The sequence below is a fragment of the Micromys minutus genome (assembly GCF_963924665.1).
Source record: "Micromys minutus genome assembly, chromosome: 10".
Lineage (NCBI taxonomy): Eukaryota > Metazoa > Chordata > Mammalia > Rodentia > Muridae > Micromys > Micromys minutus.
Genome location: NC_137979.1, coordinates 44,664,186 through 44,734,419, shown reverse-complemented (window position 1 = coordinate 44,734,419; position 70,234 = coordinate 44,664,186). Strand labels below are relative to the sequence as shown.

Below are 70,234 nucleotides of genomic sequence, written 5' to 3'. Positions count from 1 at the left end.
ACACATATACCATAGAACACACACACATATACCATAGAATACATACCCCCCACTCAATACCATAGACATGTTTTCCAAGCTTGCCCAGAAATTCCTATGCAGCCGTGACCCCGATGCCCAGCTCAGCAGACTCTTGTCTGGTTGTTAGCCACTTGTTAGCCTGGAGCTTGAGGTCAAAGATGCCCTTTGGTCACCGTGAAAGGTTCCTGAGGAACCTATGGAAACAGTTTTTTAAAATGGTACATCTTATTAAGGTCACTGTGTCATGTGACTCTCTCTCTCTCTCTCTCTCTCTCTCCTTCTCTCTCTCTCACACACACACATACACACACGCACACATGTACACATACAACACACTTTACTGCTAAAATCATTGAACAAACACTTTGGAGGTAACGATAGGAAAATCAGGAGTCTGAGGTCAACCTTGGCTACATATTGAGTTTGAGGCCAGCCTGGGCTACATAAATCCCTATCTCAATAAAAAGCATAACAACAATAACATGCTGGATGAGGCCAGAGCTGTGCTCAGCAGTTAGCTGACTTTGTTGGGACAGTGGCAAAAGCTGCTAGACAGACACACTTCCAGAAGCAGAGTCTTCACCGTTGAGCGGGCTGGTGAGCAGAACTCGGTCTTCCTGGTCGTGGGAAAGACTCAGACTGTCATGGAATAGCACTCAGGGGCTGTGCCCAGACTCCTGGCCATGAGAACACACAGCAGCAGAATCGATGTCATAGGTAAAACAGTCTGTCTTTCTCTAAGAAGCTGCTAAAATTTCAATACAGCTAGAAGGACCTGAGTTCTGACAGGGACGGCTTCCCTATAATGGATTTGTGTTTCTCGTGTGAATTCCGGGTGTTAAGAATAAAAAGAAGCCATCTTTACAACCTTGCCTTTGTGAACGTGAGCCACACCCTTTGGTGTGAGGCTTGCTGCTCTCTGACCTTTTCACTCAGGCCCTGCCCTGGCTGTGGAGAAATGGCCTCCAGTCACTGGCCCAGCAAGTGTCCTTTCCCACTCCCCTGCCAGGTTCCAGGAACAACCCCAGCGATAGACTTTTGTTGGGTTTGTAAATCTCCAGAAGCCAACCTCACCCCCTTTTAATCTACTATCCAGAGACTCGAAATAAATCTGAGTCAGTTGATACTGTCAGATTTCTGGAGGCTTCCCATCCAAACAACTTTGAAGCCTCCAGTTTTTATTCCTTTGTGGGTTTTTTTTTTTTTTACCCCCCTTTGTGAAACACAGGTTAGCAAACCAAACAAAAAGGAAAAATAAATTGAACTCCTCAGCCAAAACCACAGATACCAAATTTCAGGTTCCAAACAAACCAATTTATGAATAAACATGCTGCGATCGCCAAAGAAGAGCATGCTGGGAAAAAGCAGAGGAGGCTGTTGGATTCAGAAGGTGGGAGCTGGAGTCTCACTGATGCCCCTGAGTAGCTGTGTGTCATGAGACAAGTCACTGAACGTCTCTGGGCTTGTTTCCACCTCTATAAAATGAGATAGACTGATATAGTTAGCCCAAAGAGAGGACTTAGCAATCGCCCTCACAGATCACACAGAAATTTGGACTAAAGCAAACTTTACCATCATCTTGACAGGACTACTACATTATTTAGTAGGTTCAAGACTCTCCTGGCTCTGATCCTGAAAGTCCTGCTTCTCAGAGGCTCTTCGCCCTTCGGCACTCCCACCTCATTGGCTGAAGAGACAATGCTATCTTGAGAGCTGTAGTCAGGAGCCTATCTGGTCCACATATATCCAGACAGTGTGAGCATAGTGTGAGACAGTATACAGGACCCACTCCTACCCACTCCAGACACACTGAGTCAGACGTGCATTCGTACAGTCTTGGGGATTTGTGGGAAGCAATTCAACTTATGGGATCACAGCCTGTTAGGGAAATGTTGCTTTCCCCATTTCCCAGATAAAGAAACTGAGGCTCCAATAGAGCCTTATCTATTCCTTGTGTGTACCACAAACCAAATGACCCATACTAGTGTATGACAAACTGACTCATCCAAGGTCGCACAGCTAGTAAGACAAGACCCAAACCTAGGTCTTCGAAGTCCCCAAAATAATTGAAGATTATTCTCTGTCCCGTGGAGATCCCCAGTTACATGCACAGCCATGACTTCCAGTGGTCACTCTTGGTTCCTGAAGCTGTTTGTGCATCTTCGATTCATTTACACAACCCTACAATTATACAGATGTTCTTGACGATGTTCTCTGTCATCTCTGTCTGCTTTAACAACTGGACCACAGGAAGGAAGGACCCTGGAGGAGCAAGACATGACTGCAGCTGCTGCTGCTGACAATGATGATAACGATGACGATGATGATAACAATGATGATGATGATGGTGATGATGAAGATGATGATGCTTTAAGATTTATTTATTTTATGAGTGTTGTACCTGTGTGTCATGTATGTCTGTGTGCTGGGTACATGCCTGGTACCTGCAAAGGCCAGAAGAGCTACAGATGGTGTGAGTTGTCACACAGATGCTGGGAACAGAACCCAGGTCCTCTGCTACAGCATCCAGTGTTCTTAACCACCGAGCCATCTCTCCAGCCCACTACTCAGCTTCTGGAAGGAAGTCTTTACCTGAGCTGCTAAAACCAAAGCGGGATGCTCTGGGGGGTGGGGATATGTCTTTTTCTGATAGTCACAGGACATTTTTATCTCAGGTCCCAGAGGATAGCTAGACAATTCCTACTGTTTTCCACAAGACTAAACGTCCTGGAAATGAGGTGTCTGACTGCAGACCTGGAGTCGTGAGATGGCTCTGCGGGCATAAGGCTCCCGCCACCAAGCCTGAAGACTTGAGTGTGATTCGTGGACCGCTATGGCGGAAGGAGAACGCTGATTCTCACACAAGTAATCACACACGGGCTGCAGCAAGTGCACATACTAAACGGATAAATGTTCCTTAAAATTTATTTAAATTTCATCAGCTATTCCCAGATCCTCGGGTTTGACTCTTCACTCTCTCCTTCAGTCTGTCCTCTGCAACCACCTGGTGATTTGATGGAGTGTCCAAAATGGGTGGGAGCCGTCCTGCCTAGCTAAGCTGAGAAAAGCCGGAAAATCCTCAAAACAACAGGTTTGGTTCCTTCAATGGCCTGCTCCAATTAGACTCTATTTTATTTATTTACTTACTTATTTATCTATTTTCTTTTCTTTGTTTGTTTGGTTAGTTTTTTGAAGTGTTTCTCTGTGTAGTCTTGGCTGTTCTTGAAGTCACTCTGTAGACCAGGCTAGCCTAGAACTCAGAGATCTGCCTCCCAAGTGCTGGGAGATTAAAGGCATAGACCACCACCACCTAGTTAGATTCTATTTTTATTTTTATTTTTCTGAGGTCCTGGGGGAGAGGTCAATGCTTTGCCATCAAGCTATGTCTCCAGCCCTAGTCGCCATCTTGAATTCACTCACAGAGATAAACTGCTATCTGCCATCCCTGGCCTCCACTCCACTCTCTTAAGGAATGTCAGGAAGCACCTCCTCAAGGCCAAAGGGCTCCGCCAGGATTTGTCTCTTCCCCAGGGCTTCACAGCTGCTGACTCCTCTTTGTGTTTTGTCTCCTCTCCAAAGCCTGCAATGACTGAAAATCCCAGTTACATTCCTTTCTCCCGCCCCCAGAGCAGCCAAAATGAACAGCTCTAGGTAACAGGGAAGCCAACAGCCCTCAGCCTGAGGCATGATAGAAAGACAGAAATTATCAGGGATCTGTGTCTTAATTAGGGTCTTATTGCTGTGAGAAAACAACATGATCACGGCAAGTCTTACAAATGAAAACATTTAATCAGGGCTGGCTTACAGATTCAGAGGTTTAATTCATTATTGTCATTTGGAAGACTGTGTGCCGCCCTGGATGTAGTTTGGGCATAGGAGACCAAGCCCACCCTCACAGTGACACACTTCCTCCAACAAAGCCACACCTACTCCAACAAGGCCACACCACTCCAACAAGGCTACACCCACTCCAGCAAGGCCACACCCACTCCAAGGCCACACCCACTCCAGCAAGGCCACACCTCCTAACAGTGCCACTCTCTGAGCTGAGCATTCACACACGTGAAGCTATGGAGATCATTTCTATTCAAACCACCACATTAGGAAAAAGAAGAACACCTCACTCTGGCAGTCTGAAGCTTCTCACCAAGTGAGAAGCTAGACTCCTAGCATTTGCTGAAAAACTGACGATGAGGTTAATATTCCCTTTATATAGAGATATTTAACGTTAAAGCAGTCTGGAGTCTGAACACATATGACCTTAGGTGAGGCCTCATTGCCTGAGATTCTACAACATAAATCAATAAACTGTTAACTGGAGACTGAAGAGCCAGCTCAGTGATAGAGTGGGAATCTTCTCACTCTCCTTCCTCAGCACTGTCAGCCCTCCTCCATCAAGGGCTTCACGAACTCTTCCACAAAAGCTTAGCTTCCAAGACAGGAAGTGGATTCTACCTCAGCTTCAAGAGCACTGAGGTCCCACAGTTGGGTGACTCCATGTGGCTAGGCTCTGGCCCTCTCACCACTGAGTGACCCCATGTGGCTAGGCTCTGGCCCTCTCACCACTGACTGACCCATGTCACTAGGCTCTGGCCCTCCAGACAGAATCTTCTCTCACCATTAGGACACAGAGCTTTCAGACTGGAACCTACTGTTTTTCCAGCCTACGGAAGGGCTCTCTTCTCCAATCCCCCAACCTGTGGCTTTTCACAAGGGAGACTGCAGCCTGATGAAGGGGCTTGCCTGGGACCACAGAGCATGTGTGAAATCAGATCAGGGTGGTGGTAGAGCCAGCACTTGCCTCTAAAGCTACAGGGCCTAGTGACTCAGTATCTCCGTCTGACTTTTAGTATCAGTTTAATGGAGATGATGGGCTGCCAGCACCAGCTACACCAGGCTTCTGGGACGGGCAAACACCCCTCTGTCTGGAACCCATGCACCCCATCCAGCACCAGCTGCCATTTTTATTGGTAATAGTTTAGTACACTCATCGGTTGGTCCAGGGTAGAGAAGATTTTTCTGGTGTTGGGAGGGGTTAGCTGGCTACCTACATCTTTCAGACACTACCTGCCAACCCAGGGTGAGGAAAGACACCTCCATGACATCAGAGACAGTTCTCACTATTCTGAAAGAGGCATTTGAGCAATTACTCACCACAGGTTCTTACCTTCCTATACACATATTTAAGGCAATGACTCAGAAGGTTGAAGCCCGACGATCATGAGTTTGAGGCTAACCTGGGCTACACAGGGACAACAGTGAGCTTCTATACATGAAAAAATATCTCTGTGTCTGGAGTATATCTCCAGAGATGTCCTCTAACTCTGTTCTCCGTCACTGCTTCTCTCTCTCACTCTCCCCCTTCCCCCCTACCCCCTTCTCTCTTTGGGAGAAGGAAGAGAACAGGCTGAGTACCCAGGATGTCATGTTAGTAAACCAGATAACACTGAGTTGATTTTTCTCTTTCAGTTACATTAACCATTACAGATCCTTCTAGAGACAGGTTAGTCTGGGGTGCACCTCAGTGGCAGAAAATGTCCTAGCATTCGAGGCTCTGGGTTGTTGCCTAAGCATCAGGAAATAAACAAAACAAACATTAGCCTAACACAGTAGCTAAATGACACTTGGCTTGTGGCAGGTGCTTCACTGGATAAGGTAAATAAATGAGTGTGGGCCCAGCATCTCCTCTCCTTGTCAGAGCAGTCCCACCCCCACCACCCCCATGGATTTTATAATGAGAAGAAACAGGCTGGAAAGCCTCCAGGCTCTTTCAAGGTCAAAGAAGGAGACACAGTGGTCTCAGGTGATGCTTTCTTGCCTGAGGTGTGTTTGGGGGACTCAGGGTGAGAGAGGGCAGGGTAAGGTGTGGGGCCTGGCTACAGGCTCCTCTTCTCCTTAGGTGGAAAAATTGAATCTCAAGTTCTCAGCACCCAAATACATGGCTCACAGGCAGTGTGCGTCAGAGGAAGGGGTGCACAAAACCAAGAAAGACAGAGAGCACCGAACTGGACCAACCCCTCCCCAGACCCTCCTTTCAGTTTCTAGGGAAAATCGTCTGCTGTGAAATAAACACAGAGGAGGGGGAATGGAGGGACTTCTTGTCCTGTCCCTAAGACCAGTCACCCAAAGGCTACCATGCAGACCCTGTGAGGTCGGCCTCAAAAAAAGCAGATCTTCCAGTGCCCCCAAGATTCCTCCCTTTCCCGCTCGCCTCTGATAACTAAAGGAAGCCCTGTCCCACGGTCACGTCCATCTTTTGTCTGCATTTTGCCCAGCTGTTTGGATTTGACAAGTGGCAATTATAAGACTAGGTGAAGGTGGGTCGCACCAGTCACTTGCCTCCCACACTCTTTTCTGAGCTCATCAGTCTGGCACAGGCAGCGCCCCACTTCTGCCGTTGCCCCCTACGCTTAATCAAAGGATTCCTCTGTAGAGCTTTCTAGCTCTCAAAACACTTCCACTCATTCAAGTCGTGAAGACAGGAGAGTGGGAATGCCCCGGTGCAGCTGCTGGAAGGGTGTGGCAGCGAGGGAAGGGCGTGGCCACGAAAGGTGCAACCACCGGAAGCCTCTTCTCTGATCGGCTCCAGTTTGGCGCATGCGCGTTGCAGAATTCTGCACAAACACAATCATATTTTTCTGCTGTAGCACCTCCTCGTTGCAGTGTCTCATTGATCATCACAGGTTTCTTTGGCAGTCAGCAGGGTAGACATTGGCTTCCTGCCTTTTTTTTCCCTAATATTACTTGCAAAAGTCTGCTCTCTCCTTCTACATGTGGGCCGCCGGGATTGAACCCAAGTCTTTTTTTTTTTTTTTTAAGATTTGTTTGTTTGTTTATGTATACATAAATTCTGTTCGCATGTATGCCTGCAGGTCAGAAGAGGGCTCTCATCACAGATGGTTATGAGCCACCATGTGGTTGCTGGGATTTGAACTCAGGACCTCTGGAAGAACAGTCATTGCTCTTAACCACTGAGCCATCTCTCCAGCCTCCCACTGCACCATCTTGCTTGCCTCCATCCCTCTTTTTAAAGTCGGCAGTGGGAAGAGTCAATGGCCCTGTGTACGCTATACTATACAATTAAAAGAAGGAGAAAAGAAAGAAAGAAAACATTGCTCAGGGTTGGAGAGATGATTCAGCAGTTAACAACACTGTGTTCTTCCAGAGAGCCAGCATTCAGTTCACATAACCTGTAACTCCAGCTCCCAGGGATCTAATGCCAGATTCTGGCCTCTGTGGGTACCCACATACATGTAGTATACAGTGGGGGGGGTGCAGCACATGCTGTCGGCTCAGCACAAAGAAGGTAAAGGCAGGAGAATGAGGAGTTCAAGAACAGCCTCAGCTACATATTGAATTCACTGTGGACTACACGAGAGCCCGTGTCAAGGAAAACCACCAACAGACATCGCAGGGTGTAATGGTAGAGACCTGTAATCCGAGCGTATAGGAAGTTGAGATGGGAAAGTCTCTTTGAGTTCCAGGCCAGACTACAGCCTGAGAGTCTTTTCAAAAGTAATTTAATACAATAGGGCCAATGAAACAATCAGGGGTAAACAAACAAGTTTACTCAGGTAAACTTGCTGACCTGAGTTTGACCCCCAGGACTCACATGATAGAAGAACAGAATCCATTCTACAAGGTTGTTCTCTGACTACCACAGGTGCACCCACACACAGCCTGTGTGCATATTTACACATACACAATAAGAAAAATAAACATGATTTAGGAAAGACATTCTGTGTCTTGCCTAAGGACATCTAGCTAGCTACCCGTGAAGCTAGGACTTGAACCCTGGACCTATGCTGACTCCTGGTTCATGCGTTTACCCCTGAGATCTCATTAAGGTGGAGGTGAAAGACACAAGTGGCAAACCTTCACCCTGCTAGGTCTTGTCTCTCCAGTATCTCTGGAAGGCAGTGCATTGCTTACATACCTCCAGAAATCGGAGGCTCACTACCTTAGGAGGCAGTATCTCCCACTGTTATCCAACAGGTCATTTGATTTTTCCCCCCTCCCTCAGATGAGGAAAGTCTGTTCATCCTAATGTGTATTATTAGAAGAATATGACCTACTTGAGCAAGGTGAAGGATGAGCTGGTTCACACTGGCTTCTAGGAAGACATTCTCTGGTGGGTCTGGTAGGCTACACGGCACTTCATGGGTGGGACCCTGTACTGGCTGGTTTTGTATCAACTCGACACAAGCTGGAGTTATCACAGAGAAAGGAGCCTCAGTTGAGGAAATGCCTTCATAAGATCCAGCTTTAAGGCATTTTCTCCACTAGTGATCAAGGAGGGAGGGCCCAGCCCATTGTGGGTGGTGCCATTCCAGGGGCTGGTAGACCTGGGTTATAAGAAAGCAGGCTGAGCAAGCCAGGGGAAGCAAGCCAGTAAGCAACATCCCTCCATGGCCTCTGTGTCAGCTCCTACTTTCTGACCTGCATGAGTTTCAGTCATGACTTCCTTTGGGGATGAACAGTAATATGGAAGTATAAGCTGAATAAACCCTTTCCTTCCCAACTTGCTTCTTGGTCATGATGCTTGTGCAGGAATAGAAACCCTGACTAAGACAGACCCTAATCTACATTCATGCTACTCTCAATGTGTCATCCCAACCTGTTTAGGGAACTCTGGCTTGCTTGGTGTGGCTTTAGGGCCACAGCTGTAGCAAATGCCTGAACTCCAGTCATGGGAAGGCCTCCCACTGCTGAAAGGATAATTATCTACATGCTGAGCTGACAGGTTCCCATCTGGCAGGGGCTGAATGCTGAGTCTTTAGGAAACACACACACACCAGAAAAGGCAAATTTCTGGCCTGGCTTTGACAATCCCCTCAGCTACTTTAGAAGTGGGAAGAACCTGCTGGGGTGGAGTGGGGGAGGAGAAGCCTAGAAAGGAGGAAAATCTGGGATGCTGTGAGCTCAGTCTCTTACTGTACCACTTTCTTCCTTGCAAAATGGTCGGGCTGCCTTGCCAGCTGGGTCCTGAAAATGTGCCCAGGTCCCACAACAGCCTCTGAAGCACTGGCTGCCTGCTCATGGGAAATGTCCAGACAGAAAACAAAAGGTGTCTACTGTCGGGACCCCAAGAGAGATTTCACTTCAGCGTCTTGTGTTCCGGGCTGACCCCTCCGCCTGTGCAGCCCCCACCTCCACAATCAAGCTGTAAGCCCAAGAACAGCTCCAGCCCTCGAGTGCCAACGTGGATTCTGCCATCATCCCTCCTCTCCTTGCCCTTCTCCTCTGCATTCCCCATCAAAGACAATGAAAGGGAGCTGGCCCTGGAATTTTCTCAGGTAGTGTAGACAGCAGTCAGCAGCCTCCAGGGACCTGCTGCACCCACCGCCCATCTGGCCACCCTCGTGATCACAAGCACAGGAAGTGTTTTCCTGCACACTGGTGAAACTGACTCAGCTCCTCGTGCTTGCCAGGGGAGTGCTTTACCAGTCCTGATTTTTAATTTCTGTGATGCTCTGCATCAAACCCAGGGCCATGAGCATGAGACTAGTTTATCACGCTCCCATACCTCAGAAAGGAAATTTAAATCCAGATCTGTCCTGTTCTAAAAAAAAAAGAAAAGAAAAGAAAAGAAAAGAAAGAAAGAAAATCTGTGCTTGATAAAAGTAAAATAAAAAATTAAATTTCTAAAACATAATTTTCTAACATACACAAAGGCCCCAGAAGCTGGTGTATGAATGAAGTTACACCCATCACTAAGATAAGGCCGCCATGAACAGGGGCTGCTCTTGTCACCGCTCTATCCACCCATCCTCTGTCCTTGTTGACACACACTTTAGACATAATGTTATTTCATCTACAAATAGTTCAATGCACATCTCCAAAGGATACGGACACGCTTCAACCTCTCTGAGTTAGGATCAGACATGAAAGTTTGCCAAGAAAAAGTTCTATTGTTCTTTGAAGCAGACAAATTGCGCAATGTATGTCATCCCAGAGGGGAGTTGAGCAATCCCTTAGCCTGGTGGCATGTTAGCACAGTGTAGTGGTATGGTCAGTGTCTGCTGAATTCAGGCATGGCTGACCAGCAACCCCACACCCTGTTCACCTAGCCATGTGGAACAACCATGCTCTTCCCATTATCTCCCAAGTAGCACTGACACACCCACAGAGAAAGGCGAAGGGAAGACTTCTATCCTGCTCTTTCCATCCCAGAGGGAGTCTCTCACGCTGATAGTTGGATGCTGTCTTAGGTGTGCATGGACTAACACTGACATTGACTGAATGTGCCTACTATGTGTCAGATGCTGAGCTAGGCATTTCCATATGTTCCAAGGCACCTACTATGTGTCAGATGCTGAGCTAGGCATTTCCATATGTTCCAAGGCACCTACTGTGTGTCAGATCCTGAGCTAGGCATTTCCATACGTACCCACAACATAACATGTAGGTTTTTAAATGTTGATTCAATTTTTGTGGTTTGAGTTTCCACCTGACTAGAAATTTCATCCTACATTTGAAATGCCACAGAAGGCAATAAACCACTTTGGGGCCAAAACCCTCAATTAGTGTTAAAGAAAGCGTGGTTATGGATGTGCATGCATCTAAACCATTCTGAGAGACTCTCTCAGGTCTGGGATATGGTTCCTGCCCTGTACTGCCCCCACCTCACCACAGTAGAAAGAGTGCATCCCAAATTCAAAGCCAATAGTTATCTCCCACTTCTGTGCCTCAAGGTTTGTAGACAAGGAAGGAAGGAAGGAAGGAAGGAAGGAAGGAAGGAAGGAAGGAAGGAAGGAGGCAGGAGCAAGTAGGTCTGTCTACAAGGCTGGAGGTGACAGCTGGCTTGGCAGATGTGGAACCGCGAGTCGGGAGCCCAGAGGGATGGGCATCGGTGGTGGTGTGGAAAACAGGAACCAAGACGACAATGGACAGGGCAGCAGATGCAGTAAATATTAAATAAGATAATCGCTTTATCTCTTTATCAGCCCTGAGGTCTCACTCCTCAGGCCGGGTTTTAGTTCGGAGCCTCGAGCACCCCTGCCGCTGGGCCCAAACTGCCACCATGGCCCAACCCTGTCTGCTCTACTCCCTTCCCTGGTGGTTTTCTACCGCCTGTTCTCTGCCTATGTCCCAGGGTGTTTCTCTACCCCAAAATCCCACAAACACAACTCTACAGCCGATAGCTTTTCACGCAGGTTTATATATCCAATTCAAAATCCACAAACCCTCTACACAACAAGATTGCATCAAATAGACAAAGATACAAACTTCCCTTCTATATGAGATACTAGACCTATAAAATTCTTAATGTTCATAGCTATTTAACGCCAATCAATATCATCAGGCTCTAGCTGGTCCTTGGGAACCTCCCCTCATCCTCTGACCTCCTCAGACCTCCTCAGACCTCTCCTCTCTCCCTCGCCCCGCCCAGTCACTGGCTTTGCTTTATTCAACTAATTAAAATGGGAAGGTTCAGATGAAGTCACCTCTTGAGTATGTAACTGGCAGCCCTTCTTGGGGAAGTGGAATTAACATTAAAATACAAACAGCTTCAGGACAATCTACAGCAGAGGACACAGGATATTTCCCAGGACTCTGTGTTCACGCCACAGGCATGCGCAGATCTTGGCGCCCCACACTTTACTGCTCACCAGCTCCTGGTGAGGGCCTTTACCAAAGTGGCTTTGCTCAGGTCTATATTCTTTGACAAGCCAAGGTGGGCCAAGCTCTGGGCCATCTGTCCGTCCCATTTGGCAGGGCTCTTGTTGCTAGTGAAGAAACAGCTGGGCTGGCTACTCTGTGTGCCTCTAGCACAAGAGGCTTTGCTGGTTGTGGGTTTTGTGTTGAGAATGAAAGGGTGACGCCCTATTGGAGAGAAGAGTCACATCTGCTGGGGACAGACAGGCAATATGGCTGCTAACAAGCATCTGTGGGAGCTCTAAGAAGAGAGAGAGGTGCAGGGACAGAAACAAGATGTCTTCAGAGCTCTGGAGGTTGGGCCATGGTAGAGGAAGGGTGGGCTGTGGTGGAAGATGAAGGGAGAAATAGGTATTGGCTTTAGAGAAGCCAGCTGGGGCACTTTGTGTTGAGGACCCCACTAAGGAAGAGGACTGGCAGAATTGTCACAGACCTAAGAAATGCTTTCCTTGGACTGTAGGAAACATGGGTTGCAGTAGGAAAGTGGTGGGGGCCAAGGAGAGTTCGTATAAGGCCCTGAGTATACCCTACTATACTTACTGGCTTTTTTCTATCTCCCTTGGATGTGGACTTTGATAAAAAGCCCTTTCTTGGCTCTCAGCATCCTGGGAGTAGCCACGAAGGACAATGATTTCCCAGCACTCAGTACATATTTGTTGGTGGAGGGCTGTGGAGATGCTTTAGAGAGATAATGAAGCCCCTCTGCGGGGCAGTGGGAAGTCAAACTGGGCAGCCAAGGATGCTTTACTGAGAGCACCTACTTGGCAGGAGACTGAACGCAGCAAGAGTGTCTGATGCCAAAAGGATGGTGGGGGCGTTAACAGAAGTAATGGGAGCAGGGGCGGAAGTGGATGCGTGGGAAAAGGCAGTGAAACGGTGCTTCTAGGTTGGAGCAAAGCCACTGAAAATAGCTGCTCAGCAGCTGGACATGCAGAATGCCAGCTCCACTAACCTTGTGGCCTGGAAAGGTTCTACTTTCACTTCTGTAATTGTGATAAAAGATTCCGACAACAATCAGTTTACAAAAGAAGAGATTTATTCTACTTATAACCGCAGGTTATGTTCCATTATTTCAGGAAACTCAAGGCGGGAACTTAAAGTATCACATCCACAGTCAATGCAAAGAGAGAATAAGCTGTCTGCCATCTCTCTTCATTCTTTCTTATATGGTTCAGGACTCCCTGTGTAGAGAATGATGCCTCCCATAGTAGACAGGTCTTTCAACCTCAATTAACAATCAAGGCATCCTCCACAGACAGGCCTATATAGGCCACCCTGATCTAGATTGTAAGACCCTCAGAGAGGACCTTTTCCCCAGAGGAGACCCTCGAGCCCAAAAACCAAGCCGAGACCACTGGCTGCAATCAGCATGAGAGTTTATTTGATCAAAGTACATAGGTACCTGTGGGCACACAGTCTCTCGGAGGACTTGTGCACCCCAGGCTTGGGCACTCGCCCTCTTATAGGGTTTTAGGAAGCAGGAGCAGGCTTACAGAAGCAGATGCATGGTTACAGGGATTTAATTGGTTGATTTAAATGAGGTGGTGGGTCGAACTGGGGGCAAGGTCCTTAGCCACCTGCCCAGGACATGGTGATTAGATAATAACTGACTTGGCCCTATCTTGGGTGGGGGATTTCTGCAAGAACCCTCTACTCCCTCTTTTGGTGCCAGGTGGCTGACCACAGATAACTGCTCTGCCTTGCCTTTTACCTTGAATTCATGCTTATCTGTGCAGGCCTTGTTCCTGCAGTCAGGCTAGCTCAATGGTGGAATCTTCCAGATAACTCTCCAATAAGATCTCCACTCAGAGGTACTAGAGAGATGATTCAGTGGTTAAAAGCCTGTGTTATATGTTACTCTTGCAGAGGACCCAAGTTTTGTACCCAGCACCCCTGTCTTTAAAAAAAAAAAAAGATTTTAAAAAAAGATTTGTTCTGAGAAGAGCAAAGGTGTGTCAAGTTGATAGTAAAACCCAGAGCAGGAGCCATGTTAACAGTCGTCTCAGGAGAGGATGAGGGCACCTGGGAGGGCAGAGAACAGACAAGAGGCTTTGGGTGGAACCTTGAATCAGCACTGATGGGAAAAGAACAACTAGCTGTTGGGGAAAGAAAAGGGACTCGAGCAAGTGCAGAGTCAAAGCAGACAGGGGGGAGTGGCTTAGGCTAAATGACCCCAGGATGTCCCAGAAATCCAATGAGCAAACCTGAGCTACCAACCAGCAGCAGCAGGAGAGTTCTCAGAGGACACAGTGAGAGGGCAGGATCCAGATTGTACTGGTTAACAAAGAAGTGGATGTGAGGACTGAGGGAGCCAAGGAAAACACTCTAGGAAGGGCTCTGGCAGGGTGGGGAGAAGAAAAGAAAGTCCCACTCCAGATGAAGGTGGGGCCGAGGGGAGTCTGTGTGCAGAGCAGTAGAGACAAGAAGGGGTTTGTAAGGAGAAGAGGAGTTGGAGGCAAATGGAGTTTGATGGTCCAGAGAAGGTCCCAAGGCAAGAAAGCACACAGTCAGACTCTGGATAGCTTAGCACATGCATAGCTTGTGTCAGAACCTGGGTGTCATCCCAGAACCGCAACAATAGAGTAAAAGCATTCGGATCAAAGGAATAATTCATTTAGTGAACATAGCAAGTCCTTATATTTGACAAGTAGAGTGTAAGCTACGCAGCATTATTCTGTGTTACTTTATCTCGTTTTCATAAAGGACTTACTGTTTTTACTAAAGCGCAAGAAAGTTAAATGGGTCACCCAAGATCACATAGCTTATCAAAGCTTGGAACCAAAGAATCAATTAAGAGAGGCTCATAGGCTGAAGATGCAGTTCAGTTGGTAGGTTCTCACTGAGCCTGGGAGAAGCTCTGGGTTCGATCCTTAATACTGCATAAACTGGGCATTTTTGACTCAAGACTATGATCCCAGCACTTGAGAGACAGAGACAAGAAGACTAGAAATTCAAGGTTATCCTTTGCTACACACTAAAGAGCCCAGCCTGGGCTACATGAGACCTGTCTCAAAGAGCAACATCTTAGGTATCAAAGACCCAAAGAGAGCAGGAAGCCGGTTCTTGTTCTCACAGCCTTACAATTATAATCAGTAGATTAGGCTTCACTCTACCAACAAATATGCTCAGAGGATGTATTAATAATAAAAATGTAGCTGGGGAAAGGAAGAGATGTACCAGGCAGAGAGGAGGTGACGTTTGACCTGAAGGACCTGGAAAGACCAGAAGGAAAAAGTTGGCTAACAAGCAAATGACATTCCCAATAAATAGGACTAATACACACAAGCCTGAGCCTCTGGGACACGGGGTAGGTGTGGCTGGGTACAGGACAGCAGTGTGCCAAGATGGGGGTGGAGGAGAACGACACACTGTGCCTTGTAATGTTTTCCCTTGATCAAGCAAGGAAAAAGTATCAGATTTGCACTCTAGGGCAAGAGTGCTGGAGGTCTCCTGGGGACAGCATGGGGGATGAGTGAAGTAAGAACTATGGGAATCCAAGGAGCCAGAGGTGATACAGTGTGGGAGCCGAGGCAAGAAGGGATGGGTGGAGACACTGACATTTGTAATGCAACAGAGAATGAATATATATGTTCATATATATGGGTATATACACTGTGTGTGTGTGTGTGTGTGTCACTCACACACACACTGTCACCACATTGTGTTTGAATGAGATTCCCCCATTATTCTCAGGCATTTGAATACCTGGGTCTCAGTTGGTGGTATTATTAGGGTGTGGCCTTGCTGTAGGAAGTATATTGCTGGGGATGAACATGGAGTTTTCAAAGCCTTGTACCACTCTGCTTCCTGCTTGGGGTTCAAGATGTGAGCCCCAGCTTTTCAGATCTAGCTGCCATGCCTCCCCTCTGCCGTTGTGGACTCAGAACCATAAGCCTAAATAAACCCTTGCCTTTAAATGGTGCCTTGGCCATGGCATTTTATCATAGCACTAGAAAACTAAGACACACAGATACTCACATATGTAAACATACATACATGTGCATGTATGTACACACACATACACACACCACATACACATACCACACCCACACACACATTCACACTACACATATACACACACCAAACACACACCACACACACCACACACACACACATTACACACCACACACACACATATACACACACTATACACCACACACACACCACACACACACATATACACACACTACATACCACACACACACACTCACACATATGAAGAGAGTATTGACCAGCCTCAGAGGCAAGTGAGCTGATGTGGTAGTTCAGTCCTGCAATCTTAGCACTTGTGAACTGAAGCAAAATGATTATACAGAGCTCAAGGCCAACCCAGACCACAGAATGAGATCCTATTTCAAAACAGGCAGACAGACAGACAGACGAATAGGCAGCAGCGTGATTCCCAGGTCTGGCTTGAACAGAAACAAGATGGGGAAGTGTATATGGTGAACTGAGAAAGAATAAGTTCTGGATGCTCCAGCTGTAAACCTATGGGCAGGAGGAAGTGTTGGGGTGAGGCGGTGGATGGGACTCATGGGAGAGGCTGAGCTGCAGGAGGCGTTATCAGAAGGCAGACACTTGTGGGGTGAAGCCAGCAAAGGGCCCCCACACACTCTGAGCTGTAGTAGCATTTATAGAGAAGGTGGGAGAGAGGAGCCTGAGAAGGGTGTGAGAGGAGGAGGAGGGAGAAAGGAGAAGGAAGTCTTCGGAATACATAGAGACCTGGGATCACATGAGGAGGTGCTACTGAGAACTAGAGAGGGCTCCCACACTCCCCTGCTTCCATTAGAGAGAACAGCTTTCCTAGGAAAGAGGAGAGAGCAATGGGTTCTCTCTTCTCCCCTCTCCCCTGCCCTCCCCTGCCCTCCCCTCCCCTCCCCTGCCCTGCCCTGCCCTCTTCCCTTCCTTCACTCCTCTGCACTATTTACTTGACTCTTGCTGACATGGCCAGTACATTCACAGAAGATAAAGCACAATATTTAACTAAAGGCAGCAGTTCAGATGTTCCAAACATTTCCATTGTAAACTTCCAAACTAGGCAGGCTACACAGGAGACCATCCAGTATGATCACTCTGTCCTTAAAACACATCCCTTTGATAATAATCATTAAACTGTTCTGTTTACCAGAAGTGGCAACAAGGAAAATAAACAACAGGGCCATTTTGGAGAATTTCAAAATTAAACCATGAGAGAAAACTAGATCAAAAAAGAAAAACAAAACAAAACAAAACAAAAACCCTGCATAAACATTGCAGACCTCAGCTGCTCTTTTTTGTTTTTAATTATTTTTTTTAAGATTTATTTATTTATTATATGTAAGTACACTGTAGCTTTATTCAGACACACCGGAAGAGGGCACCAGATCTCTTTACAGATGGTTGTGCACCACCATGTGGTTGCTGGGAGTTGAACTCAGGACCTCTGGAAGAGCAGCCAGTGCTCTTAACCACTGAGCCATCTCTCCAGCTCTGTTGCTTTTGAGTATTCTTCTCTGACTAACATTACATAATTCTCCATCAGATATTAGTCTTCAATGCTGAAATTCACGGTGTGTGTCATACTTAAGGGACAGAATCCTGAAAGAGAGCAATGGAACTGGGCTATGGTGGTGTATACCTTTAATCCCAGCACTCGAGAGGCAGAGGTAGGTGGATCTCTATGAGTTCAAGGCCAGCCTGATCAAAAAATAAATAGATATACTGACAGACAGACAGATAAAACTTTAAAAATATTTATATTTATTATTTTCTTATTTATGTGGATGTGTGTGCCCGTTTACCATCTGTGTGGATATGATACCCACAGGGAGAGATGAGAACATCAGACTTCCTAGTTGAAATCCACAGAGTGGGTGCCCAGAACCAAACCCTGGTCCTCTCCTAGAGCAGTTTGTGCCCTTCGGCAGCTCCCTAGCGCTTTTCATAATCCGAAAAGAAAAAGAAAAACCTGAGGAGGAAGGGAAATGGCTAAAGTTAGAAGGTGGAGGTCAGAGGTCATCTCGCAGAGTTTCCGGGATCAAAGGCAGGTCAGATTCTACAGCAAGGGCCATCGCCTGCAGAGTCACTGTGCTGGCCCCTTATTGGTGATGTTTGTTTGTTTGGTTGGTTGGTTTTGGTTTTTCAGAGACAGAGTTTCTCTGTGTAGCCCTGGCTGTCCTGGACTCACTGTAGACCAGGGTGACCTTGAATTCACAGAGATCTGCCTGTCTCGGCCTTCTGAGTGCTGGGGTTAAAGGCGTGTACCACCACTGTCTGGCAAAAATGCCATTCTTAATAGATGACATGATTTTATACTGCAAATCTCAAAGAATCCACGGATCTATTATCCAATAAATTAACCGAGCCAACCAACATATAAATACCCAGAAAACCAGGAGCTCGGGATGTACCTTGGTGCTCAGAAACCTGAGGATGTGCACTGGGCTCCAGAAAAAAGAAAAAAAAAAGTCATGTACATTTTTATATACCGTCTGTTAACAGAAACTGCACTTTAAAAGAGGTATCTTTCTTAGACTCATTTTTTTATGTTCATGAAAGAATTACCTGGATTGTACTGCTGGAATGCTGTGTGTGTGTGTGTGTACGTGTGCATGTGAGTGTGCATATGGCCTGGCCACATAGAGAAAACCCTGTCTCAAAATAACAAAAGTATTAGAAGAGAGCTTGGGACTGGACAGAGGCTCTGTGGTTAAAAGCACAGTTTGCTCTTCCAGAGGACCTGAGTTCAATTCTCAGCAACCACATCACGCACCTTGCAACCACCTGTAACTCCAGTTCCAGGGAATCCAACAACCCTTTCTGGCTCTCGAGGACACCTACACACCTGTGGCACACGCACAGAAGCTCATACATACGCATAAAATAAAATCTTTAGAAAGCAGACAAACAGACAAAAAGACAGCTAGCAACAGTCTATAGGGTGTCCGTGCAAGTGAAGGAGGTAAGGGACGGCATTTTCAGAGCTGCCACAGGGCTGAACACAGTTAAGATGATGAGTTTTATGTTGTGTGTACTTTCCCACTACAAAAATGATTAATATGGACCCGGGTAGCCAACGGCCTGTGGAGCAACACGCCTGAGTTTTATTGTGACTACCATGATACGTATCTCATCCATGATCCACGTAGTGAGGAAGACGCACTACAGTGGTAGAACACATAAAGAGGATGTGAAAGACATTACCAGAGGTGGATTGAAGGGTCTGGTTGCGTTTCAACAGGGCACAATCCCTCCAGCTCCTTTCTCTGCTCCTCTGCCTGCAGGGGCCATGATCCCACCTCCTCCCAGTCTCCCGGGTCCTCCTCGGCCTGGCATGATGCCAGCATCCTACTTGGGAGGCCCTTCCATGATGCTAGTGATGGGCCCTCCTCCTCCTGGAATGATGCCTGTGGGACCAGCTCCTGGGATGAGACCACCCAAGGGAGGCCACATGCCCATGAGGCCCGGGCGTCCAGTGATGAGACCTCCCGCCCGTCCTATGATAATGCCCACGGCCTGGCGTGACTCAGGCAGACAGATAAGAGCAGAAGTGCTCGCTCTTAATCATCTTGTTGTTCTTGTGTTTCACTAGGAGAGCTTGGTGCTGAGCCTGAGTGTTTACTAGATGCAGGACAAGGAACTTCCCTTCCTAATAGAGAATGCTTCTGGAGAGAGAAGTGATACAAAAAAAGTGTGGCTTTCACTTATACTGTGAAATGTAAAAATAAAATTGTCAGCTCTTTTAGTTGTTTTTTTTTTTTTTAAAGGTTAATATAAAACCACAGAAAACAGTCATCTCCCGGATGGAGGTCGACAATGCAGCTGGTGACGCACATGCTTGTGATTCCCCAGATGTGCTGGCGTTAGCTCTCTGGGCTGGCCACTAACTCAGTCATGTTCGGTTTACTGCTGTTTTTAAAACTGTTCCTTCCCTCAGGCAAGGCTGTGCAGCCCAGGCTGGAACTCCTGCCCCATTTCCCCCTGGAATGCAGAGAGGACAGTCGGGTATCACACGGGCAGCCTTTGCGCACATCTTTTCATGCGCCGTTCAGTATACCTGCTGTCCTTCTGTTGCTGTGTTTGTTTCCTTTTGTGTTTCTGTTGTTGTTTTATCTGTTTGTTGTTGAGTCAGGGCTTCACTATGTAGCCTAGGCTGGCCTTGAACTCACAGAGATCCTCCTGCCTCTGCCTTCTGAGTATTGGAGTTAAAGATGTATACCACCAACCTGTTACTGCGTATTTATCCACCCATCCATTTGTCTGTCCGTCCATCTGTCTGTCCATCCATCCATCCATCCATCCACTTATCTAATGTGTGTGCCTGGTGACTTAGGAGGACATCAGATGCCCAGCACTAGAGTCACAGACTCACAAAGGTCTAAGTGAATACAACAATCTGAAAAGACATTTTCAAACCCAGGAGCCAGCAACTCTGTGCATATTAAACAAACTTCCTTACGTGCTCCCTGGCTACCAGAGAACCCGTCTTCCCCCAGCGCTCCGTGAGAACCTCTAAAACACTCCCTAGCACCTACAAACTGAGCCACTTTGTCTCTGGCAGCGCTCAGCCCGTTTGCTTTCTCTGGGTTTTTTCCAACGGTACATAAAACACAATCAGATAAAATGACCTGTCATCTGTAACAAAGAAGACATTTCTAGGCTAAAGTACCAAATATCTATGCTCTTATTTTAGAAAGTGAGTAGGGCTTGTTATCATGGGACCTCTGAGAGATGCGGGGTTGACCCACATAGTCACAAACATGGGCCTCAAATCGAGACCTTTGGGCTTTGGTAGAGCTAAGTGGTACTTTGGGTAGCCCTGGCAAGGCCTTGAGTTCTTTGCCAGCACAAACCAAGCACAAAACCCTTTAGATAACTGTCTTTGCACCCAGCAGGATTACAAGACAATACCAAAGGACCAAAACAAGCTGAAACAAAGACATTATACGGACTTAAGGACATGTGCAAATATCGGGTCCCATGCTTCCTGTTGTGTGCTATAGATTAATAGTTGACAAATTAACAAATCCCAGCACCCACACAGGGCAGCTCACAAAGTGTGTAACTACAGCCCCGGCCATTGAGAGCTGCTGTATCAAAAACAAACAGCACGATAGGGGTGCATGCCTTTAGTCCCAGCACTGGGGAGGCAGAGAGAGGCAGATTTCTGTGAGTTGAATCTAACCTGGTCTACAGAATGAGTTCCAGGAAAGCCAGGGCTACACAGGGAAACCCTGTCTCCAAAAACCAAACACATAAAAGATAGATGAGTCGCGGGCTAGCTAGGGCTTCTCAGTAAGACTTTATCTCAAAAACAGCTACAATTAAAACAAAACCAGACAATCTCTCTCCAGGGCTGTTTCCTCCGTAAATCAAGGATGCTGTGTATCTGAGTCAGCGCAGAGGTTGCCAGTTTTCTGCCCTTTGGATCACACACCCTATCAGGAGAACCTGATTCTTATACAGCTCTCTTCCGCCACCTGCTGGACAGCATGCCGCACACAGTTCTGAGCTGTTGTCACTAACCACATTCCCTGAGAGTGTGGCTTGTTTACTTAGTGGTTTCAGCCAATTAATAAGAATCGTTTTCTGGGTTTTCCATTTTACAGAGTTTCTAGTTTGGAACTTGTTTCAAATGAGTCAGGCCTGAACTTTGCCCATCTGGAAATTAATATTTTAGCAGTTTTTCCCATGCTGAGATATTTTTTTATACTTGTCTGGTGTGTCTTGCAGCAACTACCCTGCCAGATTGACTCAGGGAATATGTTTTAATCATTCACAAGAACAGAAGAAAACTGTTTAAAGTCTATATTGTTGTTCCAATATAACGTTTCATAACATAGACCAGACTGATCTTAAACTCACAGCTACCCTCTTGCCCCAATTTCTCAAGCAGTGATATTACAGGCGAGCCACACCACACCCATCTTTAAATGGTCATTAGAAGGTTTCTGGAGCTTGGCTTAGTGGTACAGCCCACTTGGGAAATGGAAGAAAGAGGATTGGGAGTGGCAGGCTAGCGTGGGCTACATTGTGAAATTCAGCCTTCGAACCAATAAGGATTTCTGAGATGCCCTTCTGCTTCCTTTTCTCCTTTTTTAAAATTTATTTTTCTGTTTCCTCAGGAAACTAGGACAAAGGAATCTGGAGTTCCAGACCAGTCTGGGCTGCATAGGAAGACTGTCTCAAATAGAGGAGGGGAGGGTAAAAGAAGGAAGAAAGGAAAGAAGAAAGAGAAAGAGAGAGGGGAGAGGGAGGGAGTGAGGGAGAGAGGGGTGGAAGGAAGACTGAGAGGAGGGAGGGAGGGAAAGTGAGAGAGAGAGAGAGAGAAAGAGAGAGAGAGAGAGAGAGAGAGAGAGAGAGAGAGAGAGAGGAAGAGGAGACAAACTGTCTTCCAAAGTGCCTGGACTACCTGTATTCCCACAGCACCAGAAGACCCTCTCGCTGTTTCCATGTCCTCAGGCCTTTTGTGTTGTCAGTGTTTGAGATTTGGGGATTTTGGTCAGTTTAGTAGGTGTAGAATTGTATCACATTGTATTAATTTGCTGTTCTCTCTCTCTCTCTCTCTCTCTCTCTCTCTCTCTGTGTGTGTGTGTGTGTGTGTGTGTGTATGTGAGAGAGAGAGAGAGAGAGAGAGAGTGTATGTGCATATGTATTATATTGTATAAATTTGTTGTGCACAATCTCTCTGTGTGTCTGTGCCGGTGTGTCTGTGTGTGTGTTGAGGGGTATTTGTTGATGGGCTTGTGTGTGTACACGTGTGCGCACTCGTGTGCTCATAGAGAATTCATGTCAACAATGGGTCTTTTCCTCCATAGCTTTCCATCTTTTTTTTTTTTTTTTTGAGAGAGGGTACTGTTGGCATTCCTTCTAGGCCTTGCCCCACCAGCCAGGTGTGCCTGACTCACTATGAGAGGAGCTACTTGCCCCGTCCTCTCTCTCTTGCTCTTTCTCTTTCTCTCTTCCCCTCTTATCCCCTTTCTCTCTTCCCATTCCCCCTCCCTCTCTCTTCATGTCCTCATGACTGGTCTGATCTAATCCTCTTCTCTCTCTCTCTCTCTCTCTCTCTCTCTCTCTCTCTCTCTCTCTCTCTCTCTCTCTCTCTCTCTGTTTCTACTCCCTCAACTCCCCTCCTCAAGCCCTAAATCAACTCGATTCTATATTATACCATCATGTGGCTGGTCCCCCAGGGGGAAGAATGCCTTAGCATGGGCCGGCAGAGGCACCCCTTCCCCCAAACCATACCAAAACTCCACCAAACATATCCCTGGTTTCTTTTTCTTTTTTATAAAACACAATGGGTATCTCATTGAATTTGAAGTTTATGGTTTGGGCCAGGCTGTGGGGATGATGAACTTCAGGGACTCACCTTTCTTTTCTCTAACCTCCCATCCCCCCAGCACTAGGTTTTTTGAGGGGATTCTGAGGGTCCTAACTCAGATCCTTATGCTTGTAAAACAGGAATGGCTTGAACTGAAAAAGTGCCTTAAATTAAAAAAATTTTATAACATATGATATAGAGCATTTTTTCATGTTTATTTGCCATTTGGGTATCTTCTTTAATGAGGTGAGTGTCTGTTCAGGCCTTCTGTTAATTTTTAATTATACTGGTCATTTTGTGGATGTCTGTTTTGTTTTATTTGGGGGGCATGTCCCATAGGTATACAAATGTGTGCTCCTGTGCACACACTTGTGGAGAACAGAGGTCAAGGTCAGGGGCCTTCTCTTGCTGTCCAACTCATTTTCTGAGACAGGGTCTCTCAGTGAACCTAGGCTAGCCTGGTCAGCCAGTTAGGCCAGGCATCTTCTATGAATGCTGGAAACCCAAACTGAGGATCTCATGTGTATATAACAAGTGTTTTTCCCTTTCAGCCCTCTCCCCAGACCCTTGGTTTGGTTTTGTCTTTTGAGACAATCTTACATGGTCTTGAACTCACTGTGTAACAGAGCCTGATCTTTGATTCTGACTGCTCCTGCCTCCACCTTCCAAATGCTGAGATTACAGGCAGGTGCCACTGAAGGGACCCCAGACAGTCTGAGCATGGTAACATGGCTCTTGCAGGCCTTGCCTTTCTCCCCATCCCCTCTGCCTTGCTAAGAAACCATTAGATTACATTCCTAAAGCTAGCCACCCAGGTCTATTCCCTTATTTGGCCACTTCCTCCTCCTGAGGCTGACTGGCTCTATCTCAGGATTGAAGTCCAACAATCAAAAGGCCCCTTTGGCTCACCAAACTAACATGCACAATTAAACAACTCATCCTAACACGGATTATACCTTTTATAAAGTGCTGGTTAACTAATGGCCACATCTGTCTCCTTTCTATCCAGATACAGTCCTTCACAGCCATTGTCTTGGTCCTCTCATTATAACTCCCCACCCCCAGCAAATACTTCTTCCCCTTCCTCTGTTCCCTTTCCCTTTTCCCTTGAGTCCTCTGTCTCTTGTCTGTGTCTGTTATTCCCTGGTCTTTGTCCTTCTGGGGCAAATAAACCTCCTTTGTGCTGAGAACTTGGTCCTGGGGTGTCCTGAGCCTATGCTACCCCTTTAACGGTCATACCCAGATAGTTGTCTCAAAGGGTTTTAGTTTGTCTCTCTACATACCACACCCAGTTCCTGTGGTCCATACTTTTTAAAATAAAACTACCTGAAATCATGGCACGTGCCTGTAATACTCTGAGTGCAGAGACAGGAGGGACTTGTGAATTTAGGGTCAATAAAGTATACATATGGAGATGCAGGCAGCTAAGGCTACATAACGAAACCCTGTCTCCAAGAACAAACTAACTAACTGACAAAAAAAAAGTTCTTTCCTTCCAGAATTACCACCATAGTGCTAAGATATAAGATGGATGGGTGGAAAGATGGATGGACGGACGGATGGATGAATGGATGGATGATAGATGGATGATAGATGGATGGATGATAGATGGATAGATGGATGGATGATGGGTGGATGGATGATGGATGCATGCATGGATGGATTCATGGATGGACAGATAGACGGGCAGACAGATGGACAGGCTGCAAGTTTGGCTCCTGAATTCTCATTACCTCAGTATCTTGTTTAGCTGCCTGGAACTTGATGTGAAATAGAAAGTTATAAAAATCCAGACCCTTCATTTTTTAAAAATGTATGTTGAGAAAGAATTCAAAGGAAGTCAGGGAGGAGCTTGGGAAAGCAGGCGACACCCAGTGCCCACTCACTGCTGGGTTCTTTGTCCCACTGCCTCTGAATTCCCAGACAGCTGTCACTGGCCTGCCTGTTTTCATATTTTCATTTATTGCCGCCTTTCAGCTTATGATGACGTTCATTTAAAAATATCCCCAAATACTTCCTGGCCCTTTCCTATCTCTTCCATTTATGGTAATATACAACAGAACATAGTTGAAATATTTTCCTGATAGATAAACACTTGAGCTTGGGAGCGAGTTTGAAGACCCTGACATGAAGTGCAGAAAAACATTAATCTCTCTCTCTCTCTTTTTTTTTTTTTTTAAATTGGACAGTGTTTTATTTTCCTTTACAATTTAATAAATACTTGATAACTGCACATGGTGTAAGGCTGCTTGGTAGTTCAAAAAGGTCACAGCGGCGGTGTTTTCCTGACTGTGTAGTCTTCGGTAGTGAGTGGAATGACTTGTATGACATCACTGTCAAACCAGCAGGACTGCATTTATGCACCCATCATTTTCAGGATTGTTGGTAACTTGGGCGTACTTTCCCCAAATCACCTTGTCTCCTTGTGTCACAAGGCCCAACTCGCTCACATTCACTTCAATAACTGTGCCTTTGGTGATCACACCCAGGGTTGTATACAGTGGGGATGATGGATTCTTTTTCACACCAAGTATAGGCAGACAAAAGGTAGCTTTCAGCTCAGGGTGTGTAACATGGGCTTTTTTTGAAACGCAGACCCATTGGTCTAATGAACCTCTCATGTTTAGGTGTTTTTCTTGTAAAACCATCACCAACAAAGCAGACTTTAGTAACCATTCTCTTCCATGCCTTCTTTTTTCTTTTTCCTGTTCGAATAACTTTCAATACTTCTGTTTCTCCTTGGGCACGAACTTTGGGTAGAGGAACCTCCCATTTTCCTGCCTTTTCTTTTCGTTTCTGCTTAATCATGTTGGAAAGTACTTTTGCTCTTGACTGCCCCTCTCTGTCCAGCAGATAGAGGGTCTGCTCCCTGTGGAGTCTTCTCCTCATCCTTCTGCTTGGTGTTTCTCTTTTCATGCATCTCAATAGTCTTTTTCATTTGTATCTTCTCTGCATGGCGCTGTTTATGGTAGAGCTTAGCTTTCAGGCCAATCTTTTTTTGCTTTCTTTGAGCGTTCATGGGCCTCCCGACCTTCTTTCTTTCTCTTTTTCTCATGGTAGTCCAAACGATATCCATATCGTTTGCGGTGCAATTCAATATATTCATTCTGTGGCATGATGACAGCCGCGGAAGAGCAGTCTGAGACCTCCCGGGTTCCAAAAACTTTTAATTTCTGGGTGTCACTGGCCCACGAGCCTCCTCCTCTCCTAATCTCTCTTAATCTTTTTCTTTGTTTGATTTGAGACAGAGTTTCTCTGCTTAGCCCTGGCTATCCTGGGACTCAATTTAGACCAGGCTGGCCTTGAATTCAGAGATATGCCTCTGCCTCCTGAGTGTTGAGATTACTATCACATTAAAATTATAACAAAATATGCTCAGTTATAATATTATTGCTATATATGTGTGTTAGTTTATATATATGTATAATACTAGACTAGTGCCCAGCATAATACTATATTCTAAGGTTCTAAATGACAGTTCCTGATTCTACACACTCGTGTTTATTTATTTATTTATTTATTTGTTGTTAATATATGGCCTTATTGACTATGATGGTGCTACATATTGCTAAATCCACTGCAAACTGAAAATATAAGTTCAGGGCTAGAGATATAACTCAGTGCTTTGGAGCCTTGGCTGCTCTTTCAAAAAGAAAAAGAAAAAAGAGAGAGAGAGAAAAAAACCTGGGTTCAATTCTCAGCACTCACAGAGCAGCTCACAGCTGTCTTTAATTCCAGCCCCGAGGGAATCTAACACCTTCTTTGTTCTGATCTACCTCCTATTTGTTGGGACCACAACCATAGACCATTGTTGGTCCACTGACTGAGTTCCATCCTCAGCCACCTCCAGATTGCTTCATCCACTCAGCCTCCTGAGCACTGGAATTGCTTCCACATGCTGGCTGAAACAATACTGGTAAAAAAAACAAAAAACAAAAAAAAACAAAAAACAAAAAAAAACCCGAGAGAGTAAAGCCAGGATGTGAATCCTGTTTCCCCTTCTTTATTATCACGTGTGTGATACAGGGGGGTGGAAGCAGGACCTCACGCTTAGCTACTCAACCCACTTAGACACCTCCCAAGCCCTCTTACTCTTTTCTTCAGATAGGAGCTCACTAAGTTGCCTAGGACCGGTCTTGAGTTAATTCTATAGCTAGACAAGCCTTAACTTTACAATCCTGCTTCATCCTCCCCAGTAACTAGTATTAGAGGTTGCACCACCAGACCCAGCCTACCTGCTATCTTTTGGTAAAAGGCCTGCAAGTAAAATTGCTGGATCACATGATGCTGTTGTGAAAATATTTCCTAAACATTCCATCCTGCAAGAAGCTCCTTAATCAGGAAAGCAAACAACTCAGGATAGCTTCAGGAAGTGCCTGAAACTGACTAGATTCACTGGCCCCCTCCCAAGTTGAGGGTCCCTCTTTACAGAGCCAAGCTCAAGACTCTCAAACAGACGGTCAAGGTCCAGGGGTCCAGAAGTCCAGGAGTCACCTCACAAACCACATGAACACTGGTCTCAGGCAAACAGGAATAGTTTATTGAGCATACACACCCCAGCACTGATAGACTGGGGCCACAATACAGATTCAGGAGCTGAATTCCCATACCCAATTAGAATCCTATAGAGCTTTTAAGCCTAAAATCTGCAAACATCTGTGCTAAGTTATTCCACCAACCAGGATTTAGGAGTTGGGGTTTCCTTAGGAACATGTCTTTGTTGTACATTTATCCTCCTCCCATTGGTTGGGGTATTCAGCTGTGGCAGGGGACTTCACTTGCCTAACACTCACATCTGAACTTGCCAACCTGAATGGAACTTGCCTTGCTTAATATTTAGGTCTTAATTTGACATCCAGGAGTAACCCATGTATATGTGTCTTTCTGCCAAGTAGTATGTCCGTTCCCAGAGAGGTCTTGGGGACTTAAACTTACTCGACCCCCTACTGAAAATGGAAGTCTTATTTCACATAGGTGCAGTGTTGTTCTTATGGTGGGGTCCATCCCAGAGGCAAGTTATAAAGGCCAAACCCATAAAAGTTCATCCAGCAGTTTAGGAAGTACACATGGGTGGTTGGTTCGGGTCCCAGCTTACTGTGGGTGACTACACAAAGCAGTTCTAACTGACTTTTCTATTGTGACTGGTTTTTAAGAGCACAGAACATAACACAAGATATAATCGTCTTGAACATGAGATAAATTGTTCTTGGACCAGCAGAAACAACCTATGAGAGAGCTTTCTTATAATATTAGTAACAGCACAAAATGGCAGGCTAGCCAGGTAACAGGTAACTAGGCCTTAACATTCTACCTAGGCCTTAAAAGACCAGCTAGCTGTTTGGAAGAAGCAGAAATCAGCTAAGCTCCCTAAAAGAGGTTCAGACCAATGGAGATACCTGGAAAGAACACTCTTCAAGGATGTGCAGTGAGTCCCAGGTTCCTGGCTTTGTGAGTTGTCACCTGTACTGGGGTAGGCTTTAGTGATGCGCTGTCTTTGAGTCATTTCTGCTTCTGTAAGTAACCCCAATAAAACTCCTTGGTTCATCAAGCTGGACTTGGATGGTGTCTGTACTTTGGTTTGTCATGGGTTCCCTACCTGTGGTGAGTAGACATATATGTTTAGTCTTCCCAGGAAAAGTTTAGTCACACAACAGAAACACATGGAATTTTATATTAATTTTCTAAACAGCTACTATATTGTTTTTTATATCAATTGCACCTTTTTATACTCCCCAGAATAATTTAAAGACCTATGATGTCTCCTCATTCTGGTAGGGCTTTTGTTTGGTGGTTGTTGTTACTGTGTTTTGATATGTGTGGTGTGTGAGTATATGGTGTGCGTTTATAAACATGTTGCTGAGGACTGAACCCAGAGCCTCTCACATGCTAGTAAAGAGCTCCACCACCAAGCTGCTCCTTCAGCCGTCTTTCTTTCTTATAATAATAGGCATCAAATGATACACTTTCACAATGTTTATTTACTTCTCATGTGTATGTATATGAGGTCATGCACATGTGAATGCCTAGTGTCATTACATGTGTGCAGTGGTTACAGGAAATCTAGCAGCAGTGACTTCTCTGCTACAACCTGGGTTCTGGGGACCAAACTTGGCTATAGGAAGAATATTGTGTGTATTGTATGAATGTATCACCTGCCAATTAAACAAAAACCTATGGCCCATAGGAAAAGGTAGATGGGACATCCAGGAGACAGGAAGAATTCTGGGATAGGTTGAGGAATGGGAAGATGTGAGAAGTTGGACACATGGTACTTGAGCACAGGCAGAATATAGGTTAGAAAAAAATGGGTTAATTGAAGTTACTATCTAGTAAGAGAAAGGCTGAGCTATGTGGCCAAGATATTTATAAATAAATTTTAAGTCTGAGTCTTAATCCAGGGATCACAGGGCTGGGAGGAAGAACCAAACACTAACTTCTACATTCAGCTCTTCAGGTTTAATAGCAAGTAAAGGCTTATGTAGCACACCATTTTGGAGATGACATACTCTTTTTGGTGTTGTTTATTGAGTCAGCCTCTTTTTGTAGCCATAATGTGGTGGACTGAGTAGGTTTGGCCCCTGTAGACACATGTTTCAACGTTTGGCCATGGGGAGTGGCATTATTAGGAGGAGTGGCCTTGTTGAAGTAGGTGTGGCCTTGTTAGAGGAAGTGTGTCATGTGGGGGTGAGCTTTTAGGTCACCTATGCTCACACTACACCCAGTGTGACACATGGTCTCCTGATGCATTCAAATCAAGATGTAGAGCTCTCAGACCCTCTAGCACTATGTCTGCCTGCATGCTGCCATACTTCCCACCGTGATGATAATGGGCTGAACCTCTGAAACTGTAAGGCAGCCCCAATTAAATGTTTGCCTTTACAAAGGTTACCTTGGTCATGGTGTCTCTTCACAGCAATAAAACCCTGAGACACATGGCTGTCCTCAAACTAATGCCCTGTGTGGACCTAGTTGGCCTCAAACTCAAAGAAATTCGCCTTCCAAATGCTGGGATTAAGAGCATAAGATACCACACTGGACACTATTGAACACTATTAAAAATGAAATAAACGTTTAAAGATGGATCCTAGATGGGCAGAGTGGAGAACAGCTGTAATCCCATTGCTTGGGAAGTGGAGGCAAAAGAATTACAAGTTCAAAGCTACCCTCTGTCACAGAGAGTACAAGGTGAATCATGTGGCTCAAGACCCTCTCTCTCTCTCTCTCTCACACACACACACACACACACACACACACACACAAGAAAAGAAGCCAGTCAGTGGTGGCACACACTTTTAATCTCTATGCTTGAAAGTAGAGGCAGTCAGATCTCTTGAGTTTGAGGGCAGCCTGGTCTACAGAGCAAGTTTCAGGACAGCCAGGACTATGGAGAGAAACCCTATCTCAAAAAACAAAAACAGAAGAAAAAAAAAAAAGATAAGAGAAACAATTAAAAGGAACAGTGCCCTTTCAGCATAATTTAAACAGAAAAAAAATTAAAACAAAAGTTTTAACTTACTTTCTGTATACAGGTGTTTGCCTGCTTCTATTTCTGTGTACCATGCCATGTGTGTAGAGACTAAGGACAACCTTAGCATTCTTCTCCTGACACAACCTACCTTTTGGGAGGGCTGATGTGGGTTAGAGAGGATCTTTTACTTGCCCGGACCTTTCGATAACTAGCAGTAGAGCCCCAGTGACCTACTTTTCTCCAGTGACCTACTTTTCTCTGCCTCCAAGTGATAGCATTCCATGTACATACAGCGTGGCAGCTTTCTTTCATGGATCCTCTAGATCAAACTGAAAGCCTTTGACCCCCAACCATTAAGTCATTTTGTTGCTATTTGTCTTAATTAGGGTTTTATTGCTGTGAAAGACAACATGACCAAGGCAACTCTTATAAAGGCAAACAGTTGGGGCTGGCTTACAGTTTCAAAGGTTCAGTCCATTATCATCACGGTGGGAAGTATGGTATCATGCAGGCAGACATAGTGCTGGAGGAAGCAAGAATTCTATGTCTTGATCTGAAGCAACCAGGAGGAAGATCTGGAATTTCTCACTGGGTGGAGCTTGAGCATAAGAGGCCTCAAAGCCCACCTGCATAGTGATGCACTTCCTCCGATAAGGCCACACCCACTACAATAAGGCCACACTTCCTAATAGTGCTACTCCCTGTGGCCAAGCATTGAAACACATAAATCTCTAGGAGCCAAACCTATTCAGATCTCCACACTACTTTGTAAGTATAATTTGAATAGCTCTGAATCATAATGCAAATATCTGGTATGCAGTGTCCCCCAAAGGTGTAGTGACCCACAGGTTGAGAACTGCTGTAAAAAGGCATCTTCCCAGCTCCTTGTGGGGATTTCTAAATGAATATTTTCATGGGAAAAGCTGCATATTGATTGCTTGGTTGATCGTGTTGGTGACTGAACCCAGAGCCTCACATAACTAAACACACACTGTGCCAGCAAGTTACACTCCTGGCTCTTCTACAGCTTTAATCAAGCAAACGCGTGATATCCCGCCTCTCAAGTCTCTGCATTATGCAGTCTGAAAACAGCTGTTCTTGGATAATTTATCCGTACACTGGAATTTAGCACAAAGGAATAATCTTGTCACACAACAGTAGCCAAGAGTGAAGAGAATTATATTCAAGGTATCAATAATAGATGCTCATTGCATTAAGAAAATAACTGCAGCAAATCTTTTCTCCTACATATGACATGGTAGAAAGACAACTTGCATTTGGATTCTTGAAAGATTCTGAGCCGTGACTAAACACAATCAACACCACCTAGGTACCCAGGTTTGGCAGGTTACCAGTGTTATGTGTCAAAACTAGGAAGAAACAACCATACACTCTACTCACTCCAGCTGGGGACCCCACAACAGACCAAAGTATGGATAGCACCAAAGGCCAGCTTGGTGAATCAGTGAGTTTTATTAGGGTACTTTACAGAAGCAGAAATGACTCAAAGGCAGCTGCATCATCAATGCCCACTCCAGCACTGGTGACAGTTCACAAAAGCTGGGAACCTGAAGCAAACTGCACAGCCTGGAGGCAACTCAGTTGTCTGGAGAGTGTACTTTCCAGGTGCCTCAGTTGGTCTGAAGCTCTTCCAGGCAGCTATGCTGGTTTCTGCTGCTTCTAGACAGCTGGTATAATCTCAGAGTGGTCTTTGTAGCTTCTCTTGTCTGAGAAGGATTCTTAGCTTTTATGGTTTACTCTGGCAGGGTGGGGGCCTAGTGAATCTGGTCAGTTCCAGGAACTTCCTGGAGATATTTTGAGTTGTTCCTCTTCCTGTTTAAGGAATGAAATGTTTTAATCCTAGGACTCAGAGGAAACAGTTATAAGACACCAAGTCAATTCACTCTGTGTCAAACTCTATTTCCTGGATGGAGAAATGGTTCAGTGGTTAAGAGCACTAGCTGCTCTTTCAGGGGTCCTGAGTTTAGTTCCCAGCAACCACATGGTAACTCTATAATGTGATCTGATGTCCTCTCCTGGTGTGCATGAAGACAGTATACTTATGTATACCTAAAATAATTTTAAAAGACCCTACTTTTGATGTTGTCTTCAAAAGGTCTACAACCTGTAGGATAATGTCATTATGCAACAAGACAGGTCCAGGATAAGGTGAAGCCTATCACTGGATGAGAAGGAAGGGTAGGTGGGGGCAGGGAGAAAGTCTAGGAAGAATGAGAGGAGAAGTGGGAAATTTCAACATGGAAGAATGGAAGATGAGGGTGACAGATCTCCATCTACATGGCTCTGAGTAGCCATGGGTAGATAAGTATACTTTCTAGGGATGAGATGGGTTTCTATAGGTCAATTTATCTTTTCTAGGTGGGCGGTTTATATCTCTGTCAACTGGTTGTAAACTTATTGTGCAGAAGGATTGTGGATTGAGAATTTAACATAAAAAATCTGTTTGATAAGTTATTGATTGTTGAGTCATGATTTTACCAGGTTGTGGAGGACAGTGTGTGAAAGCAATGGCTGAGAGGCAGCTGGAGCTGCCTTGGAATTTGGGGCCCAGGAATGAGATGTGTGTGTGCAAGGCTTGATAACTAACCATCTAGGGGACTGTGTGGTAGAGAAAGAGACCAGGCACTGGACTCCACATTGGAGCTGCTCCTGGAGTGAGAGCTCTTGTGGAGTGAGAGCCTGTGGGACTGGTAGCAACAGAACCTTCCTTTAATATTTGCTGCAACAACCTAACAGGATACTAAAACTGGTTCATAAGTAACCACAAGTCAAGGCATATTGAACAGGCTCTGGCCAGCTCTAGAGTAGCAAGCATGTCTCTGGAAAGCCTTGCCTTCTCTTCAATTTCCTTCTGCCTTGCTAATAACTGTTAGATTCTATTCCTAATGCTAGCCACCAAGGTATAGTCTCTTGTTTGGCCATTTCGTCCTCCTTAGGCTGACTACAAAGGTCCAGCTATCAAATATTGATGTTCAGCAATCAAAAGCCCCCTTTGGTTAACCTAATTAATATGCCCAATCAAAATAATCCTGTATCCTTCCCAATTCTAACCAACTCTTCCCTTTTTTCTCTTAAAAAGTACACCTATGGGCTGGAGAGATGGCTCAGAGGTTAAGAGCACTTAACTGCCCTTCCAGAGGTCCTGAGTTCAATTCCCAGCAACCACTTGGTGGCTCACAACCATCTGTAATGGGATCTGATGCCCTCTTCTGGTGTGTCTGAAGACAGTTAGCAACATTGTACTCATAAATAAATCTTTTTTTTTTTTTTAAAGTACACCTACAAGGTCATTTGTTTGAGTTACAAAGCAGCCACTTTAACATTTCTTCCCTGATTTGTAAGGATCTCTCTGTAAAAACAGTGTTGTGTGTGGCTTGTGCCTAATTCTAATCCACAGTTCAGGTTGTGGGTGTGGACTGGGGAAGGGTCTCCTTCACATATAACATCCCCAAAGAGAAGCAATAGCAGAGGGCAGACACTTGGAAGAGGAATATATCTCATGACAGAGATTTGAAAAGGTTTATAACTCTGAAAATATGACCTATGAAATGCCTAAGTCAGAAGTCTCAAACTTCATACTGTTGATATTCTTAAGAGGTCCACTGAAGAAGCTGAATTAGAGGTTAAGAGTGCTTACCGCTCTCCAGTTCAGTTCCCAGTGTTCATATGATACCTCACAACTGTCTGTAACTCCAGTTCCAGGGAATCTGACACATTCTTCTGGCCTCAGCAGGCACCAGGCAAATGTGTGGCACATAGATAAATGCGGACTGTCTTAGTCAGGGTTTCTATTCCTGCACAAAACATCATGATTAAGAAGCAAGTTGGGGAGGAAAGGGTTTATTCAGCTTATACTTCCATATTGCTGTTCATCACCAAAAGAAGTCAGGACTGGAACCCAAGCAGGTCAGGAAGCAGGAGCTGATGCAGAGGCCATGGGGGAGATGTTACTTACTGGCTTACTTTTACTGGTTTGCTCAGCTTGCTTTCTTACAGAACCCAGGTCTTCCAGGCCAGGGATGGCACCACCCACAATAGGCCGGGTCCTCCTTCCTTGATCACTAGTTGAGAAAATGCCTGACAGCTGGATCTCATGGAGGCATTTCCTCAGCTGAGACTCCTTTCTCTGTGATAATTCCAGAGACACAAAACCAGCCAGCACATGGACAAAATATCCATACACATAAACTAAGATAAATAATATATTTTAAAATATTTTTAAATACAAAAGCTGATAAGAGTAAAGCAGAAGCTGAGATGCTGACATTCTAAAAAAGCTTTTCAGGGGGCTGAAGAAATGGCTCAGTGGTTAAGAGCACTGCCTCACTTCTAAAGGTCCTGAGTTCAATTCCCAGCAACCATATTGTGGCCTACAACCATCTGTAATGGGATCCGATGCCCTCTTCTGGTGTGTCTGAAGACAGCTAGTTATGTATGTCTGAAGACTGCTACTTATATAAATAAATAAACAACAACAACAACAAAAAGCTTTTCAGTAACTGAGCTAGGGACCTATCTTGCAGAAACAATGGCCTCCTGGAAGAGAGAGAGCTTCCCAAGTGGAGGTCAGGACAACTGGCAGGAATTCAGTCTTGGGGAAAAAAAATAAGAGTCTGGGTGGGGGGGCAGGCAGAAGACCTCAAGCACAGCCACACAAAGGCAGAACTTGGAGACCAAGCTGTATTTAATTAGAGACAGCAAGAAAACATTGAACCATGACTCACGGGAATAAAATAGCCCTATTATTCTATACCTAAAAATTCCACACAGATCTTTATTGATAAAATGTAATAACTGAAGAGTACTTGAAGTTGGCTATTTTAGTCCTCACTGGCTAAATTATTTTTTATTTCATTTTTTGATTTTTTGCTTTTGTTTTGTTTGTGTTTTGGTAGTTATGGGGTTTCAGGGCCCTATATATGTTAGGTAAATACAATACCACTGAGCTATATCAGCACTGATAGGACTGAAACGGCCTAAACCAGGCAAGCTCGGTCCAGCAGGCCTTTCCCTTCTCCCCCATTCCCTCTGCCTTGCTAAAAACCATTACTTTCCTAAAGACCACCAAGGTCTATTCCCTTATTTGTCCACTTCCTCCTCCTGGGGCTGACTACAGAAGGTCTAGCTATCAAAAGTCCCCTTTGGCCCAATTAACATGCCCAGTTAAAATTAAGTAACTCATCCTAACACAGTTTCCCCCTTTCCTTTATAAACCTCCATTTTCCTATGGCCATATCTGTCTCCTCTCCATCCAGAGGCAGCCCTTGGTTGTCCCCACCCCACCACCACACAAATATCCTTTCCCTACTCCCTCCTCTTCTACTTCCTGTCCTTTGTCTCTCTGGAGCAAATAAATCTCCTTTGTGCTGAGAATGTGGTTTTGGGGTATCTTGTGCGGAGACTGGTCCCTTCAAGCTCTCTCTCTCTCTCTCTCTAGCTTTTTATTTTGAGACAGGGTCTTACCAACTTTCTTGGACTGGCCTTGACCTCACCCTGTGTCTTCTAGGAAGGCCTTGAACTTGTGATCCTCTTGCCTCTGCCTCCCAAGTGCCTGGAATGACAGGTTTGCATGAAAGCCTTCCTTCAGCTAATACTTCATCTGCTGTCTTGAGTACCAGGATTAAGCTCTAGCATAAAGCGGGCGGGGGCAAATAAGCGGTACTGAAACATCTGTCCTTTAGTGAATGAGAGGTATGAGACAGGTCACCTCGAGTTCACTGCACCACTTAGGGATGGAAGTACGGCTACTGAAAAAGTCATGTAGGGTGTGCTTCTGTGCTTTTTTTTTTTCCCTAGGAGGTGCAGATTTCCAAAAGAAACCAGGAGGAAGATTTAGAAGAGGGAAGTCAGAACTTTGAGGGTGCTAGGGATGGAAACAGGCTCAAGTGTGTGCTAGGCTAGCATTCTACCGCTAGGCTACCCCAACCCAGGGAAGTCAGGGTATTTTGTTATTTACTTTAATTGGTTGGTTGGTTTTCTTCTTCTGTTTCTATGGGGATGGGTGTTTTTCCTGAATATATGCCTGTGCCTGAGGAGTCTAAAGGAGCTGGACTAGAAGAGTCCGTGTAGCCCTGCGCAATGACTCACGCCTATAATCTCAACACCCTAACTGGCTCGAGCAAGAGTCAGAGGTTTAGGCTACTCTAGGCTACCCAAGAAGACTTTGTCTCAAAGGAAAAAAAAAAGATTAAGTTACAGGATTTGTAAATAATTGAGAATTTCATATTATGTTTTTTTTGGGGGGTAGGATTGAAACATATTCTCAAGTAGAGTCCTCACGTCTCCATCTTCTACTTGTGGGGATTTTAAGGAAGTGCCATCATACCAGGCATCCAACAACTTTTAATAAAGAGCTCTTGTGACATATCCTGTTGACCCACGGGAAGAGTAAATCGAAAACTTCCTTAATAGTGTAGGGCTGGAGAGATGGCTCAGTGGTTAAGACTGCTCTGCTAGAGGTCACTTGGGTTCAATTCCCAAGATGGTGGCTCACAACCATCTGCAGTGGGAACTGATGTCCTCTTCTGGTGTATCTGAAGACAGCAAAAGTGTACTCTTATACATAAAATAAAATATTAAAACAAACACACAAACAAACAAAAAACCTGAAAAAAACAACAAAAAAAACTCTGAGTGTAAAAAAAAGCAAAACAAATAAAAAACGAAGTGGAGCATGTGTTTACAGCCTCGCCACTTCCACTCCCATTTCTTCCGCTCAGCAACTTGGTGCTTAAAACGGGGATAGCACAGGTTTTTATGGGCCTCACTCCGAATAATACTCCTGAATAAGACGGCACTACGGGAGCCTCTTCTTAATATTCATGAAGGGGCGTGGCCTCCTTGGGGGTGTGTCCGGAGAAGGTTCTTAAGGAAAAGGCAGACGAACCGAGGCTTCTGGCTATTCGCGAGGGGGTGGGGCCTGCTCCCGCGGGGGCTCCTGGGAATGCTGTTCAAAAGAGGAGGCAAATAGCCGAGGCTCCTTGCGTTTCGTCCTTTCCTGAGGGGGTGAGAGGCTCCTCCCGCAGGGGTTCCTGGGAGAGTTCTGCGTACTCGTAAGAGGAGGGCAAGAAGAGTCGAGGCTGCTTCATATTCATGAGGGGGCGGAGCCTCCTCCCGCTGGGGCTCCTGGGAGAATTCTAAAATCTACTTGAAGCGACGGGGGCGCCCGAGAGCTGCGGACGCAGTACCGGGGCGGAGCGGAGGCAGCGGAGCAGCACCCACCCCCGTTATCTGGCGGGAAAAGCCTGAGGAGATTTTTATTTTTAAGTATTATGAAATCTGAGGATGGTGGGACAAGACGACTAAATCCCACTCTCCTGTGATACTGTAGCCGGAAAACTGTCGAAATCTGTGGTAAAAAGTGCTTTATCTTCCCCACTACTTCCTGGTAGAAATAATTCGGTGTTTTTTCAGCACCTCCTATTTGATTTTTATGTGGGCCAATTCCTGCTATGGTTCCTTAGGTGACCCCTTTAGTGGTGTTTAGGGCTGACAAAGGAACGTTAAAACAAAGCCCGGTCACTTGCTGGGTTTTTTTTTCCCCTCCGGAAGGGGGTGTGGGGGCAGGGACGAGCTCGGGGCCCTCGACACTCCCCCCTCTCCTAGTGCGTGGGCGGAGGTAGTGCTCGCCTATTGCCCGGATCTTCCAAGGCCGAGGCAGGAGGTTCAAGAGTTCTACACCAGCGATCCAAAAGGGAAAAAAATTATCATATTGTCATTTGGCTTGTGAACTTCATACCCTTCAGGCTAAGAGGAAAGCAGGAGTTTGGTAGGATATAGTTTCCATGTCCAGAAAAATCTGCCCTCCTCTTCCCCTAAAATAGGTCTTAGTGAGGAAAATGAGACTTAAATTGTTTTGGTTTGGGTTTTTGTTGATGTTGGGTTGTTTTGTTTTGTTGGGTTTTTGTTTGTTTGTTAGTTTGTTCGCATGACAGTGTTTCTTTTTGAACCCCCCCCCCCAGCTGTTTTGGAATGCACACTGTTAGACTTGCTCAGTAGGGTAGACCAGGCTGTCCTAGAGATCAACCTGCATTTGTCTTCCCTAGTGCTGTGACCAAAGGTGTTCTCCACCACCACCCAGTTGAGACTTAAATTTTGAAATAACTGGGACCAGTTATTTATTTATTTAGTCCTCAGAGATTTAAGTGAAAAATTATACATACATATATATATATATATATATATATATATATATATATATCTTAGTGAATAATAAAGACCCCTGGGAGGAGGTTGTAAATGAGTGTTTAAATGTCCCACAAACTCCACCCTCGTCTGACTAGAAGTAAGTTTCTGGAAGAAGAGGCACAAACCAGAAACTAGGTCAAGTTTATATTTTATTATAGTGAAAATACTTTAAAATTCTGTTAAAGCGTGGCAGTGGAATTGCAAGCCCTTAATCCAAACACTTGGTAGGCAGAGGTAGATGGATCTGTGGTGAGTTCAGGCCAGCATGGTCTACCAAGTGAGTCCCAGGACAGCCAGCGTTATTACACCGGGAAAACAAGCAAAAAAGTTAAAATTAAATAATCTTGTTGGTTAAGTCAATCAGAATTCTTCCACTTGATATTACATGTGGATACTAAAATACATATTCTTGTAGGAATACATGAATTGGCATAAATTGTAACAAGATTACAAAATAGTATGAATACTTTCTGTCAAAAATAAATACATAAATACAATTTTCACAATAACATCAACACCAAAATGCATAAGTGAATTTAGTTTGCTTTAGCTGTGTTGTGTAAAATATGAGATATTGTGTAAATGTAATCATTTTTACACTGACTAATCTAACATTTCACTGAATGTTGAAGTAAAGCACAGCTATAGTCGTTTTGGTTGGTTGGTTGGTTTTTGTTCTGGTTTTTGAGACAGGATTTCTCTGGATTGTCCTAGCTGTATTAGAAGTATCTTTGTAGATCAGGCTGGAGTCAGACCCAGAGATCTACCTGCTTCTGCTTCCCACCACCACCCTGTTTCACAATTATGATCTTAATGGAGGTTCAGATTATGTTTTTAACTGATAACTAAAATACTTTGTCATGTTTTCTTTCTTTCTTTCTTTCTTTTTTTTTAAGATTTACTTATTTTACGTGAGTACACTGTAGCTGTCTTCAGACACACCAGAAGAGCAAATCTGATTCTGTTACAGATGGTTGTGAGCTACCATGTGGTTGCTGGGAATTGAACTCTGGAAGAACAGTCAGTGCCCTTAACCAATGAGCCATAGCTTCAGCCCTGTCATGGTTTCAAATATGTAACAATTTTGACTTGATATAAACTAAGATGTAACATTACAAGATAGATAAGTATCAATGTGGTTTTTAGTTATTTTGTATAGAAAAGAAAAACAGTAGTTTTCTCAGCTATATTGTAACTCTTTGATGGTGTCTCTGGCTCTTTCAGAGACCTTAGCTTGGAGTTCCACAACAAACCGGTTGTTAGGTTTTCTAACTAGAAGAGTAAACTAATACAAAGTCACTTTGTGATGCTTATTTTGCATCTAAAGTATTTGTGTTTAATGTAAGCAAATATTCTGTGATTTTAATATCATATTTAACAAATTCCCTTTAGGAATTGACTGTAAAATCAAGCCCCATCAGCTTACAGATAAGTTCTATGACTTATCTGTAACTGTTACTAACAAAAACTGCAAAGGAAGGAAATGTTTTATTCACCTTTTATTTGACAGTATAATTTTAATTTTAAGTGACGTGCAGTGGTAATGTCCCTTTAATCCCAGTACATGGAAGACTGAAGCAGGACCCACATAGTTAAACTTTATTCCAAAATCTCCTTTAAAAATAATTTGATATGAATAGAAAATTTCAAAACTTCAATGTCACTGCTTATTTTTATTATTCAATACACAACTAGTTACCAATTTTTTATTATTCAGTACACAACTAGTAGTAGTAGTATTACCAGTTTTTAGTTTATTTTTTAAAGATTTGTTTATTTATGAGTACACTGTAGCTGTCTTCATGCACACTAGAAGAGGATATCAGGTTCTATTACAGATGGTTATGAGCCACCATGTGGTTGCTGAGATTTGAACTCAGGACCTCTGAAAGAGCAGAGCCATTTAACTGCTGAGCCATCTCTCCAGCCCTACCAGTTTTAGTCTATTAGATTAAGGTGGTACATTTAAATCTGTTAGATTAGATTAGGTGGTACAATTAAATTGCTCTTAAATTAAAATGTTTGTTTTTCTTTTTTTCTTTCTTTCTTTTTTTTTTTTTTTTTTTTACTATTTGTAACAGATGCCTGTCAGTATCTAGTTTTAATGAAATAAAATATCAAGTGTATTCTTAGAAATATTTAAAGGTATGTTAATGCTTTGATTTTTTTTTTAGTATATAAAAATTATAAAAGTAAGCCAGATCTGATGGTATTTACCTTTAATCTCAACATTCAGGAGACAAAGGTAGGTAGATCTCTGTGAACTCTAAGACAGCCTGATCTACACAAAGTCCCAGAACAGCCAGTGCTAAGTAGAGAGACTTTCTATCAAAAAAAAAAAAAAAAAAAAAAAAAAAGCAGTAAATGAATATACTGATGACAGATGTTAAATTACAGGGATTTGTTCTTTATTTTAATTTTGTAGGACTGCAGTTAAACCCCAGGGGCTCAAATACTCCACAATTACTCTGTTACTAAGCTACTCCATCCCTCATACCTCTGAGAGTATTGAGCATCTTTTATGCTGTATTCACTTTTGGTGTCAAGTTTTTCTCTTTCCTCCCCTACCATGTTCCTTCAGACGTACAAAAATTTATATCAGACAGTTAATTCAGGTCGTAAAAGGACTTATTTTTACAATAGTCTTTCAGTCTGCCCACAAGTTAAACTGTATTAAATCTTTCATGTTTTCCCTATTTTTCTTTTCTTAGAATATAGTTCATTAAGTTACATGTTTCATTTCTTTATTTTTGGTTTGTTAGATCTTTCACACAGGGTCTCAACAACCCTACCTGGCCATGAGCTTGTTGTGATCCTTCTTTTTCCATCTCTGAATTTGCTTCCACACCTAATTCTAAATGTTTTAATTTCTTACTAAAAGTCTTATTCTAAGAATAGATAGGATGGGATGCCAAAAGAAACGCTGTCAGTGGGTGTGTCATAATTGGACATTATAGTGACTATTTTGTAATGTGGGAAGACAGGTATTGCCTGTCACTGTGTACTCCTTGGGCTGGGACTATACTGTACTTGGTAGAGTGCTTATGGGGCATGCTGCAGGCCCTGGGTTTGATGAGCAACTCAAGAGGAAAAAAAAAGAACAGAAAGTGTGACTTAATTTAAAAAGAAACAACTTCATCCCCTTAATTTTCTTTCTTTGTGTCTTGTGCTTTATCTTCCTAACCAGGATAAATTCATGGAATAAGAGAAGATGGCGTCTAGAGTAAATACTGCTTTCACTTTGATACCCAACCAAAAATGTAGACGTTTGAATCATCAACCTAGCTATATTTGCAACACCTTTGACTCAGATCCTCAACTCTTATCTACACTTGGAAATTTTAAAGTCTTACCATTGGAAATATTGCACATAATTTTAAGATACTTGTCAGGTGAGGTTTGGGGGCTAAAAGTAAGTTATATAAGATATTAGAATATTAAATTTTCCCCAAGTATTATTTTGGTCTCTTTATTTTGGCTGTTAATACCAATCTGGAATATTAATAACATTTATATTGAGTTTATTTTCTAAGTGTTCACCAATGACTTCTCTACCTTTTAGATAAATTAAGTGTAAAATTCCATTCTTGCTCACTCTCCCTCTTCCTCTGTCTCTCTCCTCTCTCTGTCTCTCTGTTCAACAGAAAAGTTTACTTAGTAGACTATAGAAGGCAGCAGTCTTGGCAACTCCATAAGTACTGCCCACCATAATGTTCAAATTGTGTAAAGATACTGTAGGCTGGATACAGCACATACCTGAAGTTTCAGCACCAAGGAGCTAAGGCAAGATTACAAATATCAGGCTAGCCTGTGCTACATAACCCAGTCCTATAAGAGAAAAAAACAAAAAACAAAAATACTTGTATGGTGGCACATGCCTTTAAATCCAGTACTTGGAAGGCAGAAGCAGGAATATCTCTTTGTGTGCCAGGCCAGTCTGGTTGGTCTACATAGCAAGTTCCAGGAGAGACAAAACTACCTAGAGAGAGAGTGACCTAGTCTGAAACAACAGTAACAGCCTTTAAAACAAATGCTTGGAGGCAGAAGCAGGTGGATTATTGAGTCCTAGGCAAGCTTGGTATACAGAGTGAGTTCCAGGACAGCCAGGGCTACACACACACACACACATACACACAAAAAGAAAAGAAAAATTACCAAAACCACCACCTCTAAATGATCTGAATAGTAATAAAATGGTAGCTTTGTTATTTTACAACATGTTTTTAATTGTTAAGAACTAGATTTAAAACAATATTAAGATTTTTTAAAGCACTATGTGTATTGGTCAGTTTTTTTTTTTTTTTAAATACAGGCTCTCTGTTGTAGCCCAGGCTGTCCTGGCACTTCCTCTACAGCTCAAACACCTGGCAATTTGCCTCCCTCGGCTTTCCAGGTGCTAACATAACAGGTGTGAGCCAACACACCTGGCACTAGATTTATTACTAATAAGTTAGTTTACAAGTTAATATACTGTACGAATGATGCATTCCTTTAATTTGTACTATTGGTGAGTTAACATAAGTTAATAAAATATGCTAAGTCATTTAAATAATTTGCACTCATATTTTATATACATTTTTTTTGATAGTGAAGGATATTGGCATGTTAAGTATGGTGTCCAAAACAGTCAGCCAGCACATAATTAATTATATCTCAACCTCATCTGGAAGTAGGAGACTTTTACTACAGAACTTTCATGACCTTGATCTGCCTGGCACAAAAGAAGAGACTGCTCTACTGGAGCACTACAGAGCCCTAGGTAATTTATGAAATGCTCACTGCAACAAATAAAGAATATTTATAGCTGATTTTATTATATAATTCTGTAAGGCTAGTAGCTTGTAGACTCTTTCCTGGAAATTTTCCTTTTCTCTATAATATTTTTATTTTCAGTGCAAAGACTTTAACAGTGCTCCTACATAAAGCTGAACAAGGTAGCTCAGACTTGTAATTCTAGCATTTGAAAAACCAGAACCAGAGAATCACACTTTGACCCTAGCCTGCACCCTATAGTGAGTTCCTGAGTTCCAGGTCAGCCTGAAAAAAGGCATGAGAATCTGTCTCAAAAAACCTTTATAGGACTGAGCGTGAACAGTAGGTTGAACTAGAATTCACAAACCCCTGCATTTCATTCCTAACAACCCATAAACTGGGTGTTCATGACACTTGCCTGTTGTCCCAGTACTTTGGAAGTTAGGGGCAGGAGGATCAGAAGCTCATGGTCATAGTGATTTGATAGCCGCCATCATGAAACCTTGTCTGCAGGAAAGGGGCAGATACCTAGCCCTAACTTATTGAATTATCTGATGTAAAGTGCTTGTCCTAATGAGTGCACAAAGATACAGTGTAATGGAAGCTGTTGTTTAGGTGGTATACCAGCTTAGGGAACTGATGTCTTTTTCTGTGTTTTGCCTCTGTTCCTTGTGGCTTAGAGGGTTTTTGGTTGGGTTTTTTTTTTTTTTTTTTTTTGGTTGTTTTTTTAAAAGAATTATTATTTTATGTATGCGAGTACACTGTAGCTGTCTTTAGACACACCAGAAGAGGGCATTAGAACCTATTACATACAAGTGGTTGTGAGCCACCATGTGGTTGTTGGGAATTGAACTAAGGATCTTTGGAAGAGCAGCCAGTGCTGTTAACCACTGAGCTGAGCCATCTCTCCAGCCTGGTTGGTTTGTTTTTGTTTTGTTGGTGGTGTTGTGTTTTGTTTTGTCTTATTTTGTTTTTGAGACAGGGTTTCTCTGTTTGTATCTTTGGCTGTCCTGCAACTCACTCTCTAGACCAGGCTGGCCTTGAATTCACAGAGATCTGCCTGCCTCTGTCTCCCGAGTGCTGGAATTAAACTTGTGCACCACCAAATCCAGATAAATTTTATTCTGTACTTATATTTCCTTTCCATCATAATCTAGTCCTTAAATGTATACATTTAAACTACAGGAAAATCATTATTCTATCAGAATCCATGATTTTCTTTTTTAATTACTCTACACATTTACTAACAAATCATTATGCTGTAACTAAGTTGACCTATCAAAGAAAATACTGTATCATTTTTCTTCCCTTGATAGAAAATTTGTATCTTTTACTCCATTCGTTGATTTTATTTTTCCTAGAGTGCTGAAATAAAATCCTGATTTCAGTTTGATTAATGATACCAATTTAACAATGAAACTAAAATATAATTAACCAAAACATGGCAGTAAAGTCAAATATCAGGATGTTGTTGGGATTTAAATAAAGATATAGTAAGCTGAGTGAATCTTGCCTTTTAGAAACACAGGAAGGACTAGCTTTAAAAAAGCAAAGTAATATGTAAATTCCTCAATAACAGCTTATGGTTTAGGCCTGCAACAACAGCTGATTGGGAGGCTAAGACAAGAGGATTGTGAATTCAAGGCCTGCCTCTGCTGTAGAGTTCAAAGCCAATATGAGCAATTTGGTAGACTGTGGTAGAGGATGTACTAGTATGCATGAGATTTAGACCTAGGTTTAATCCTAATACCACACACACACACACACACACACACACACACACACACACACAAAGAGAAAGAAAAAAAAGGAAGCAAGGAAGAAAAGAAGAAAGAAAACAGTTTAGGGCTGGAGAGAAGTCTCAGAGATTAAGAGTCCTTACTGTTCTTCTGGAGGACCTGTGTTTAGTTCCCAGCACTTACATGGTGACTCATAACCCTCTGTAACTCCAGTTCCTCTTCCAACTGCCTCAGGTACATGCAAGGAAAACATATAACCATTTATATGGATGAATAAGCATATAAATGTTTAAATTTTTAAATTTTGGTTTGTTTGTTTTTTGAGACAGAGTCTCACTATGTAGCCCTGGCTGTCCTGAACTCACTCTAGACTGGGCTGGCTTTGAACTCAAGAGCGTTACCTCCCTCTGCTTCCCAGGTGCTGAGATTAAAGTCGTGCACTACTAACACCTGACTTATAAATCTTTTTTTTTTTTTTAAGTCTAAATACAATGTTGTTGGTTTCGGTATTTATAAGTAGATTTGGTAAAGCCTGTAACAGAATCTGGTAAGTATTTGATTATTATCTTTTGGGTTTGCCGTAGAGGATTTTTTTTTTCTGCTTAAGCAAACCTACTTATATTGTCTGTGAACAGAACCCAGTGGTAGAGTATTTGCCTGGGTTATGGCCCAAGCTTATTAATCACAGCGCTGGAGAGATGAGGGGAGTGGAAAGAAGTTCAAGACCAGTCTCTGCTACATAGTGAGCATGAGGGCAGCCTGGGCTATGGTCCCAAACATAAATATACAAGGCATTGGGTTCCACCCTCAACTCTACATTGAGAACCAAAACATCTTAAATACATGGGCAATTCAATTAAAAAGTTGATCTTCAAAAAAAGTTAGATTATATATTAGCTTTAATTTTCTTTATTTCTTTCTTTATTTTTTAAAGATTTATTTAGGGCTGGAGAGATGGCTCAATGATTAAGAGCATTGACTGTGCTTCCATTGGTCCTGAGTTTAAATCCCGGCAACTACATGGTGACTCACAACCATCTGTAATGAGATCTAATGCCCTTTTCTGGTGTGTCTGAAGACAGCTACAATAATAAATAAAGAAATCTTTTTTTTAAAGTCACTTTAAAAAGGATTTATTTATTATAAGTACACTGAAGCTGTCTACAGACACACCAGAAGAGGGCATCAGTTCCCATTACAGATGGTTCTGAGCCACCATGTGATTTCTGGGAATTGAACTCAGGACCTCTGGAAGAGCAGTCAGTGCTCTTAACCACTGAGCCATCTCTCCAGGCCCCAAGCTTTAACTTTCTAATCAGTTAGTTTTTTGGTTTTTTTTTAGACACCAGCTTTATGGTAGGTTTTTTTGGTCAATGTTTGATACACTCAGCATTTTCCCATGCTTTCATTCCCATCTGATCTGTTCTGTTTTTAGATATTAAAATAACATTTTTTTCAGGATCTTAACTTTGAACATTATAAATTTTAATTTGCATTTTCTACTGAAGAACAGATGGCCAATGTAGAATACTGCATCTGACATTATTTTACTTTAAGAACTTAAAAGAAGCTGGTCTCTGAAAAAGAGTACCTGTGTTTAGAAAAAACAGTCACCCAAATGCAAGGGTTTTATGGTAAACTTAAGCTCTTAAAAATAGGAGATTTGCAGTAGAAAAGGCAACCAGTATACAATTTTATCTCACAGCCCCAGCTATGATATAACATGAGACACGATGCCAAAACATGGAGGAAAAAGAACTCAGACTAAAGCCAAACACTGAGAATAACTCCCTATAAGAAAAAATAAGGAGAGTTCATGCTTAAAATCAAATTCTGGTCATGTGTTATCCAAACATAGGAACTTCTAAAAATAAACTTGGTTCCTATAGATTCTTCAGGATTATATAATCATTTGATTATGTAAGGACTAAATGTAGAGAAGTGATTATCTTATGTAAAGAATAAAAACTGGAGAAAGTGATATTCAAGTATCTCTTTTCCTTACCATGTATATCATCTTCAGTTGAATGCCTTTGTCCTTACAGGAATGTTAACAATGTATTGCTATTTTAGGAAGATATAATACTTAGGGGAAATAAATCATACATTATAGGTCACTGTCACTGTAGTTCAAGGAACATTTTACTAAGAAATTGAAAGTTTCTTTTTCAATGTCATGACACAGAATCCTACACATTATTAACATACTAGGCCTGTGAAATATCTCTGAGGGGCTCAAGGGGTGGTTCAGTGGTTAGGAGCACTTGCTGCTTTTGCAGAAGACTGGGGTTTGTTTCTCAGCACCCACATAGTGGTTCACAAGTATCTGTAACTCCAGTTCCAGGTGATCTAAAATCCTGTGTACATAACACATGCTGGGGAAACACGCATACACATAAAGGTTTAATAAAACCTAATATGGTGGGGGCTGGAGAGATGGCTCAGTGGTTAAGAGCACTGACTGCTCTTTCAGGGGTCCTGAGTTCAAATCCTAGCAGCCACATGGTGGCTCACAACCATCTGATGCCCTCTTCAGGTGTGTCTGAAGACAGCTACAGTGTACTTATATATAATAAATCTTCAAAAAATTAATTAAAGAAACCTAATATGGTGGTGCATACATTTAATCCTAGTACCTAGAAGCAAAGACAGGCAGATCTTTATGAGCTGAAGGTCTGCAGAGCTAGTTCCAGGACAGTCAATGCTACATACAGAAATCCTGTTTCAAAAAGAAAAATAAGTTTTGAAGAAAAAGATAGTTATATAATCCAATCTATATAATTTCTGTGAGCAAAAATGACTTCTAAACTCTGAAATTGTAAATAATGACAAAAATATTTTTAAAAGTTTTTTTTGTTTGTTTTTCTGAGATAGAGCCTCTGTACATCCCTGGCTGTCCTGGAACTTAGTATGTAGACCAGGCTGGCCTCAAACTCACAGAGACCCATCTGTCTCTGCCTCCCAAGTACTAGGATTAAAAGCATGTACCAATAATTTTTTTTTCTTTCTCCTTTTTTTTAAGACAGAGTATTTTGTATAGCCTTGGCTGTCCTTAAACAACTAGCTCTGTAGACTAGGCTGTCCTCAAACTCAGAGGTTGCCTGCCTCTGCCTCCCAAGTGGTAGGATTAAAGGTGTGAATCAACACACCCAGCTAAATTTTTATCTTTTGAGAAAGAGACACAAAGTCTTTTTATTCATTCCATAATGGCTCAGTTTTTTTAGTGTTTTCCTTTGTTGACATGAGATTAATCCCAAGAAATACTAGAATGCATTTTCCACAGAGTAAAGATACAGTTTCCCTAGTGTATTTTATACCTCATTATTGTATCTTCTTAAGTCAAACACTGACATGGATCCTATATCATTTATATCACAAGTCTTTGGCATTTGCTAAAACCAGATGGACATCAGCATTACTTGGTGATTGTCATACAGTGTATGTTTTTTTTTTTATTGTTCCTCCCAAATATTTGTGTAAAAACTTCATCATAATATACAGTGGTACAACATACTTAATTTTTTTTAGCAAGGAATGTTGTACTGTGCTGTTGATAAGTTTAAATTTTGTCAGTTTTTTCCTGTTTCTTCCCTTTCTCAGGTCTACTGTTTAAAAGATGCACCTTGCTGCTTCCCACCAAGGATAGACTGAAGTACATTCACAAGATACTCTCAGAAGTAAGGCCGTATGCTAGAAATAGTTCACAGTCTCAGTGTTCAGTAGAGACAGCTTTTCACTAATGTCATATATGTATTCACATGTCTGTATGCATGTGTGGTGTGCCTGGTGCCCATGGAAGCTAAAGGAAGGCATCAGATCTGCAGTCAGTTGTAAGCCACTGTGTGGATGCTGAAAGTCAAACCTAAATCCTCTGCAAGAATAGCAAGTGCCCTTAGCTGCTGAGTCATATCTCCAACCCCAAACCTATCTTTTTTTAAAAAAATATATTTATTTATTTAATGTATAGGAGCATACTGTCACTGTCTTCAGGCACACCAGAAGAGGGCATCATATCCCATTACAGATGGTTGTGAGCCACCATGTGATTGCTGGGAATTGAACTCAGGACCTCCGGAAGAGCAGTCAGTGCTCTTAACCCCTGAGCCATTTCTCTAGCCCCCAAACCTATCTTTTAAAGGCAGGATTTATTTAGTTTTCAATTGTGTGTATGTGTATGTTTCTGTTTGTGGGTGCCCATTGAAGCCAAAAGATGTCAGATCCTGTGGAGTTATAAGTGGTTGTGAACCACTTGATGTGGGTACTGGGTCCAACTCATTCCCTGAAAGAATAGCAAGCTCTCTTAACCCCTAAACTATCTCTAACCCCTAAACATCTCTCTCTCTCTCTCTCTCTCTCTCTCTCTCTATTTATTTTTTAAAGACAGTATTTCTCTATGTAGTCTTGGCTGTCTTAGAACAAACTCTGGCCTGGGATGGCTTCGAACTCACAGATCCACCTGCGTCTGCCTCCTATGTGATTAAAGGCTTGTGCTACCACTGGCCAGCTCCCAAAACCTATAACTAATAAGTTTTCAGGAATTAAAAAAAATGGCCAGTGATGATCTAATACTTTGCCAATAACTTGGAGATCACATGAGGTAGTATAGTATAGTTATCTCTTTTGTCTACAGTTCTAGTTATCCACAAATAACTTCTATGAAAATACTCAAAATGCTAGATAAAAAGACTTTATGAGTGTTACATTGTATACCATGAGTGGTGTGCAGTCTATTTTATACTATACAAGAATGGTAAGGCAGTGAGAATTTTGTAATAGTTATTTGTGTGTGTGTCAGGGTGCATATACCATGGTGTTCATGTGGAGGTCAGAGTGCACGTCACTGCTGTCCTCTTCTTCGTCACATGGTTCCAGGATTGAATTCAGGTCCTCCACCTCAGACAAGCACTTTATCTGCTGAGCCATCATCTCTTTCACGGCTGCCAGGGTTGTTTAAAGTGATGACTTGGGGGCTGGGGATGTAGCTCAGTTGATAGATTATTTGCTTAGTCTGATTTGATCCCTAGCACCTTTTACCCAGGGCACAGGTCTGTCATCCCAGCAATCAAGGAACAGAGGCTTGAGGACCAGGAAATCAGAGTCATCTCTCCTATGGAACCAGTTCAAGGCCAGGCTGGACGACAAGAGACCTTGTCTCAAAGAATAAATCAAAATGGTCCTTATGAGTCACTATGAATCTGGCTGAGGACTCAGAAAGGGGCAGCTTTTCCTCTTCTGTCTCTTTCTCGCAGAATCTCATCAGTACGTTGGGCTTCCTTTGTCTTTCTCTAAAGCCTACCTCCTCTGTTTAGTTGCTTGTCTGCAGGTAGCTGATCACTGTGCCAGTTTAAATGACCTGGCTTTTTCTCTTCTCCATCCTCCTCCTTAGCTGCTAAGATTTATAGCCTGTCCTGGGTGTTTTTCTTTTAAACTCTAATGAAATTCAACAAAACAAAACAAGCAAAAAACCATCACCACTAAAACAACAATAATTTATAAATGTTAAAATCTTTTATGTAAATGTACAAAACAGTAGAAATTTGGGATTTTTGTTTTGTTTTGCTATTCTGGAAATGGAACCTCAGGCCTCTTGTATACCATATAACAATAACTTGAGTTATATCTTCAGGTTGAAAATCATGTGTGCGTGTGTGTGTGTGTGTGTGTGTGTGTATGCTGTGTGTGAGTGTGTGTGTATGTGTGTGCCTTTTCCTGTATGTTCACTTCAGGATCTTAAGTTAATGTCAGAAAGCTTGTCTACATTTTTGTTGTTGTTGTTGGCCTTGAGGCTAGAGAAGTGGCTCAGCGGTTAAGAGCACTGACTGCCATTCCAGAGGTCCTGAGTTCAAATCCCAGAAACTATATACATAAAATTAAAAATAAAATAAAAAGACTGGCCTCAAGCACAGAAATCCAGCTGCCTCTGCTTCATAAATTCTGGGATTAATGGAATATACCAGCAAACCTGGCTCTTCACATTATTTCTTTTAGTAAGATTTATTTTTATGAATATGAGTATATTGCCTGAATGTATATGTGTATATACACACATATATACATATATGTGTATGTATGTATGTATATATTATGTACATGTCTGGGGCGTGCCAAAGTCAGAACAGGGCATAGTCTTCCCTGGAACTGGAGCCTGTGGATGATTGTGAGTCACCATTAGGTTCTTTATAAAAGCAGCAAGTGCTCTAATCTGCTGAGCCACCTCTCTAGCACCTTTACCTCATATTTTGTATAGTTTTGGGAGGGGAGGTTTTAGTTTTAGTGTTTGTTAGTTTTTGAGTCAGGGTTTTAGTATGTAGCCTTGGGTAGCCTGAAACTCACTCTGTAGACTAGGCTAGCATCTTGAATGATGGGATTAAAGGCGTGTGTTATTACACTCGGCTCTGCCTTATATTTTGGAAACATCTTTTGTTGAACCTGGAGCTCCAGCTTCCTGTTTCAGGTGGTTTAGCTGAATTGAGAGCCCTGGAGATTAACCTGTCTCTCTAAAACCGTCCCATATTCAGCTGTTTTTACATAGATGCTGGGCATTCTACTTGCTGCTGCCTCCCAAGAGCTGGAGTTAAAGGTGGTATGTGTGCCACCACCTTTTTTTGTTTTTGTTTTGTGTGTGTGTGTGTTTGGCTTTTTTTTTTTTTTTTTTTTTTTTTTTTTTTTTTTTGACAGTTTTTCTGTAAAACAGCTCTCCTGGAACTCTGTAGACAAAACTGGCCTCAAGCTCACAAAAACTGCCTCTGCCTCCCGATTTGGGGAATTAAAGGCATAAGCCATGATGGCTGGCTATAAAAGTTTTATCTTTTGTATGTGGATGTTTTATCTTATCTATCTGCATACCACGTGAGGTCATCAGATTTCATGGGACTATAATCATAGATGGTTGTGAGCCATTAGTTGAGTGCTGGAAACTAAAGTCAGGACCTCTGAAAGAGCAGCCATTGCTTTTAACTTCGGAGCCATCCCTCCAGCCCAAAGTTTTTCCTTTAATGAGAGCTACACTCTGTTTCAAGATATGTCCAGTAGCCAGGCACGGTAGTGCAAGTCACTAATCTCAGCAGAGAGAGCCAGAGGCAGGTAGATCTCTGACTTTGAGGCCCGTCTGGACAGCAGGGTTACACAGAGAAGCCCTGTCTCAGGGGGCAGCTGTGTGTGATTTCTCCAGTAAACCTGAGTGTCAAGTTAGTTATGTATAGGAGTACTAACAATTGCTCTCTTTACAGGTTTCCTGCTTTAAATTCAATGGCTGTTCAGCTCCTTTGCAGTGTTTAGGATTATCGTGTTACGGCATGTTTTTACAGGTACATTGTTTAATGAAAGAATGAAAGGAATGACTTTAAACTGTTAACATGGAGCACTGGCATCCCTGTGTGAGTAATAGGAGGTATAATAATCTTAAAGAACAGTGACATTGTTAAATTTTGTTAAGGGTATGTTTGGTTTTGTAAATGGTGAGAAATACTTAGCATTTATTTACACAACTGTATTAAATCTTTTTGTTTGTTTGCTTTTTGTGACCTGGGAATTAAACCTAAGTACTTAGGGATACTAGGTAAGCACTCTACCACTGAGCTGCAACCCTCACCCATAGCCAGTTTAAGAAACTGAAGGTGGTATGTGTGTGTATAATTTTTTGTTTGCTTTTTGTTTTGCTTATTTCAGTCACTATGGTTGTTTTGGAACTCATTTTGTAAACCAAGATGGCTTTGAACTCAGAGATTTACTGCTGCTCTATCCTAAGTGCTGGGATTACAGGCATACACCACTAAACCTAACTTTTATGAGCATTTTGAATTTAAATTTGTGGGCTAGTTTTCTGAAATGTGACTTTAGAAATCAATGTATTATTTTAACAATATTTACTAATTTCTTACAGGTAAAATGATAAACAGATAAAAGTGAAAAGTGTCATTTGTTAAGCCTTACACTATGTGATAGACACTATCTGAAAGCGTCTACATGAATTATCTAATTTAAAACTTATTGCCACCTTAGGCTCTTAGCACACACCTCAGGACTCCACCTGAGAGTCTTATGCTGTATCCCAGGCTGCCAGACACCAGCTCCTACGCACCCAGATTGTAGGACTTCCTACTAACACTCTTCTATGACAGATTTTTACTTTTTCCTATTTGTTTTGTACTTTCTATCTTTGGATTAAGTATTAAAATATGGATTCATGTGTAATTCAAAAGGAACAAAAGATATAAAGTAAAAAGCCTCCCTCCCAGGCCTGTCTCTTGTCTACCAATTTCCTTTCACCAGAAATAATCACTGCTTAGCAATTTCTCTTATTCTAGAAGGAATAATGTTAAATTGTAGGGTGCTGGGATTGAAGATTGCTTTGGCTTTTCTAGACAAGGTTACTCCGTGTAGCCCTGGTTATCCTGGAACTTACTCTTTAGATCAAGTTGGCCTCACATTCAGAGATCACCTACCTCTGCCTCCCAAGTGCTGGGCACAACCATCACCTACCTGATTCATTTTCTTTTAAATGTGTGGGTCTGAAGAGACGTCTCAGCAGTTAGAGGGACTGGCTGCCCTTCCAGAGGACCCAGGTTCAATTCCTAGAATGCCTATGATGGCTCACAATCATCCCAACTCCAGTTGTAGTAGGTCTTTCAGCCCTCTTCTAACCTCCTTGGGTACAGGCACACACGTGGTACACATGCATGCATTTTTGAATGTATGCGTGTTTGGTTTAATGTCAGAGGGACAACTTAGGGAGCTAGTGTTATTTTATCTGTGACTTAGGTTTTGCTGCTTTACCTGCTGAGCCAGCTCACTGTCCCAGAAGATTATTTTTTAAACCAGTAAAATCCAGTTAAATGTCTTAAGGATTTATATGTAGGGTCAAGAATGGGGGCACACACCTTTAATCCAAGTGCTCTGGAGGCAAAAGCCTGTCTTTTTGAGTTAGGGGCCACCCTGGTCTACCTAATGACTTCTAGTCCAACCAGGGTTACATAGTGAGACCTTGCCTCATTTATTAAAAACAACAAGTCATAACCAAATACAATTATCATGTTAAGATGGGATTATTATCATTCTCATTTGTAAACGATATCAAAATGACAGGCATAAGAGTTTTAGAAGTTCCACTGTAAAACTAAACTGCAGAGGTTAGAACCATGGTCTAGGAGTACTTGTCCTGTAAGACTACATTCAAATCCCCAGCTCACAAGTAAAAAGTTTCCATTACCTTGATGACCTGTCACCCTATGATGGCCTTACTGGCTGCCAGCATAGCCAAAAGCTACAAGTTCTGAGTTTGATGAGATAGTGTCCCAAAGGAATAAGAAGCATGTAGAGGGGGAAGCCCAACATCCTTCCGTGTGTGTGTGTGTGTGTGTGTGTGTGTGTGTGTGTGTGTGTGTGTGTGTATCGTCTATAGTTACATACATTCTTACATACACATACACAAAAGGAAATTAATTAAGCTAATCTAATAAATTAATTAAACTATGTTTAAAAACTAAGTCATAAAACTGGGACTACAATCTCATTACTCAAGCTTAGTGTAGGCAGATGTCAGGCTTGAGGCCACTCATAGTAGAGTAGTGAGTTAGAAGGCTATAGAAATGGTTCTTCAGTTAACAGTACTTGGTGCTCTTGTAGAACACCAAAGTTTGGTTCCCAGCACCACATCAGGGCAGCTCAAAATTGCCTGTAGCTCCAACACTTCTGGCTTCCACAAGTATCTACTACACTCATATAGCATAACCTCGCAGAGATATATAAACGTAAATAGGAATTAAAAACACTGATTAAAAAAAAACTTAAAGTTTGCTGGATAGTAGTGGTACATGCCTTTAATCCCAGGGCTGGGAGGCAGAAAAATGTGGGTGTTTGAGTTTGAGGCCAGTCTGGTCTACAGAGTGAGTTCCAGGACAGAGCCACATAGAGAAACCCTATCTTTAAAAACCCAAAAGAAAAAAACTTCTCTTAAAAAATGCTTTCTTCCCAACCAAAAAGAAAGCTTTTGAAGAATTTTTAGGTTGTAATTATGTAAATTTCTTATGAATTTGAATAGCTCCAGAGAGGGTAAGCATTGTCTGTCACCTAGGTCATATGCTAAAACCAGCTTATTTATAGTAGGAAGTAGTGGCTTAGCCTTGCAGTTTGTGAACGTGTACACTGTTTCTTCTATTTTCTTCAGACATTAACAGCAGGTTGGGATGAACTGGAATGCCATCGTGTATATAACTTCTTATGTGAGCTGACTAATCTCTCCCGAAAGATGCAGACTGTTGTCTGTAACAAACCAGGTAAAGACCTTCAGCTGAGAGATGATACTGTATAGAGATGAGATGTAGTGAAGAGGTAGAGTTCAGATGTGTCTGTAAAGGGAGTTGTGGCGGGGCTGGGCTGTAGCTCAGTCAGCAGTGGCTCTAGCTGCAGTACCTCATCCACTGGGACACCGCCGCATGGGTGTGAGCTACTTCCTGTTAGTGGTTTCTCTAGAGAACCTTGACTAACACAGAAGGGACAGGGACCAACCCGAAAGAAATCCAAGATAATTCTTCTGGGGGATGTGATTGGAATTTATAAACAAGAAACTCAACATTTGAAATGCTTATTTATTTTATAAATCTCAAAGCAAACAGAATGTTGTAAAGCTTAGACTAAGCTACTTGATTTGTATATTCCTTTCCTGCCAAATTTAAACATTTCACTACAAACAACATATAGATAAAAGGGCAGATTTAGGGAAGTACTTGCTTATTTAGAGTCTTGTGTTTCCTTTTGGGCAAGGGGCTGCTGAGGATTGAACCTAGGATATTGAATGCAGTAGGCTCTACCATTGAGTCTACACCAACACCAAGAGCCTCACTGTGTAGTACAGGCTGATCTCCAGCTTTATATATAGGCCATTCTAGCCTCAAATTTACAATCCTTCTGCCTCAGCCTCCTGGAAAAGGCAGATTTAGAAATCCAATAACTGATAACACAATTTAAATGTCTTTCTTCTGATCAAAAACTTCTGTTAGCTTACTAACCTAACATTAGAAATAAAATCTAAGCTACATGAATTGGCTTTCAGATTCTGGTCCCTACCTACTTTCCAAACTCTTTGCCTGATGGCCATGGTGGCAAACCCTTAATTCTAGACTTGAGCTAGTAAATGTCTGAATTTGAGGCGAGGATGGTCTACATACCGAATTCCAGGATAGCCAGAGCTACATAAAGAGATTCTGGGTCCTAAATAGACAGGTGAGTAAATAAGCAAGCGCACTGTCCACTGTGCTGGTCTGACGTCAGCATATTGTTCTGTACTCTCTGAGTGTCCAATGCTCTTTATGCAGTTGTAGCTCACTGGGAACCTTTTCCATTTTCCTGAAATACCATCTTCCTCTCTCATGCTTTAAACTTAATTTGGGCTCTGGAGAGGTAGGTTAGCGAGTGGTTCAGCGCTTTCCCTGCATGCCCACACTGAATGAAACTGAGATGGTGGCACAGGAGTGCCATCCCAGCACTTTAGAGTTGGAACCAGAAGGATCAGCAACCCAAAAGTCATCCTTGGCTAGACACTGAATCCAAGGCCAGCCTGAGACACAAGAGACCCTGTGTGAAAAATAAGTAAGTAAACATCAGGCCTAGCTCATACCTCTGATCCCAGAACATAGAGGAAAAGGCAAGAATGTTAGGAGTTCAAGACTAGCCTCAGCTATGTATAAAATATCTATATATAGAATTCTGGGCTATATGAGATCCAGTCTCAAATAACTAAAATTGTGGGATTTGGCAGGTAAAGGTAGTTGAACCTAGTTAGGTTCCCCAGGATCTGCATGGGAGAGAGGAGAGAACTGACTTCCATATGAATGCCTGGCACACACACACATACACATAGGCTCATACAGAGAATTTTAAAATGTAATAATTTTTTTAACCACACATGTGGTCCACACATATATATTCAGTTAGAACACCATACACATAAAATAAAAATAAATACAATTGAAAAATTACTAAGCCAAAATATAAATAAATCATATAACTTCTTAAAATGTTTATGGAAGAAAGTAGAGCACCACTTTTAGTATAAAACTATATTGATGACATATGTCTGGTCTTTCTCTACACTTATTTCTCTTTAAAATCTGGCTGAGGATGCAGTTCAGCAAGAATACGTGCCACCACATAAATCAGGTGCAGGGACAGACCTGTAACCTCAGTATTTAGGACATGGAAGCAGGAGGATCTGAAATTTAAGGTCAGTATTGACCACATAAGGACTGGAGCGATGGCTCAGCGGTTAGAGCACTGGCTGCTCTTCCAGAGGTCCTGAGTTCAAATCCCAGCAACCACATGGTGGATCCCAACCATCTGTGATGGGATCCGACGCCCTCCTCTGGTGTTGAATTTGGTCTGAAGAAAACTACATAGTACTCATATGCATAAAGTAAATAATTAATCTTTAAAAAAAAATTCAAAGCCAATCTGGTATATATAAGACGAATCTAAATAAATAAATCTAAAACTATATAGGATTCTGGTCAAATTGAGCATGGATTTTGATTTACCCATTATTCAAATAAAGAAAGTAAACACAAGAAGATAACCCAATTATAAAGTTAGGGGAACTTTTACTTCTTGATGACTTCCCATTTATACTCAGCTTATGATCGCTCTTTTAACCACAGTGGTTAATGCTTGGATTATCACTATCCAGTATGTAGCTTACCTTTCTTAAAAAATGATTTATAACTCCTTTTTCTTCGTAGGAAGTGCTCGAAAACTGGAGTTAAGGGTTAGACTGTTCTGTCGGAATGTCCTACTTGATCACTGGACGCATCGAAGTGATTCTGCATTTTGGTTAACTCGAATATTAAAGCCATGGCCAATGGTGAATCAGGCAAGATTGCTATATATTATCTTTGGACCAACATCTCCTCACGATGGTAAGCACCATTTTTTCAAGAATGTGTGTTATATACCTGGCTACTTAATTTTTCTTCAGATAGGCTTTTTAAACTGTTACTGGTACCAAGCACAATAGCCACACCTTTAGTCCCAGCACTTGGGGGTCAGAGGCAGATGGATCTACTTGAGTTCGAGGCTAGTCTGGGTCCACAGAGTGAGTTCCAGGACAGCTAGGGCTACACATAGAAACCCTGTCTTGAAAAGCCAAAAACAAACAACAAACCCACCACCACCACCACAAAACAACAACAACAACCCATGTTTACCGATGGGTGCACACTTTTATTTAATCTCAGCACTCAGAAGGGAGAGGTAGTAGAGCTCTGTGAGTTCAAGGCCAGGCTGATCTACATGTTTGTTTACTGCTCTAGGGGCAGTGGGTCCCAGAAAAATGGAGCCTAAAAGTTAGGCAGATTCATGCAATGGCCAACTTTATTCGGAGCATCAGACAGTTTATAACTCTGAGGGTAAAGAGTCACATGAGTAAAGTGTCCAGTTATAGAGGCAAATAAACAATAACAAGGGCAGTTGTGATGAGTAATCGGAAGTAACTCTGATCAGATTCACCTGAGAGGAGCAAGAAAACACATTCCAAGAACTGTTTCCTGTTTTTTGAAGAAACAGAGGTCACAAGACACTTGTCATGTTTCCTTGAAGTTTTTTCACAAGCACTCAGAATTCTCCTCACAGGACTCCATTCTTGGACTGTATTCTGACACGTATGGAGTTCCAGACCTGTCAGAAATATATAGTAAGACTCTGCCTCAAAAATAAACGTAGAAACAGACAAATAAACATACATTGATTGGTTGATGTGTGTGTGCATGTAGCCTGGTGTGTTTGTGGAGGTCATAGAGCAACCTGCAGAAATCACTTCTCCTTTTATACTGTGGAGTTAATTAAGTGGATGACCCCTGGCGTCTACATACACGGATACTCACACATGAAAAGGATAAAATAAATTATAAGTAGATAAAAACACTACTCCTTTGTATGTTATGACTTAACAAAGCAGAGTTGTGACTTAATAAAGATATGTTAACAGAGGACTGGAGAGATGGCTCAGTGGTCAAGTGCACTGAAAGCTCTTCCAGATGACCTGGGCTTGTTTCCTAGCACCCACATGGTGGCTCACAACCACCTGTAACTCCCATCCCAGGGGATCCAATGCCCTCTTCTGACTTCTATGGGACCAGGCATGCATATAGTACACAAACATATATGCAGGGAAATATATAATAATACATGTATAAACAAAATCTCTATAATTCCCACTACCAAAAAAAGTTAAATTAAAAAGATATGTTAATATATATAGAAGTAATTCTGGCTTTTTCTACGCCCACTCTAGCTCCCAATTAAAGTCATGGAGACCTTATATTTATTATAAGCTTCAGCACTATAGCTGGGCAGATACTCATCTGTTATAACCCTATTATAACCTGTGTAGGGCTATCCACTACCCAGCCAGGTGCCTCATTACTTGCTAACTTAGTCTTCCTGGCTGCTCCTGCTCCATGGGTGTCCTCATGGCAGCTATCCTGGCCACCTGCTCATGGTAAATCTCTAATGACTATTCTCCCTATCTCTCTCTAGTCCCCACCAGAGACTGTCTCTGGCATCAGAAGTCCCACCTCCTCCTCTCTGGGCTGGCTTAGCTGATCATGATCACATCTTTATTAACTAATTAGAGGTGATACAGGAGTTGATTGACAGTGCCAATGTCCAGACTGCAACCAGATCTCTGGGCAGAGTAATCAGCTTCTGAATACACAGTATATAAAACCATCTCCTTATGTCTCTCCTTTTTATGTCAATAAAGGCTCTTTCTCTTATATTATTAAACTATATATAATAAGAATAGTTATGAAAACTATCAGGTAAAAATTATGTCTAGTCCATTTGTATTTGGCAACCTTGGAGAAAGTCCTTTACTATCTATCCTCTCTTGGTAGGTTCAGAGTTCAGTACTTAATTTTCTTTATTTTTTAAAGATTTTTATGTATATGAGCATACTGTAGATGTCCTCAGATGCACCAGATCCCATTACAGATGGTTGTGAGCCACCATGTGGTTGCTGGGATTTGAACTCAGGACCTCTAGAAGAGCAGTCAGTGCTCTTAACCACTGAGCGATCTCTCCAGCCCTTAATTTTCTATCAAAACTTTCATGTATCAACCTGTGAATATTTTTTAGGCTTTAAAACTCATATTTTTATGTTAAATAAGGATTGCCTGAGAAAAACAGGAAGTGTGCAGAGCATGCGGCTTCCAAAACCATAGACATGACAGAGGTGGTTGGCTGCCTACACAGTTATCCAAAATTCCTTTGCAATGTTGGAGCATCACCTTCGGCCTTCTAGCCCAGCATATAAAAGACTTTTCTGTGAAGCAGGAATTATGAAGGACTTGCTTACCTTGTCCTTAAAAAGCTTGGCAACAGACTTCTTCTGTGTCCTGCTTGTCCATAGTTTGGACAGGATGCTATCATTAGTTGAGGCAAGGGCAGTTTCCTGCCTAATGGCTAGCTTGCCACATAGAAGAAAATTCCATATGAAGGTTCTTTGATGCTCATCATCTTTGAAGTGGAATGGGGTGCTGCCAGGAGCTGAGAACTCTCACTGTCTAAAAAGCCTTTTATTGATAAAACATCTTTAAATGCCATATTCTGTATATCTCTGAAATCTTTGCAGACCATCTATTTATCCAGAGTATAACTAAATGGGCAAACATTGTTTGTAGCTGTTTATTCTCTCTTCAACCTAAGAAACATATTTCTGTAACTAACTATACTAGTACCTAACATGAACATAAGTTTGATCGACTAACTACTAACTTGCTCTTCTTAATTATTCTAAACAGTCAAAAGGACTAGAATATCACATTGCATTTTTAAATAAGTTGCATCGGTACATTACCTTATACAAGAATTGAAACATATATATATAGAGTATGTTACAGCAAAAATTACCTTAAGTTTGTATCAATATGAAAAATCCATGCTAATGTAAAATATTTAGCTTGTTGAAGCTTTTTAGTTTAAAAGTAGATTTAAAAATCTACTGTTGTATCCTAACATTCCTATAACCCCCTTTTTTCTTTTTTAGCCCTTCTCACCCTTTTTTCCCACTAATACTAGCTGGGAGAGAAAGAAGAATAGAGGAAAGAAAAAGAGAAATTCCTGAATCTAACCTCTTTTATTTTGTATTGTCCCTGACTAAGACCATTAACAACTTGTGACTAACCTTCCTAAAATAATGGTAGACATCCATCATCTATTAAACGACCAAAACCCACTTATCTCCCTTTGGAAAATGGAGCATCACCCTCTTAAAAGTGCTTCCTTTTTTTTGTCTGGGGGTGACCTCTCTTTTGGGGCCCTAAAAATTGGGTTATTTGTCAGTCTTAAGAAATCTAGTGGACTGGAGAGATGGCTCAGTAGTGGTCCTGAGTTCAAATCCCAGCAGTGGTGGCTCACAGCCATCTGTAATGTGTCTTCTGCTGTTTCTGAAGACAGCTACAGTGTACTCATACACATAAAATCCATAAATAAATCTTTTTTAAAAAGAAAGAAAAAAGAAAAGAAATTTAGCTATAACATTTGTTGTCCGGTCTCTGTGTGATATAAAAGTGCAGGGCTTAACTGAAGTTCTGACTGGAGCAGCCTGAGAGGCTGGATCAGCTGGGGTCAGCTGCTTTGAAGCTGTCCTAGAAAGCAAGTTTTGACGAAACCGCAGCTGAGGTAATCTGAGGTTGGGATGCTGGAATAAATATGTCTCAGTCTTTCAGCATCCTCAAGGGTGAGTTTTGCTGCTTTAACTTTACTGGGTTTTGGTTCTTTTTCTTTGTGAACATATACATTTTCAAAGATAATGTACATTTCTGCATTAACACATGCATGGAATGTTTTGTATGCATAGATCAACTAAAGGTGACTCTTTGCCATTTGAGCAGGTAAGGCATCTGTCTTTCTTTATCAGTTAGTTTGGACGATATAATCAAAATATAGTATAAATTTTTATCCTTGTCATTTGAAAGGATGGGATAAGTCCTGAGGACTTTGTAGCCAACAAGATTTATTGACTGCACATAGACCCTTTCCTATCTCAGCCAGTCTCAGTGCTGTTCCCATGTATCGGGGTCAGCAGTACATCACTTGCTTTGTTGGTTTCTTTTTTGTTTCTGCAGCCAAGATTTTCCATTCAAATCTAATTTTAATTAATTTTGAAGGAATCCATAGTTTTTCTTCTCCCATTGAAACAAAGATAAAACCTCTTCTTCTATGTAACACATTTCCTGCCTCCAATTCTGAAGTTATCACATATATAGGCTGATCTAATTCATCAGTCCTTTCTAAAATCCAGTGTATTTCAGTAGCTGGGCTGTCTGTATCATTGGCATTTTAAAATTTTAAAGTCAACAGAGTATTATTTAATCTCTATCTAGCATATCCCACATCCTCTTGTGTTCTCTGACTTTTAAAGAATAGTTAGAACATTTTTTTACAATTGTTTGACCTGTAGGATTGTAAGACATATATATATATATAACATGTTATATATACCATGATGTCTAAAAAATAGTTGTATTCTAATGGATATATATGTTGGAATATAATCAGCTTTGATTTGAAAAGCATCTCCAAGATCAACATCATCTCTAATAAATTCACAATCTTAGATTCATCCTTTTCAGAATTGAAGGCAAAAGGCCCTTGAAATTCTGAACGTGTATCAGCTGTATGATGTATTAACACATGTACATAATTTAGATTTCAAATTCTACAAAATTAAACACATAAGCTATTGTAAGACATTACTCTAAGGTAGCATCATTGAACAGAATTTGTATTCTAAACTCAGTATATTGTATTTCTATGGGTTGACTTTCTAATTTCTCAAGTCTTTAAGGATTTTTCCCATTGGGAACTACCTTTTTTGCTATCATCATTGTAGGTTCCAGATTGGATTCTTCTGAAGATTCTTTAGTCTGATTTAAAGAATTCTCTAACCTCTTCCATGGCCTCCAATCTAGCATTTAATTTTTTAGTCTCTTCTTTTTAGTCTGTCCAAGTCTGCTTTATTATGATCTTTCTTAAAGAGAGTATATACAGCTACAGTCATTACTGAACATAAGACTTTTTATCCTGACAGTCAAAACAAAATGCTATGGGGTCCAAGTGCCCTCTTCTGTAGTTTTGTATTTTTTAGCATGAAAAAATATTTTCTGTGTAATCTCCATAACTCTCTCCATTTTTGGAGATTTTATTTTTATTTTTCTCTCCTTTCTTTGGAGACTTTATTTAAACTCAGTATTTTCTATGACTGCCTATATTCAGTTTTTAATTTTTCTTTAGGATCTATGTTCCTTTTAAAACATTTCTGTTTTTTTTTCTTCTTCTTTGGGGGCTTCTTTTTTCTTTTTCCTTTCTTTGGAGACTCTATTTTCTATGTGCATTTATTTATTTCTCTCTTACTGCTTTCTAAACTTAATCTCTCTCTCTCCTCTGGGAAATTCTTTTTAATATCATTTAACTCTTTATTTTTGCTTTATTAATTTAAAACTATTTATATCTTCTGTGATGTTTTTTATCTAGTCTCTTTCTTTAGCAGTTAATCAGAAATCCAAACATTTTTACCTGATCAGAAGTTCGTCTGTTCTTGGATTTCTTCTTTTGTTTTTTGTCATTGTTCTCCATGTCAAACTACTTAGCTACTTGGATTAGATACTGTTGCTGTGTTGCAGCACAACTAATGGGAAATCTATAATGCTATCAGAATTGACATTTTATGATGAATGTAGCTTGTATAAATAACAAGATTGTATAATCCTTTTCATTCTAAACAATTCCTGAAGTCTTTATCACAAAACCATCCTTTTGATCATATTCTACCTTTTGTTTCAATCCAGGGCAGGTGATTTGGCAGGAAATGATAGAAGGACCTACAGATGAGTCCAGTCTGAAAGGTTTGGCTAATGCCATTAAATTACTGTATGACACAGGTGCCAAAGGCTGGACAGCAGATGATGTCATCAGTCTTGTAGATGAGTTGTCAGGTAAAATATGTACTTGCTAATATGGAATAATAGAAAATTATTATTAGAATATAACCATAAAGCTATACAGACAATTCTCTAATTACTATTTGGGGGTCTAGAGGTCTAGAGAGGTGGCTCAGTGGTTAAGAGCATTGCTGTTCTTCCAGAGGACTGAGGTTCAATTCCTGGGACCACCATGGCAGCTCACAACCATCTAAGATCTGACATCCCCACACAGATAAGAATGCAGACAAAAATACCAATGCACATTAAATTAAGTGAATTGCTAAAAATAAGAAGTTACTAATTGCTTAATATGTAGTTTTAAATTTGTTTTGTTACTTACTGCTCCAAAACACTTTTAGTTTTGTATTATGTTTTTGGGTTTTGTTTTTTAATTTTTGTTTTGGTATGTGTGTATATGTATTTGGAGTATGTAAATACTGTGGTGTAAGAATGTGTTTAATCTCATTTTCTAATGTTTTAAATGAAAATGGTTCTTTGACCATTCGTGCATTTATACAGTGTATTCTGATTACTCCTGTGCTTCACCTCTCACAGCTCACTCCCTTGAATTGCCCCCTCCTCCCTATAAAACTTTCTCTCCATTGTGTCTTTTTGTTCTGGTTTGGGACCCACTAAGTTTAGCCAGGGCTTTCCACATGAGCATGGGTATGAATGTCCCTTGGAGCCTGGCAGACTCACCAGCAGGCACACAACTGGAAACAGTGGCTCCACACCCACAGCACCCATCAATAGCTGAGAGTTTCTTAGCAGGAATTCAGTGCCCAGTTTATAGATATGTATTATTAGATACACATAGCTCAGTGAGTTTGCTTACCTCATCTTACAGGTTCACACACAGACATACTGTTCTAGACTATATAAAAAGAAAGCCCTCTGCTGATGGGATTTATATTTACATATGATCCACACTGCCTGCTGATGTATGTGTAGAACTTTTTTGACTAAATAGCACAGTGGTAAAAGCACCATGGCATGGAGGTGATTTCTGTCTCTGGTTGAATGCTGTAATTGAAAAACTAAAACATGCTAATTCCCAGCACTCAGGAGGCAGAGGCAGGCAGATCTCTAAGGCCAGCCTGGTCTACAGAGTGAGTTCCAGAGCAGCCAGGGCTATATAAAGAAACCCTATTTGAAAAAAAGAAGAAAAAGAAAAACTCTAAAACATTATTTCTGAGTTTTTCCCTTGGTACTAATTACATTTCCAATAAACTAATATAATGTTGAATGAGTTTAAAAATGTTTGCTACAGCGATTATATCATTAAATAACTGCTCTTCCTCTAATAAAAGTGGTTCCCCGGGAGTGGCTTCTGGAGAATAATGCCCGCCTCCTAATCCTGAGCGGGAACAACATCTGCTTCACTTTCATGGCCAGTAAAGCTGTCAATGGACGGGCCATTGAACTTGCAAGACTCGTCGTCTTTTTGGCTTTGGTAAGTACAAACTTTCTCTTTAGTGCATTATTTAGCATTACAGTTGACCCAATGCCCTGTTTGTCTCTCTGTCTCTCTCACACACAGAGAGACAGACAGACACTACCAGGAACTGAGATATACAGAAAATGTTACTGCAAAAGTAAGTATTAAAGTACATATTTTGTTTGTTTTTCTGTTTATTTGCTTGGTTTTGGTTTTTGAGACAGGGTTTCATATAGCCCAGGCTGGCCCCAAACTCAATATGTAGCTAAGGTGGCCTTAAATTTCTGAGTGCTGAGGTTATCGGCATGAGTTATCATGCTCCATTTTATTCACTTTCTGACTTAGTGGGGTGCCCTAAGCAATAAACTGTGCTATATCACAAGCCTGCCCTATGTAATAAACTGTGCTATATCACAAGCCTGCCCTATGTAATAAACTGTGCTATATCACAAGCCTGCCCTATGTAATAAACTATGTTATATCACAAGCCTGCCCTATGTAATAAACTGTGCTATATCACAAGCCTGCCCTATGTAATAAACTGTGCTATATCACAAGCCTGCCCTATGTAATAAACTGTGCTATATCACAAGCCTGCCCTATGTAATAAACTGTGCTATATCACAAGCCTGCCCTATGTAATAAACTGTGCTATATCACAAGCCTGCCCTATGTAATAAACTGTGTTATATCACAAGCCTGCCCTATGTAATAAACTGTGCTATATCACAAGCCTGCACTATGTAATAATCTATGCTTCATCACAAGCTGTCATTGTCACTGCCACTTTGAAGGTCAGCTGCTTTCTTCACATGAAGACTGATGACAGTCTTGCTTTGTGCATCTGAATCAGGTGTGTGAGAAAGAGCTGTACTGCATGGACTGGACAGTTAGAATGATGCAAAAGGTCTGCAAAGTCTTCAGCACTGCAGCAGAGAGGAAGAGCTTCCTGCAGAGCGTAGCAAATGCCTTTGCCTGTGTCACGATGGAAATGCTGCAGCCTGCTATGTCTGGTGAGTTAGAGTGTAGACGGTGCACAGAGTGAGATCCTATCTGGGGGCATTGATTTTTGTTTTTTTGAGACAGGATCTTTCTCTATGTAGTCCTGGCTACTCCAGGACTCTGTGTAGACCAGAATAGGCTTGAACTCACAGATACCTACTGACTGCCTCTGCTTTCCAAATGCTGAGACTAAAGGTATGCACTACCACAGAATGCCTAATTAATACATATTAATTTAGTTTGGTGGCAAACACAATTTACCCTGTTTGGAGGTTTTTGTTATTTTAAGCTTTTTTTTTTAACTCAATGAGATCCACTTGCCTCTACCTCCCCAGTGCTCTAACATTTTAAAAAAATATTTTTATTTTAGTTTATTTTATCTGTGCACCATGTGCATACCTGATACGTTGGTCAGAAGAGGGGTTATAGGAGGTTGTAAGCCGCCATGCGAGTGCTGAGAACAGAACCAGGATCCTCTGCAAAAAAGCACTGGTGACTCTCCTGATTAGCTCCTCGTTGTCCCTGTTTCATAGGTGAGAAAAAGGAATCACAGATAGAACTTGACTTACTCAAGGTCATAAAGTTGAGAGATACCAAAGGTAGACCAGGGTCCTGGCCCATGTTTTCTCTCTAGAATCTGATTTCCTGGCTTTAGTGGTTGATGTCTGGCTTAGTAAAAACCACTGGCAAGAATTCTTGTTTAAATATTAGGGACACGTAGAACATCTTACATTCCTGAGCCATGTGTTAACATGTTTCACTTTTCCTCTTCCCTGCTGTCTGTCCTTGTGTGTGTCACAGGAGAGCGTGATGATGATGACAGAGGCTTCCTGAACCTGTTTCATCTTCTCCATGCTCAGGCCAACTTCCATAAGGAGGTGCTCTATCTGACCATGAATGCTGTCTCTTCCTAAGTCAGGAAGCTTGTCTTCTAAAGAGTATGTCCCCCAGGACTGGATTCAGGAGAACAATGCTTTTTCACTTCCAAGGATATTGGACTCTTGAGAATCTAACTAACCAGAAACTCGAGTTGCACAAAACTTTAGCTGTAACTGTTCCACTCTGATTATTAGAAAATAGCAGGCAATTCTAAGAATATATTGCAATTTTTCTGGAAAACAAGTTCTGGTTCTCCAGGTCTTGGTAAATATAACATCAAACCAAATCAGAGTGTTAACTGTCCAAGAATCAGCTGGCCCAACCTATCTATATGGTTCTTTGAAGCAAGAGCTAATTCTGCCTTATTAAGAGCAGATCTACATTCAATGACTGTTGCTCTCTGTTCGCTTTGCTTACTTTGAGCAGATACACATCCTACATGTTCTCTAAGGATTTGTAATACTAGCTTTTAGAATGTACATTATGTAAGTCACATTCTTTACCATCTCCTTAGCATACGGTTACAAAACAATCTTATATTTCATTTATATTTGTATGAACTAATAGAAAAATCTAAAATAAGTATGTGTAGATAATATATATGTATATTTATATACATATAGACACAAGTGCATATATTTCCTGCAAGACAGTCATACAAAAGGTCTACAAATGGAGGAAGGTGTGTGTGTGTGTGTGTGTGTGTGTGTGTGTGTGTATAAACTGTAGTTTTCAGATAATGGAATCATCTTGTAACTTCCCTCGGGATTAGAGCAGAAAATTGCAAGCAGGAGAAAAACATAATAAAAGTAAGTAGCTCTCCTGCCACCAGAACAACTTTTACAAGTCACTTCTCTTCTTGGTAAGACTCTTCCCAGTCCCAGAAAGTGGGGTTTTATGATGCGAACTGAAAGCAGAGACTCTAAGAGTATCCAAAGTGAGAGGGAACAGGGCAGGAGGAGAGAGTGTTTGTGGATCCCCAGAAACTCTAGGCCCATATAGTAGACCTACCACCTACCTTTACTTCCACTTACCTTCGAAGTGGCTACAGTGCAGGGGCCTCCTGTAGATCCTCTTCCTCTCCTCCAGTCAAACCAGGGCTTTGTACAGCTAAGCAAACACTTCACCACTGAGCTTCCCCAATACACACTTACCTTCCCACTGGATTCTCAGAGGCTGTCTGCTTTTTCTCAGCATACTGGGGGATCAGAAAATCACCTTCAGCAGTGGAATATAAAGAAAATTTATGAATTTTAACAAAGCTCGGTGAACATCTGATAGGACTGAGGACAGTGAAATGTGGAGAGAAATTGTGATCTCAGGCTTTTACAATGTTTCAATAGCAAAACACTTTTAATATGCAAGGGTCAAAATTAATTGCCTTTATGTTGTCTAAGTGTAATTCCACTAGCAGGGAGATTTTGGGGTTTTCTTTCTAGAGTTTATTTGAAGATTTAGGGAGGGAAACATTCTTGCAACCCCTCCCCCCACATTTAATTTTCTTCTGTTCAGGTGAAGAATTGATCTGTAACCAACACCCTGGGCAGCCTGTGGTAACAGTAAGCGGCAGAGTACAAAACACATCAGAGCGGTTCACTCTTTCTGTGTCTCTGAGACCCCATACCCACTTTGGAAAGATTACTAGATTTACTCATCAAAACACTAGTGATTTCAAGTTGACTTTTTCTTGGGAAGAGGGGGGAAAAGCTAATGTTATTGAGAACAGTATTTTAAAGATATACTTACTTATTTTCATTTACTATTTATTTTATGTTTCTTGAGTTACAGTTTCTTTACATATCCCTGAAACACACACTATGCAGACCAGGTTGGCTTTGAACTCACAAGAAATCTACCTGCCTTTGCCTCCCTAGTGCTGGAACTAAGTGTGTGCCACCACATCTAAAGACCTTGATAAGGGGCTGGAGAGATGGCTCAATGGTTAAGAGCACTGGCTGTTCTTCCAGAGGTCCTGAGTTCAAATCCCAGCAACCACATAGTGGCTCACAACCATCTGTAATGGGATCTGGTTCCCTCGTCTGGTGTGTCTGAAGACAGCTACAGTGTACTTACATATAATATATAAATAAATCTTTAAAAAAATCTTGATAAGTAGATAATTGCATTTTAGGACTCTAAGAGTACTACAGATGGCTCTGCTCTCCCAGAGAACCCAATTCCGTCTCTAGCACACACATGGCAACTTAACAGCATCTGTAACTCCAGTTTCAGGGATCCCTTGCCCTCTTCTGGTCTGTGAGGGCATATTATACATGGTATACATCCATTCATCCATCCAGTCTAAGTGCTCATACACATAGAATAAATATAAACCTTTTAAAAAGAAAATTTCATTTTCTTAGAGAAAGAAATGTATCAATATGAAGTTTGCTTTGAATAAAATAATTCTCCACAATTCAGAAAATTTACCAAAGAAGTATGTTTTAATTAAAATAATTTATTGTCTATACTGGGAATTGAACACGGAGCCTCACACTTGCTAGATAATCACTCTACTACTGAGCTATAATTCTGCTAATTTAAACTTTCTTTTATTGGGATTTGACTCTCTTTGCAACTTTATTGACATAATCTGCTGCTATAAATTCTTTTAAATTTATGTAATTTTGTTAATCTTGGTTACTTTCCCACTTCTTCTGAGTTTGAATCTGAAAGAAAATTAGGCCATGACTGCAGTAATGGCCTTTCTTCTTCCTGAGACAGGGTTTTTCTGTGTAGCCCTGGCTGTCCTGAAACTCACTCTGCAGACCAGGCTAACCCCAAACTTCACTCCAC

General features: G+C 42.0%; 1 protein-coding gene and 2 pseudogenes across 4 annotated transcripts; 2 read left to right on the top strand and 1 right to left on the bottom strand.

Annotated features, from left to right (window-relative positions):
- The first annotated feature begins 2,298 nt into the window (after window positions 1-2,298).
- On the top strand, window positions 2,299-19,199 carry LOC308425210 (U1 small nuclear ribonucleoprotein C-like; annotated as a pseudogene). The gene is made up of 2 exons: window positions 2,299-2,368; window positions 18,731-19,199. The product of its transcript is annotated as a U1 small nuclear ribonucleoprotein C-like (transcript).
- Window positions 19,200-25,314: 6,115 nt separating this feature from the next.
- On the bottom strand, window positions 25,315-26,094 carry LOC308425582 (ribosome biogenesis protein NSA2 homolog; annotated as a pseudogene). Its single transcript has one exon. The product of its transcript is annotated as a ribosome biogenesis protein NSA2 homolog (transcript).
- Window positions 26,095-41,865: 15,771 nt separating this feature from the next.
- FBXO47 (F-box protein 47) lies at window positions 41,866-67,473 on the top strand (the record flags this gene model as incomplete). 2 transcript variants are annotated; one of them, XM_080922824.1, is made up of 10 exons in its annotated part: window positions 41,866-42,046; window positions 43,243-43,413; window positions 48,746-48,822; window positions 52,375-52,452; window positions 55,311-55,419; window positions 57,877-58,053; window positions 63,985-64,131; window positions 65,430-65,572; window positions 66,411-66,570; window positions 67,361-67,473. In XM_080922824.1, the coding sequence occupies 10 exons, from the start codon at window positions 41,866-41,868 to the stop codon at window positions 67,471-67,473; spliced, it is 1,356 nt and encodes a 451-aa protein (XP_080778950.1). The 2 variants fall into 2 exon arrangements, with proteins under 2 accessions (XP_080778950.1, XP_080778951.1); XM_080922825.1 differs by lacking the exon at window positions 43,243-43,413.
- Window positions 67,474-70,234: the final 2,761 nt, after the last annotated feature.